The sequence below is a fragment of the Anser brachyrhynchus genome (genome assembly GCF_964034855.1).
Source record: "Anser brachyrhynchus genome assembly, chromosome: 3".
In the NCBI taxonomy this organism is placed as follows: domain Eukaryota; kingdom Metazoa; phylum Chordata; class Aves; order Anseriformes; family Anatidae; genus Anser; species Anser brachyrhynchus.
This window is the reverse complement of record NC_137696.1, coordinates 103,514,580-103,571,470: the sequence shown is the minus strand read 5'-3', so window position 1 is coordinate 103,571,470 and position 56,891 is coordinate 103,514,580. Positions and strand designations below refer to the sequence as shown.

General features: G+C 35.5%; 1 long non-coding RNA gene across 1 annotated transcript; it reads right to left on the bottom strand.

The window, feature by feature from the left end:
* Positions 1-39,538: 39,538 nt before the first annotated feature.
* LOC308193435 lies at positions 39,539-49,759 on the bottom strand. Its single transcript, XR_013949630.1, has 3 exons — positions 48,493-49,759; positions 43,704-43,801; positions 39,539-42,307 (listed from the first exon to the last, which is right to left on the bottom strand). It is a non-coding gene; the product is annotated as an uncharacterized lncRNA (long non-coding RNA).
* Between the last annotated feature and the right edge of the window lie 7,132 nt (positions 49,760-56,891).

Sequence of the window (56,891 nt, the reverse complement as noted above, 5' to 3'; positions counted from 1 at the left end):
TCAAAGAAACAACACCCTGTTTCACTAGAAACACCTTTCAAGTTATCTTATTTCAAATACAAATTCCATTTAAGATTTAGCATGCTAGAAAGAGGTAAATCCTTAGAAATCTTCAACAAGACTGAACATTACTTGCAGTACAATGAAATATGATTGTATTGTATACACTCTAAATGCATTCAGATGTTCTCATGGTGAATCTATCCAAGCATCTAAGAAGGACAGCTGAAAAATTAGTCTTTTTTTTTTTTTTTTTTAACATCCTCACTTGGACATCCAAAAACGACCAAGCATCCAAAATTACTACTAAATTGTGAACTTGTACTTCAGATTCTTTATATATAAATGAGAACATTTCAGAAGATGGATGACCTACAACCAACAGAAAGCATACAGATCCACTATCAGACCGATGTGGATGGGACAGAGCAAATAAATCTTCTGGGTTTGTAAATAACATCCCAGAAACAGCCCAGGAAACATTAGGTATGTCAGAAGTGAAAAATTTCCATCAAGAATACTTCAATAAGAGTTTATTATGGTATCTCTGGAGGGGAAAAAAAAAAAAGGAAAAAAAAAAGTTGGACAGAGAGCAGCAGCAATCACTCTAATGCTTTTATCACCCCAGAAATGCTGATTACTGTCACTACTGGTCTCAGTCAAAAGCTAGTAATGAGCTACATGCATTTATCCCTTTAGATGACAAGATCAATTATTTCAGCAACATAGAGATTTATATAAAATATATTTCAGATACTTCACATTGAACTGTGAAAGCAAAGTCACAAAGATAAGGGACTGTTGTTATTTTTAAAGAAAATGTGGTATGAATGAACATATCTAATACCAAAGATGATCTCTGATCTGATAATTTACCTCCACAAATGTAAGACTGCTGAACTGAAACATCTAACAGTATCTCCTGAATAAATTAGAAATGTGTAAGTTTAAAGAAGTAAGGAAGTGAAGAGGAGCAGAAGACAGATAAAATCACTTAAAACTTCCTGGAGAACACAGGAAAGGAGATTAATTGTAGAAGATATGCTTCACAGACAAATGGTTTTCTGTCACAAATGCAACAAGATGAATGCAATCTAGGACAAAATTATGTGAGTTTTTACATATAAGGCACAAAATTTGGTTAAGTGGACAGGGGAAAAAAGTATTTCAATATTAGTTAAATTTTTCATTCATTTTAGACTTTATTACCAACACCTTCAATTATACTGCATATTTTGCATTTTTAAATAAATATTTTTGTATGTTTTTCTTTAAAAAGAACTTTAACAGAGAATAAGTCACTGACAGAAAGATCCTCACTCAACAGCATAAGAAGATAAGAAACTGACACACTGGGAAAACTTTTCTGACTGCTCCTCTCTGGGTTAGGAAGAAGCTTCTTCCATGAAGTAGACAGTGGCTCCTTCTTGAAGGTCTGAGACAGTTAGAGGATAGATACAGTCAAAGGATAGAAGCTTTCAACAGGCATGACAGACAAGAGATCTCCTAGAGAAGAAACATGAATTATTAGAACTATAGCAGATATAATTGGGTATGAGAGGTAGTAAAACAAAGGAGAAAGAAAAAAAAATAGGAAAAAAAAAAATTTTCATACACATTCAGTTATAGCCGTGTAGAGCCCAATGCAACCCAAAAAGCTGCAGAAAGCTGCTAGACTGAGAATGAGAAACTTCAAGTTAATAAATCTATTTTGGTGGGTTTGGGGTTTTCTCTTCACTTTAGAAATGTTTTACAGCCAGATCAAGTTCAAAATTTTAAGTCAGGACCCCATCCCAACTCTGTGTAGACCCAGTTAGAGCACTATTATACTTCCCAGAATAGAACTGGTCAAATAGAATGTGTTTGTGAATCACAGTTGCAATCCAAACCACTGATTTATTTTTTTGCCCTAAAATGTGCTTGCTTGTTTTCTTCCATTTGCCAAATTCCTAATTGCTCTTACTATTTATCTCTGTATTTCTCTTCTTCAGTATGAGTGCAGGATCTCTGTACCTTGTGCTTTGTTGTGCTGGGGTGAATCCATTGATTACTGGATCACAGAATCACAGAATCATCTAGGTTGGAAGAGACCTCCAAGAGTCCAACCTTTGACCTAACACTAACAAGACCTCCACTGAACCATATCACTAAGGGCTACATCTAAATGTCTTTTAAAGACCTCCAGGGATGGCGACTCAACCACTTCCCTGGGCAGTCCATTCCAATGCCTAACAACCCTTTCGGTAAAGAAGTTCTTCCTAATATCCAACCTAAGCCTCCCCTGGTACAACTTTAGCCCATTCCCCTTCGTCCTGTCACCAGGCATGTGGGAGAATAGACCAACCCCCACCTCTCTACAGCCTCCTCTAAGGTATCTGTGGAGTGTGATAAGGTCGCCCTTGAGCCTTCTCTTCTCCAGGCTGAACAAACCCAGCTCCCTCAGCCGCTCCTCGTAAGACTTGTTCTCCAGACCCCTCACCAGCTTCGTTGCCCTTCTCTTGCACCTTGATGTCCTTCTTGTAGAGAGGGGCCCAAAACTGATATCTAAGTGTGATAACTGTTTGTGTTTGTAATAAAAATATCACAAACACAGCTGCTACTAAAATTGTCCTGCAGCTGGTATGACTCAAAAAGGTATGATGAAATTTTCACAAGTCACCTGAGTAATGGACTAGAGTACAACAGATGACACCAAATTGGAAGTGGCTGCAGGGATACTGGTAAATTCTATCAGAATTTAAAGTAATCCTAAGAAATTAAAGAAATGAACTTAAAATCAGAAAATGATCTGATACGGGCAACTGCAAGGTTCCTCACTTTAAGCAGGAGTAATTTTCTGCATGGATAAAAGGGTCAACTGCACTATTAAGTCTGAGTAAAAGTTATAGCTATTCAAGTTAAACATAAGACAACAGTAACATACTATTGAGACTAACAGTAATCATACCAAAATAAATAAACAAGAGCATAGTTTGCAAGTACTTATGCCTTTTCCTGACATCATCAAGCCACTTTATGGAGGTTTGTGATCAGTAGCAGGTATTGCATTTAATGGAGAGTATGAACCAGGTAAAAGTTAATCAGTCTCTCAATCTCTGATATTCATCAAAAGTCTAAAAAATAAGGCTTTGGAGAAAAGAAAGGCATAAAAAATAGATTGGTTAGCCTGAAGGAAAAAGAACTGAGAGGAGATAATATTTCATGAGCAGTGTTGAAAAAAAAGGGGGGGGGTGGGGTAGAATAAACTGCAGCAAGGAGGCATACAATCAGGAAATGTTTCCAATGTTGGGGATTATAAAACATGGAAATAGATTGCCTAGGGAGGTCTATCATTGGACATCTTTAAGAAAAGGTTAAAAAAAATGTCTTTCAGGAGGAGTGCTAAAGTATTTCTAATAACTGCATTGATGCAGACTGAAGGACAAGATGATCTCCTAAGATCCATGCCTTCCTCTATCAGCTATGATATTTCTCAGATTTTAATCAAAATGACTTCTGCTTAAACGATTTATTAATAGAATGATTTCCAGCCCAAATAAACTGAGACTGAAAAATACACAGAAGGAAGAGAACGGGAATCAATGACATTTCTGGAGGGAAGGGATGCCATCCTGAGAGACCTGGACAGGCTGGAGAGGTGGGCCTGTGCAGATTTCATGAAGTTCAACAAGGCCAAGTTCAAGGTCTTGCATCTGGGTCAGGGCAATCCCAAGCACAAAAACGGACTGGGCAGAGAATGGATTGAAAGCAGCCCTGATAAGAAGGACCTGGAGGTGCTGAATGACAAGCAGCTCAATATGAGCCAGCAGTGTGCTCTTGCAGCCCAGAAAGCCGACCGTATCCTGGGCTGCATCAAAATAAGCATGGTCAGCAAGTCAAGGGAGGTGATTCTCCCTCTCTACTCTGCTCTCATGAGACCCCACCTGGAGCACTGCGTTCAGCTCTGGGGCCCCCAGCACAAGAAGGACATGAAAGTATTCAAATGAGTCCAGAGGAGGGCCACAAAGATGTTCAAGAGTCTGGACCACCTCTCCTACAAAGATGGGCTGAGGGAGTTGGGGTTCTTCAACCTGGAGAAGAGAAGGCTCCAGGAAGACCTTATAACAAATTTCCAATATCTAAAGGGGGCCTACAGGAAACATTGGTTTCCGCAAACTCTAACGGGTTTAATTTGGGGACTACAGTAATTCTATATGATGATCCCCTTATATAACTAAAAACTATACCAACCGATTTCTAATATCTTCTTTTTTACATTTAGAGCTGAATATCAAGATTTATGAGAAGACCAATAATAGCTCTACATGCTCTGCAAACCTGAGATGACTGAGTCATTCTGAATTTTCTCTGACAGCAAGATTTATACAAGAAAGAACGTTTTATTTATTTATTTATTTTATTTCAAAATTTTACTGCATGCTTTGTCTTCTCTAAGTTGAGACTGCCGTTCCTACTTACATACATACATTAACCCAAACAGAATTATAAAAAGTTTTTTTTCTTTTTTTTTCTTTTTTTCTCTATCGTAGATGCGTGTGAATATTTCCTGCAGTCTTTTTTTTCTCCATTCTTTACAACTGAAACTGAAACCAAATAGGAAAAAAAAAAAAAAAAACACATATTTTGTACATGTCTACATGGCTCTAATATTTGTGTGAAGATTTCATGAAATAATGCATTTTTTGCAACAAAATTTGCAATACAATACTACTCAATACTACTTTACAATGGATTTTAGTGCCTTAGTAAAACATCAATAATTGGGAAAAAAAAAAAAGAATCAGAAGGAACTGAAAATTCAATGCAAAATACATATATTATCTTGATTGTGGATCAAAGCTTTTGTGCTTTTCATTTTCAACATAAATCAACATAAAAATATTGTATTTTTTCATATTCCCATGATGGATGTTAAAGCTTTTTACCTGAAAATTATAGCAGCCTAGTCATTCACATTTGTTCTAAAACTTCAGAGACTGAATGGTGACTGCTAGTCAAGAGAATTATTTACTATCATTTACTATTTATTTATTATTATTTTGCATGTGCAACCGTACACACTTTTCAATTTTATCACAGTTATGAATCAGTCTGCTGAAGCCTGAGTCCCTCTGGATTTTCATGTAAAGAAAAAATTAATCTGTTTCTGTAAAGAAGAAATTAATAAGTTGTGAGCTGGTTCCTGTCCTCTTCAGTGCTGGTGCTTCACTCCAGCTGCAGATGTTAATAGCAGTATACAGCTCACAGAACTTGATAGTTGCAATGCTGCAAACATTCATGTGATGCTGTCAGGAAAATTGGGTGAAAGGCATACAATTTTAAACTTGCTTTGGCTATTCTGAAGTATTTTTCTTCCCGTTCATATTCCAAGTTCTAGACCAGCAAACCACATGTTGTGTGTTAAGTGTTATGCATTAGTAATAGCCCGTTTGGGATGTTTTCAGTGATAATGTCATTATGATGAACTGGTAACATCTAAAAATGGAATTTATGTTGACATATTAGCTTAATTCATTTATTTTTTCTCTTTCATAATCCAAGATTTTTATCATACCAAATATTGTTATTGGGAAATTTTAGTTATCTAACTGAGGCAAGACTAAGAAAAAAAGTACTGTGTTCTCATCTCAAATACAAAACATTGAAATATTGTGTCAGATCACATAAAGAGCATGCTCAATGGAAAAATAAACTCAGTAGCACCCTTGACTATGGAGCACAAAGATCTCTGAGGTATCATTGGCCAAAATCAGAGAGGCCTGACAACACAGCATCACCTAAAGTCTTTCTGTCAATCAGTTTCTAGAGAGTTAGCTTTGGTGTCTTTCCATTCAAACCAAGATTAAGTTACTACCTAGACTAACCACAACAAATTTCCCTATCCATCACAGCACTAATTCAAGGGAAGGGGAAGGGGAAGGGGAAGGGGAAGGGGAAGGGGAAGGGGAAGGGGAAGGGGAAGGGGAAGGGGAAGGGGAAGGGGAAGGGGAAGGGGAAGGGGAAGGGGAAGGGGAAGGGGAAGGGGAAGGGGAAGGGGAAGGGGAAGGGGAAGGGCAGGGCAAGGAAGGGCAGGGCAGGGCAAGGAAGGGCAGGGCAGGGCAGGGCAGGGCAGGGCAGGGCAGGGCAGGGCAGGGCAGGGCAGGGCAGGGCAGGGCAGGGCAGGGCAGGGCAGGGCAGGGCAGGGCAGGGCAGGGCAGGGCAGGGAAGGGCAGGGAAGGGAAGGGAAGGGAAGGGAAGGGAAGGGAAGGGAAGGGAAGGGAAGGGAAGGGAAGGGAAGGGAAGGGAAGGGAAGGGAAGGGAAGGGAAGGGAAGGGAAGGGAAGGGAAGGGAAGGGAAGGGAAGGGAAGGGAAGGGAAGGGAAGGGAAGGGAAGGGAAGGGAAGGGAAGGGAAGGGAAGGGAAGGGAAGGGAAGGGAAGGGAAGGGAAGGGAAGGGAAGGGAAGGGAAGGGAAGGGAAGGGAAGGGAAGGGAAGGGAAGGGAAGGGAAGGGAAGGGAAAAACAACATACTGGTCTTCATATCACTGCCCTCCAGATAAGAAGGGAGAAGGACTTACAGAGCTGTAACAGTGTGCTCCAAAACCTTTCCTCTCCTCCCAGTTTTATCCTGTGACTTTGCTTAAGTGATAACTATCAGTGACAGTTGTGATGGATGCCATCTGGTCATGATGGCTGCATCAACCTCACAGTGGATTTGGGAGAGATAGATGGAACCAAGCCAAATCTGGAAAAAAAGTAATCTGTATTCAGTGTGCAAATATGACTATAAGTCAATCATCTTACTGCATAAATGAGCAGCCCAGGAGCCCTGAAGTCTCTTGTATGGCAGTGGGTTGCATGACAGGATCTTCCCTTCAGCAGGGATACCTCTTGAGATTACAAGAAAGAAGGTACTTGAAGGTATAGAAAGACTGAAAATCAGACCTTTTCAAATTTTATCACCTGTCTAGCTTTGCCTTACAGCTACAGGTAGCAATGGATTCCAAGAGAGAAATTTTGAGAACATTTAATTGAGAAATACAAAGAAAAGTTATGTTTGTTTGTTTGTTCTAAGAGATAATTGCTTCAAAATCTTTGTTATTGGAATGCATAACAGCAAAAGGGGGGGAAATAAAAATGTTGTTTACCTTCATTATCATTTGAAATCAAATTAAGCTTCCCAGAGAAAATTCCTAACATCATTTTAGGCCAACTTAAGTATGGATTTTCACTGAAGGGAATTTCCTGCATTTCTGCCTCTCACCCCTGCCATTCCTTCTTGTGTGCTGGAACTAGAATTTATATAGGGAATATACAACTTCTGTACAAGTTCCTTGGTATTAGACAATGAGCCCAGCAAGAAAGGTTAGTCGTATTTTATAAGTAGTAGTGCAGTTGGAGACAAAAATCACAAATAGACAAAACAATTGCATAGCTGTGAAGAGGAGAACTGGAACTGAAAGGGTGAGGAGAAATAAATAAATAAATAAATGAAAAAGACCTATGTGAAAGCTTAGGAATAACAACATGGGCAGATGGTAATAAGGCTTAAGGGAAAAGGAAAGCAGGACAAAAAATCTGAATGCAGTTGGAACATGTCCATGAAAACTAAACAGAGCCAAGGCAGACTTGAGCACCACTCCACTTTTATTCATCCTGTTTAATTGTTAGCTTGCTTCCTGATACAACATTTCTCGGTATGCTTCTAGGCAGGTTTGGGGGAATAGCTCAAACTTTTGATTGCTTTCAAAAAGCAGGATGGACTAAATCACCCTCTCTGCCTCAGAAAGTGTTTAGCTGTACAGGCACAGTATATGCCATGCCATTTGTCCTGAAAACCAGAAGATAGATTTATGTTTAGGCATAGTCACAGGGACTGACTATGACAATAAGACAACTAGGACAAGGTACAGAAGAAAACAGGAAGAAAATTGTGGTGAAAAATATTTGAGATAAAACCATGTTTGAAAACAGGTGGATGGATGGGCTATAACTAAAAAAGGCACTTTAGCACACATTTGTCTGTAGGACTTAGTTTCTTATAGCAATTTGAATGTGGATTTGAATGAGGCAGAAATCTTCAGAAAAAGAAAAGGGGACTTAACATTGACTGTGGTGGAAGGTTGCCTGGGTGATTAAAGCCAATGTCTGTATTTTCCCAGGAGTTCATATCTATTGTTAATAAAGGGGGATAATTAATTAATTTATTTTTATTTAGTCGCTAACTTTGTCTTTTCCATTATCAGGCTGTCTGACTTTATACTTCAGAGTCTGATTAGTGTAAGTACTGAGCACTCAGATGCATCTCAAATAAATGAAAGATGTGCTTTGAATGTATAAAGTGTTTATATAATATTAGATCCTCTAAGAATCAGATCCCTTCATTTCCCAATTTTGGCACAAAAAAAAAACCTGTGGAGACTTTAGACAAGAATCTTACTTTGCTTACATTGCCTGTCTCTAAATTGTTCTTTTTTTTTTTTTTTTTCTTTTTTGGGGGGGGGGGGGAAGCATTCAGATATTATGCAAATAACAAGAAAAAATAAAAACATGAAGTAGTTAATAATCCGGTATTCAGAGTAGGTCTTGTGCTGTGCTCTAAATATAGAACAGAAAAAAAGGAAAAAACAGCACACTACTGCTATTCAGTAAGTGAGCACTATTTATCCCTCACATTGAACAGAACAGAGGTCCTATGGAAAAATATAATACTGCTGTGTAAGGAAAATCTGTATCTCAAACATGTGGACAGTGGTGTTAAATTGAAGTTGCAAAAGCATCCATCTTCCTGGCATTTCCAGAAGCCTGAGCTTTTGATTTACAAAGTTTGAAACAATATTCGCAGTGTTCAGTCATATGCATGTATATACATACATATACTCTTACACACACACACACACACATTTACATACATGTATAACAACAGAAAAAATACCATCATCAGAATCAGACATGAAACAAAATAATTGTTTTTTTTTAATTGAAAAAAAAAAAGGATGAGATTATTATATCACACACAATAATCACTATTATCACAATATATTATATTTGTTAGTTTCTCTCTCTTCGGAAAATCTAGCTCAGAAGACTAGGTTCTGCTAGAGTGGATTAAATGTCCTATACTGCAGTATTTTCCCACAGCCAGAATAGAAGTCAAAAAGAAAAATTTTCATGCCCAGGAGGTCACTAAACAGTGAGGTTTTCAATAAAATATGTAGCCATAATGCTCCAACCTTAAGGCCATTTAGGTATCCAAAGAGCAGAGAATTTTTGAATTTAGATGGGAAGAGAATATTTGGTATCCCTGAGGTGCTACAAACATTGTTGGAAGTCAAAGAACTGCTTTGATACAAATAAATAAATAAATTGTTCTTTAATAACAGACATAGATACACATTTCTGGAAACCTAGTTAGAGATGTAAAATCTTGTCAAGCACCAGATATCTTCTGAATGTATCTGGTTACTGTCCCTCTCAAGAACATCATAAAGCTGAACATTAAACTCATTCACTAAAGTCATCTTTATGAAATTCTTTAGTTAGTGAAATACGTTGTCAGTTTTTCCAACCCAACAGAGACCGAGTAAAGCAATAATGCAAAACAAAATTATCTACAACAGCGAAGCATGCTTTTAGTGCTATGAAGTGCTTGAGTTAACAGTTGACTTATAACAAAGTGGTCACATTATTACCACAGTTAGTCACCATACAGTGAGTTTTAGTCGTATTAGGCAGTGCATTGTACTACTTCATGATGCAAACCCAAGAGGTAAACAGTGTTCTGGAGAAATCCATTTAACTTTGCCAAATATAACCATCACCAAAATGAGTAAAAAATATTACTTATAGTTTTGTGAGAATAGCAAGTAAGTGTACACTGAACAGCAGACAAAGGATGCTTTGTCCTTGAATTATATTGCTAAAATATAGCATGCATCTTCAAAATACTATAGCAATAATATGAATATAAGAGCAGTCTTTCAAAGTAAATGGACAATTAACTCAAAAACATTGTAAAATGAAAATGGACAGAGAAAATATATTAACTTATTGAGTGCACAACTTGGAAAGGTTGTGTTTTGAGGTGTTTTTTTTTCTAAGAAAGATCCAACAAGTTATGAATTTGGGATAGTTGTCTGAGTTCATGTTTTTCATTTTTAGTCTAAATCTCCATGCAATTTTTCAGTTTTTCTCTCCTGAATCATGTCCCTGTAGCTACCATTCAAAGAGAACAAAGTACTCCTAGAGCTCATGTAATTTCTGATGATCAATCATTTGTGAATTTGTGTGCTGTGGGATATCAATGTGGTATGAACTTTCCTCCGCTTAACTAACCACAAAACTACATTTATATTTACATCTATTATGTTCATGAAATTACTTTTCTGTATTGTTGGTCTCCTCCAATCCTCTTCTGAAATGATTAAACCCCATGTTTTTGATGTTTGATTGTTTCCAAATATTGTAATCTACTTCGAGAAATTTTAAAGATCTTCCACATCTGCAGTAAATAAAAGAAACCTAAAAAGTTGTTCATTTAATTGGGAATTAAATTAGTAATAAATACTAGCAAAATTAAACTAACTCTAACCTTCATAGTAGATAAACTAGTGAGTCAGTATTTACTTTTATGCTACGAATATGTTAAGAGTAAAATCATTGCTTATAAAATCTATTTTAACCATTAAAATTATCTTATTAATCCAATATTCAAAATTATATTACTATTAGATCTTTACATAGTAATAAACACAAAAGAGAAGTAGATCATTCATCTGTCAAAAATATATTACAGGCTTTTCAGCATGTTATTATAGCTTTATTATCCTTTTATCATAATAAAACTAACCAAAAGAAAAAAAAAAGCAGATTTTTTTCAGGTTTTGTAGTTGTTGGTTTTGCTTGATTTTTAATGTTTCTAATGTTTCAATCTTTGATTGTAAAGTAAATTTACTACTAAGAAGCTACTCTCCTCTTTGGAAGTTAGAATAAAATCCTTAAATGTGTAGAATGTTTATGATTTGATAAGTATTTCTCTAAAAGGAAATAAAATGCATTTTTACCAAGTCAAGAGTAAGTGTTCTTGAAAGAAATACTGACATTTTCCTAGGTTGTTTCTGTTCAATAAAAGCAGAGTTTATTTATATACCCTTTGTCTATGATGTGTGATTTTAGTCTAGTATGTGAACCCTGGTACCCCTGTATAAAACTTTTTAACCTGGGTAAATAGCATCTATTATCTGAAAAGTATACATATGAATTATCAAAAGTAAATGTTCCACTTAGTGCAATCTGGTAGCACTAAGATAAAACAAAGCACATGTGGAAATGGTCATCAATTTCAGTTTAAAAATTTGGATCAATCATTCACACCCCAATACTTGTGTTCTTGCTCCTCTCCAGCTGGTGACTGCATCGAAGACTAGAATCTGTCCTTAGCGTAAAATGCGTTTTCATGAGTGTTCAAAGCAGTGGGCAAATCCGTTCTTCATGGGTCAAGCTGGAGCCAACCCTGAGAGTACTGCTGCTAGCAAGCACTGAAAGCGGATGGCTATTTTGGACTTGAGGATGCCCTCCCGCATCTAACTTCTTCTTCAGAGTAGAAATACCAACACTAGTGTCACTTCAAAGAAATAAGAAACTGATGACAACCTACTGAACTTAGTTCTCAAGAACCCACTTGCTGCATAACTTACATTGGTTGAAACAGGATTACTCAAAAGACATAAAAAAACCCACAGTCTCTCAGGAGATCAGAATCACAGTAACAGATATTTACACTCAATCTTTACAAGCAAGATACAAAAATGACAGCGCCTGAGGTCTCCAGAACTTCAAGGTGGAATTTTCTCATTTTCTACTTCTCTCCTGGAAAAAGCATGCCAAAGAAATACAAAGGTTTCTAACCTCTAATTCTCCAGAGATTCTAAAACATAAGAATAATAAACTCTAAGAAGTTACATTGGTTTAGAGAAAAATTAGATTTGCTGGATAACACGGGTACAATAAAGAAGTTTGAAAACACACCTGCTGTTTTCAGCCCAGTAGTGCAGTACACCTATTGCTATTAACAGGCTACAAGCTTTGTACCAAGTTAGTAAAGCATTAGGCCTGTGGATTTTCTGACTTTTTCTGTCTGAATATGCTTTGACATGCATGCATGCAGCTTTACTTGACTAGGTAATTATGTGTAGTTTCTTTTACTTTTGCCTATCTTTGTTTGATGTGAGTGTAGTTTTAAATAAAAAGTAACACCAAGTAGTTATTCCATATAGAACAAAATATTGCAATTGATTTTATTATTGTTTTCTTTTATTGCTTTATATTTAAATAATTGATTATTTAACAGAAAGAAAGATGATTTATGTTGGTAAATGTCTGGTTTTTATTTTATTGTAGCCATAATTAATAGATATGGATCAAAGATAAATCTAATCTTCACAAAATCTTCCCTACCAAAATGATGCCAATAGGAAACAACCAACATCTTTCAGGCTGTGAAACTTGGCAGAAATTCTACCATCTTCTGTAATTTTCCATTTAAGTCATTCTTGACTCACTACAAACCTTTGAAGAACAAGTTTGTTTTACTATCTTGTTTAAAAAAAAAAAAAAAAAAAACACTTGCAGAAAAGAATAATATAAATTAAAGACAATCTCTTTCTCTAAAGACAGTCTACCATCTATACAAGTTTTCATATGTAAGTTTACTCTGGGAGGTAAAGAAAGAAAGTCAGAAATCCCTAGTCTATAGAAAGAGCTTAGCTGTAGGTTGGTTTGGATGGGCTGTCCATCAAATCCTGCCCTTGCAAATCTGAACTTCCCTGAATACCAAGTCTCAGTAATTTTTTAATACAGTAAGAGACTCAGAGAGAGATGTTAACATTTTTTTGTTTACAGCAACCAACAAACAACTTAGGAAGTGCTTCAGCTGACAGCACACGGAAATCCATCACCTTACAATTTTAGCATAGAGGGTACTTTACCTTAAAGTATCAGGAAAAAAAAAAATAGGGGGGGAAAATTTGCAAAGAACTTTTTTCTTGATTTCTAAAAAATTTACTTTCAGCCTAATGGCATTCTGTTGGTTACTTGTATCCAACCAAATCAAAATTGTATAGTTCTGTTTATATATACATTAATATAATCAATAATTTGGTAGTACTCTGCTTAATCACCTGAGTAATAATATTCTAGAAAAGATTCTACAAAGCACTTACAGTTGAAGTCCAAGATGGACTGTGGCTGACACAAATAAAGAATGTAGGTACCTCTGCTACAGGTGAGATATTTCTTCTGGGGGTCCTGGAAAAGAGCCATTGGGCAAATGGGACAAGCTGAGAGTCATGGGAACATTAGCCTTTTATGCACCTTTAATCAAAACAAAAGTCAGTCTGTGAGAAAAAAAGCATGTTCCACAAAAAGCATGTTAAAAAAAGCATATTCCACCATTTCATTCCACATCACATAAGTAATGCTTTTACTTACCCGTGGATACCCAAGACAAGAAATATAATTAAAGTTCATAACTCAGCTAATTTTTCCTGATATTTTATCTTCTATACAATGTTTCTTACTCCATGCATTCTGTTTGTGGTTCCCTTACAAAACAAATATGACTATAAAAACAAATCACATAGATTTTTGGTTTCTATCAAAAAAGAAAAATTACTAACAAAACACTTGTACAATCCAAGAAAAATAATTGTTACACGTGAGAAAATGGATGGGAATGACAGCAGAAGATTTTCCTTTTTTTTTTTTTTTTTAAATCAGGGTCCCAAGCTAAATAAATTCTGAGTCTGGGCAGAATATTTTTGTTTTGTATCAAAGTAGAGCACCTCAGTGAGATTGTCTGTGCCCGCAGACCCAGGAAAAGAGAGTTATCTTAGATCTTCAGATTTACCTCATTTGGTATTTAAAAATGGCATACAATGGTCTGACACTTTCTATCTTCCTTCCCTTTGCCGTATTTTTTAACTGACAATGGCTGAAATTATGATACTACATATTAATATCTATCCTTTCCTTCTAATTCAGCTCTTTATTAGAAACATGGGTCATTACATATTTTCTACATTGGTATGTCAGTACTGAATAAGGTAATCTGATTCTCTCATCATTGCCTTGAATTAAAATGCTAGCATGATTACAGTGCTTAAGTTTAGCTCCTATGATAGGTGGTCTGAGTGAACATAAATGTAAGAAACCCTTAATATTAATCAGAAGTGCAACACTCTTTTGTTTGTTGTTTTACTTAGGCCATTTAAATGTTATAACTTTTCTTCTATCTAAAGGAAGAACTGTGCAGTCTAATTATAAGCATTATAAAACAATACTAACATATTTTAGATATTATTAATTTATTGTAGCTTCTAACTGTTCCTGTAGTTTATAATCTGTGCAAGCAAAAGGAATAGTGTCTGTATTAAAATAATGTTCTGTGGTAATTAGTCTTTTTTGCATGGTCACTGTGCAACTGAATCTATGACCATCAACAATTCTTGTTTACTGACAATGACACTGTTTTTCATTATTTTTGAGCCCCAACTGAAGTTGTGAAAAAGATTTTCTATGTATAGTTTAAAATTAATATTGTTTCTTTGCAGCAAACCTTTTTAAACGTAAATTTGCAATGTGCAACTACTTCTAGCTTCTTTCATCTTTTCAGTTTTTCAGTAACATATTTGAAAATTGTATGAGCTTTTTCCATTCATTAACATAACACTGACAAGTGAAACCTATCAAAACCACAGTCAGAAAATATGAGTGAATGTGTATTGACTGTGGAATAGCAAAAATGATGCTGTTAAAATTCTGCAAGTCCTTGCAGAAAAATAATGGCATAGTCTGACTCAACTCACCTCTACCCCAGTCTTCTGTAGAAATCATTATTAAATGCAAACAGCTATGAATGTTTGGGGGTTTTTTTGTTTGTTTGTTGTTTTTTGTTTTTTTTTTAACTAGCTCTACACTCTGGATATATTTAGTTATATTGCTACATATTTCTGTACATGCAGTTTAAAACATGAAACAATACCTAGGTCACCTGTCCTAGTATTTTGAAAATAAATGCTGTAATTGCTGTTAAATTCACTATTCATTTTATAATAGTGTCCAAAAGAGAAATTAATCCAATTGCACACAGCTTTTCTACAGACACCCTCCACTTTCAAATCTGCATGTAACTTTACAACAGATAATGGAATAAGATTTAGCATCACAGAATCATAGAATCATATAAAGTACACAGAATAAGATATGTGCTTGTGAGATTCAAAGCACGCTCTGTCAAAAGCCCTTCCTATGCCTGGGCTAAGCCACAGATCCAAAGGCTGTTCAAGTCAATGGAATAACAGCTTTATATATCACTGGACTTTGGGTCAGTCTCTACAGAAGCTAGCTAGATGAACAATAATGGACTTTCCATTAAAGCTAGAATAAAAACATTGAAAATTAATCCCACATGCCTGGTGACAGGATGAAGGAGACTGGGCTAAAGTTGTGCCAGGGGAGGTTTAGGTTGGATATTAGGAAGAACTTCTTTATCAAAAGGGCTGTTAGGCATTGGAATGGACTGCCCAGGGAAGTGGTTAAGTCACCATCCCTGGAGGTCTTTAAAAGACGTTTAGATATAGAACTTAGTGATATGGTTTAGCGGAGGACTTGTTAGTGTTAGGTCAGAGGTTGGACTGGGTGATCTTGGAGGTCTCTTCCAACCTAGATGATTCTGTGATTCTGTGATTCTATGTTCTAAATATCTTCACAAATTATTGGACTGAATTTTCAGAAGTAGTGAGTTGTTGCAACATTTTGATAAACTGTATCATATTTTCCATATACATTTTCAGAGAGTGAAATAGTTTGCACAATTGTTTGAATGATTGTTGGACAAATACATTATTAGGCTATTTGACCAGCAGTATAAAATGAATGAATCACAGACATGTATATTTGTCAAATGTTTCATCAGAAAAATACATAATAAATTATTCAGAACATATGGCTGAACTTGATTCAAGCCCAAATTGCTACTCTCCAGAAAGCATGAGCATGCAAACAGTAATAAATGTGATTTACAACATGTTGGAAATGTTAATTCCACAAAGTATACAGTATACATTTTCTATATTCTAGGTATTTGAAACTCCTACTCAAGTGCTAAAGAAATATATGTAATTGAAAATATATCAAGACAGGCAGAATAGATATGCCTTTTTTCTGTTTGTGATGAGTCAGCCATGACACAGATCTAGTTCAGAAGTCAATCAGCTACTCTGTCATGTTTAAACTACTTTTTCAGAGTCCTTTTACAAACAATGCAGAGGAAATAGGGACATCTAGTACATGATCTATATGTTTTATTTAGCCACCTCATGATGAGGAGAATTATGCCTGGGAAGTGTCCATTTCTCTTCACTGACTAAAAATTATGATGGTTTTCCTCAGTTACAAGATCTCTGCATTGTAGACATTTGGTCAGATATATTTTACTCATGATATGAAATACAATCAAAATTAACGTGACTGTTATTTTCTGTATTCAGCCTCCCCAAAATCTTGAGCATTCTTGGTCTCTAATGTAATTTTTCACCTGAATTTTTGTCCTTGTTCTCAGTTTCGTATTTTTCTGATGTTTCCTCAGTAAGCCTGCCCCCAATCTTTTCTTTTTCTTCTATATTTTTTATTTTTATTTCTTTTTTTTTTTCAAATTTGGTGAAGCCTTTCAAATTAGTTATCCATCTCTTTTTTCCCAAATTAGGGAAAGGAGCCATTCCCACTGATTTGTTATTCTAGCTGTCTCTTGAAGGGAAGAATAGAAAAGGGACTGGAGTTACTCTGAGCATCTGATCTCTTATTTTTTATTTATTTATTTATTTTTCTGCTCAGTCCGATGATGTTTTCCCACATACAGAAGTGGAAGAGCTTTATATTCACAATTTCTGCTTAGATGTTCCTCCTTGAGAGGTGGAGCAGTAGGAGTATAATAAAAGTGTTTTTTCACAGACCTCAAAAGAAATGCATACCTTTCAACAATGTTTTATTCTTAAAAGTTTATTCCTTGAGTCTTCATTGCATTCTGAGTATTTATTCTCAATGAGGGGAACCATGAACATTGAAATGTAGAATTTTGATAACACATGGTATGATAGGTTAGAGATCTGCTCTTTTTATCTGGGTTCTTTGGTGTCTGAGCATGAACCTAGATATTTAAGTTAGAATGTGTACTGAGAGCACATCATGGCAGTAATTGCAAAGCTCTGTTAGCATTCTTCCTTTGCTCTCAAGGGACAAAATATTTTCATTTAAATTCTCATTTATGAAATGTCATAAGTCGTGTCAAATGTCAAATGTCATAAATCATAAGTCAGCTGGTTTTACAAAGCTAATGTGAAAAGGCAACTTATTAGAATTATTTTTTAAAATTGCTATTTAATGTTCTGTATTGGCAAGGGCTAGTCATATGGGGCAGTTGGGTACTGTTTGTCACTTGCTTCATTTCCACTGCAACATAGTGACAGCAAATCCATACATCTCACAGTTCATAAGAAATAAGATGTCTCTTTTTTTATCTTCTCAGTGATTAGGTATGTTTATGAAGTTTTCTTTTCACCCCATCATAATAAGCTTCCTAAATACATAAACAAGATAGAGTTACCTTAACAACCTTGTCATTTTGATTTTTCACACATTTCCATTGTGTATGTCCTATATCTCAGTGAAGTTTAAACTCATTAGCTGACTGCCATAAGCTATTAGTCTGTAACATTGCCCAGTCTTAAAAAATATATATATAAAGCAGAATAAAAAATAAAAATAAAAACACAAAAGAGAAATCGCTTACAGCTACTTTTCAGACTCTTTGTCTACAAGTTCTGTTGGTTCATTAACCCAAAGTACATTGAATAGGAACAATCCTTTCATAAATAAAATAAAAAATAAAATAAACAATAAAATAAAAATACAAATAACTTATTTCAGAGTGAAAATAAAAATGGTATCACTAAAAGATGCTATTCATCTCCTCATTACTCTTCACCAAGCCAAGCAAAATAACTTTTATGCATGCAGCATATACTTCCCAGGCATTTTGGTATGATTAAACTATGTCTAAGCTAGTCATATCTGAAAGACTGTGTGTACTAATTGGTTTGGCTTTAGTTAACAATATTAAATACACAAATTGGTAAGGAGTGTGCACAGTGTTAATTTCTAAATCACTGTCTGCTGTAAAAATTGATTTAGGGAAGGTTGTGTGTTTCCAAAAATGTTTAGTGTCAGACATCATTATACTTCATTGCCATTTATAATCTTTTATCTTTTTGCTGTTTGATTGTTTGTTTGGTTTTACTTCATTTTTAAACAGATTGGCACACTTTGTCCCGATTTTTATCTGAAAATATATTGATAATAAATATTATTCTAAAACCACTATAAAAGTGATATATACTTAATATTGTATTGCATAGTATCATTGCATTAGATTAATATTGCTTTTTGTTTTCTAACACTTCTATTTTCATTTATTTCAAAGTAATTTTGCTGTAGAGCACTGTAAATAAGATTGGTCCATTGCATTTAAGATTTTTTTAATAATTATAAATATTATACAGTTAATAATAACAAAGTCTCAAAGGATGAAACAGTTTCATTTGCTACCTTGTCAGCAATTACCCTCATTGCATATATGCTACTTTGCACCCAGGTTTCATTTTGGAGTGATGCCACATGTGTCAGCCAAGAAACCTGTACACAAAATGAAGGATAACATTCTCCAAGGTTCTGCACCCTACAGACAGTAAAACCATGAACTGTGACAGATTTCACTTCCTCTGCCCAAAGCAGTTCTGACATGAAGACACAACAAAAGTTCCTCAGTGTAAGGGCTTGCTACCAAAATATGAGCTAAGCAGAAGGATGCTGTTTTCTGGAAAACATTCATTTACATCTCCAGGACCAGGAATTACCTGTCAGTTAATGTCATGTGTATATAGTTTTCTTCTCTATGGTAGGATAGTGTACTGAAAGAGTCACACATCTAGGTAACAAATTACTATCCTTGCAGAGAAGTGCAAGCTGATATCTCACTGCTAGAGTGTGTCTGTCATCAGTCCAAGCAGGCACACTGTACATTTTTTTTTTTTTTTTAGATTAGCCTATCTTTCATGTTCAGATTAGAAATGACTGATCTTGTAATCCATGTCCGGGTTGGTTTATATTTGATTTGGGGGCTGCGAAAGCATTTAATCTTTATGAATAATTGATATTAACTTTGTAATTTGGGGCTGCATGGATCTGTGTTTCTTTGTGTTTCGTTTCCTTCCCTAAGCTAAACAAACGCCAGTGCATTCCCCTGACAGAGAGAGAAAAGATGTCCAGGCTACAGCAGGAATACAGGTCAGAAGGAAGAATGTATGAATACTCAGAGAACATTTGACCAAAGGACATGTATCTGAAGGTGGCCTTTCTGAGATAACTAGAGAAGAATAAAAGAATTAAGTTTGCTTTCCCCAAAACACTCTCCCAGCCTAAACAATTTGCAATCCAAATTTTTTGGATTTTCTAAGTTATATTTTGTGGCTTTGCATTTAGTAACACTCCAGTGATTTTTCTTCTGTGAAATTATCCTGTTTCTTTTTAAAAGCAATCATGCCCTTTTTATCTTATCCTTGTAACTCAGAATCCAAATATCTGTCCTCAGATAACTTTTTTTTTTCCAGATTGAAATGTCCTTTGCTATTTAATTATTCCTTGTTCAGAATCTGTTCAAAAACTTTTGATCATCCTTGTTGCCATTCTCTGAATTTTACTCCCTCCTACACTCAGCTAACTAGATATGTTATTTCTTTCTGCCTCTTTTGGTGGAAATGCAAGTTCTGTAAGTATTACTTCTCATCCAGTATTTCTTCTTGTTTTCAGAAGCCACTGTTAAGAAAAAGAGTTGGAGTCTCCTTGAGAGAAAGAAAAATCTGTGGTTAGTAGAGGTTAAAATAATTTTTAACTATGAAAAATCACAATCACAGGTAGTTCTGGGTAATTAAATTCATTCAATATCGAAGTGCATATAAGATATGGAAAATAATTAGCCTCCTCAAGGTCATCTGTTTCTCTCCACTGAAACTAGAACCAATTCAACAGATTATCAACCAACTCTGATAGTTAGTAAAATCTGTCTTTCAGAAGGCAAAAATAAGATGCGATGGCTTCTAATATACTTGCCAAGTAAGGTGCCCAGGTTAGTTAAACTTGTATTCCAGACAGCATTTGTTTTATTATTATGCAGCCTGAGACTATGTGTTACATTTTCACAGTCTGCAAGGAATATTTCAAAGCTCTGTAGCTCTTAGCTCTCTAAACACTCTGTATTTAGAGATCCTGCTGATATGGTCCCCTTACTTTTGAAAAGATAATGTAAATACTTACCTTGAAGTCAACCTTCCTGTGCTGCAGTAGAGCAGAGGATTGATGAAGAAAGAGGTTTTATATTAATCAGATTATTGATGAAAAAATAAGAAAGTGATTTTATGTTGCCTCCTTCTCTGCCTTCACTGAGACGTGAAGCAAAAAAGGATGATGTGTGTATACAATTATTTAATATTTATAATGGAAAAGTACCTAGAGAATCATTTGGATCACCCATTGGGTCAAATCTTTGTGAGTTAGGCAATCAACAAACACATCTGGGGAGATGGTATATGTCCTTCATAGAATCATAGAATATCCTGAGCTGGGAAGGATCCAACTCCTGGCTTTGCACAAGACTACCTAAGTTAAAATCATACGTTTGAGAGCGTTGTTCAAATGTTTCCTGAACTCCAGCAGACTTGGTGCCATGGCCGCTTCCCTGGGGAGTTTGTTCCAGTGCCTGACCAATGTCTTGGAACGTTTTTCCTAATACCCAGTCTGAATCTCACCTGTCACAGCTTCATGCTGTTCCCTCGGGTCCTGTTGCTGTCACCAGAGAGAAGAAATCAGCACCTGCCCCTCTGCTTCCCCTTGTGAGGAACCTGTAGGTCAATATGCAGTCACCCCCTCAACCTTCTCTTCTCTAAACTTTGAGTGACCTCAGTTTCTCTACATACCTGTTGCCCTCTAGACCTTTCACAATACTTTGTTGCCCTCCTTTGGACACATTCATCGATGAATGTTTTTTAAAAAGGGCTAAAAAAAAAAAAAAAAAAAAAAACAGAAAGAGAAAGATCTATGCTATATATGGGTATAGCTATATAATGGATGCCTTTCCTTATAATCTTGCCACTGGATATATATTTTTTTTTCATTGAAGTATAAGTTTCTTTTGTTCTAGGTTGATGAACCATAACATGTTTTCAAGACCTATAAAACAGGGCCATAATAACAGGAATATTATAATAGATATATATTATTCACAATGTTCCTGTTCTTAATGTTTTATCTACTGAAATACACAACACAGATCACTGATAGAACTCTAGATTGTTAAGAATAACCACTACTTCTTGTACTGGACATAACTGGCATGGCATTGGTAGCAGGGGTCTGCAGAAGTGTCATGTGTTGGAAGTTGCCATGGACTGCCCTTTGCCAATGACATCAGCATCCAGTTTTTTCTGAAACTGATGAAAATAGCCCCACTGCATGCCAAAAACTCATCCAGAAAGGGAACACAAAGTACCCTTGCAAAAATCTGTTTAAGAAAAGGTGGAAGGTACAAGGGGCAGGAGATACTGAAGAAGCTGGTCTTGGTGCCTTACTCTGCATTATTGTTGACTTTGAATGATCCCTTAGAGCCATGGAAGTTATTATTAGATCAACGTTATGTTTCAAATTCAATTAACTGTTTAATATTGAATAATCCATTATGCAAATAGTTCATGGTTCTCATTTTGCTTTCTTAAACAATTGAAAAGTCCAACCCTTTACTTCTTAGAATTACTGACCCATTCTGCAGCTGAGTTGTTGTTTTTTTGTTTGTTTGTTTGTTTTTGTAATGCTGCACCTGCACTTTGTCAAACATTTTATTTTACTGATTGATTTAATTCCTGCAATGTGTCATACATAGTGAAAATTCCTGTTTTAATATTTGTTTTGTACAGGAATAGTTATTCAGCTTATGCTCCTATAGGTAGGTTGCTATTATAGACCACCCATTGTAGAATAAAATGTGCTTAGCAGAGAGTTCTGTTTACATACTTATTTCTAAGAAATTTATATATTCTAACAAATTTAGATATGATTTCCACTGAGTTTAATGAAAGCGGTATCTGTAAAATCCCATGGCAACATATAAGCAGTGCTTTTCAAACTTTTATTGTTTTTTCTTTTTGAACAACAAATCATTTAGAAGTACAGAATATGGAACATAATAAATTAAATTAAAAACATAATAAATTAAATTGTTTTTCTTATTTAAATTAATAGACCACTTATAAGCAGTTTGGTGTCCAAAGAGAGACATAGGTTGATTATCACCAACTTAAAATATATACCTATTTGCTTAACTCTCCCTTGAAAGAGAAAACGTTGATACCATGGCAAGATGCTACAAAGTTAAAATTAAAATCGTGAGCTTTTCTTGTATGATACATTACTTATGACATGTACGTATGATATATTATCATATACGATATGTATTTGTATGTATGATATATTACTTACAAGTCCTTGCTGATAAAAAAAATATTTTCTTGACAAAAAGATGTCATAAAAGTGAATAAAAGCTCTCATACCAGAATAATAAATTAAATATAACCTTACTCAGAAAGCTATATGAATTAAGACATGTAAAAGAATAGATGTTCGAATATGGTGTCTACTACTAATAAAGTGCATATTATCAGGCCTGGCAATCCTCAAACCTGTCAGATAAAGTTTTCTGTCTTGACAAGGTTTCTCTATATCTAAAAGCACTGAAATGTAGAAATCTGTCACTTCAGAATTAAAGGAAAGTACAACATGAATAAGTGCAACCATGTGATAAGCCCAGACTCCTTGCATTTGTTTCAAGATAATTAATGGATGAAGATTAATGAATATTAATTAGTTAATTTAACAATTCAAGGTTAGAACAAACATATATTTTAACATGATACCCTCTCACAGAAATTGATTGCTTTTGCTAGTGAATAGGAAAAGTGAATACTGAAAGCTCTGCAGGAAGAATACTGCTGTGTTTTCTATTTTTTTTCTAATCTAAAACAGGCTGTTAGAAAAAAGACATGGATAAAAATAGTCATATTCATCGTTTCCACAGTTTAGGCACATGTCTTAAAAAGCTAGGAACACTTCCAAAAGTTTTTTAGATTAACGTAACTGAATCCATTTGACTTCTAACTTAGAGATAGGTTATAAAATGAATAAGAGTTTGACAACAGCTATGTAATCCTGTAAACCATATTACAAAATATCTTCTTTTAAAAAATTATTTTGTACAATAAAGTAAAAATTCAGTTCTGTGTTTGACTATAATGAAACTCCAGCTTTGTTGAGAGCATATGGAAAGTGCAGTCCAAGACAGTGAAATGGTGGAACTGCAGAGCTATTTCAGTTTTGACTCATGACAGTACTGCAGCACAAGCAAAGTTCTGTTGTCTTGAGCACAGAAGGAGAAGGCAGACTCCAGGAGTTTTTTTTTGTTTTCACAACCTGACTTCCAGTCTTTCTCAGGACTACACATATCAATCTTTCTTGTCTTCAGCCTTTCGGACCGCTGTCATTCATATTTCTTATTTTTGTTTCATTTTCTGTATCTTTTTGCCCCTTTCCATTATCTTTCAGGTTCTGTTATTCACAGACATATAATCCCACAAATCGGTAACTCCACTCTCTGCACCACTTCAGACAAATCCTGCTTATTTTCCTTGGCATGTTTCTGTTCCATTTTTCCCCTTTGATCTAGAACCTCAGAAAGTAGACTGGTATTTCACTAGTTTTAAACAAAGAAATTTTAATTGCTTTCTCATTTAAAAAGGAGTGAAAGTTGGCTAGCAAAACCCACAGATTCAGTGACCTTGGTGACTGCCTACAAATTGATATCATGCCTGTTGGCAGCTGCAGAGAACTTTCACACAATAAAAAGAGGATTGTTCCTGTGCTCAATACAATATATGTTGCCTTGTCACTTTTACTGACATTGTGTTTTTACCTCTCTTTTTCTTGCAGCATTTGTTTTTCCCTCTGGAGTTCTTAATTGTTAAAGGGAAATACTTTATAAAGGAAAAATGAAATGATTGTACTCTCCTTTGTTTAATATTTGGCTGCAGAAATTCACACATAAAAGTAGGACAGTACTTTCATTTTCATAGAATAGAATCATAGAATCATAAGGGTTGGAAAAGACCTTCAAGATCATCTGGTCCAACCATCGTTGGGAGTCAGGCCATAAAAAGAATAAATAAATAAATAAATAAATAAATAAAGTAATTACTGGATCATAGCATTATTTAATTTGAAGGTACCCCTGGAGTCTGTCTGTTCAACCTTCTACTGCAGTCAAAAAAAAAAAAAAAAAAAAAAAAAAAAAAAAAAAAAACACCTTTGGCCCAAATCTAAAATTTACTTTTACTTATGAAGACACTGAAGAATATTTGGATTTCAGAGCCTTTCTCTACAGCTCATAATAACAGCAATGCTACAAAGACCTTAAAATCATGTATCTGTCTTTATCCTCCTTGGGCATCACTGTTCCCCAGAGGCCATCTCCTAATTTCAGGCCTTTGAGAGGTATGCTAAAGTGTAACACCCCTCACAGTGACTTTAATTGTTCTAGTTATCTGAGGTTGTTGCTGACAGCACACCAAGAAACAAGCAGCTGTTTCTCTTCCTTACAAGCTTGTCTTTCAGCTAGCCAAATGTGTGACCTGCAGCCCATAAGGAGCTATACACCTCATTCTCACATATTCATGAGCTCTTCCCCCAGTGTTTATTGGCTTACCTGCTGTTATATACTTAGTACTTCTTTTAGTTGTGAGTTCCAACATAGATTTCTTATTAACAACCACTTAAGTACTCTGTACCTTACAGCCCTTATTTAAAGCTCCCATATTACTCCCTGGAAAATTCTGCGTCTAAAAAGAGCGACATGGTTGAACTTGAAATCACTGGCCATTTCTGAGCAACATTATTTTGGAATGTAGAAAATAGCTGCTTCATAACAGTGTGGTGGTTTTACTCAGGTGGGTGGCTGAGCTTCACCACAACTGCTCTCTCACTCCCCCTCCTCAAAGAGAAATGGTGAGAAAATATGATGAAAAGGGCTCAAGGGTTGAGATAAGGACAGGGAGATCACACAGTAATTGTTGTGACGGGCAAAACAGACTCAGCATAGGGAGACAGTAAGATTTATTACCTATTACTAACAAGCTAGAGAAGTGAGAAACAAAGGAAAGAAACCAAAAGCACCTTCCCCCCCATCCACCCTCTTCCACCTCCTCCCCCCGAGCGGCACAGGGGAACGGGGGAATGGGGGTTGTGGTCAGTCTATAGCGCTTCTTCTCCACCGCTCCTTCTCGGTCACTCTCATCCCCTGTGCTGTGGGGTCCCTCCCACGGGATGCAGTCCTTGCTGAACTGATCCGGCGTGGGCTGCCCACAGGCAGCAGCTCTTCAAGAACTGCTCCAGATATGGGTCCGTACCACGGGGTCCATCCCTCAGGAGCAAACTGCTCCAGCCTGGAGCCCCCACAGGCAGCAGCTCCTGCCAGGTCACCTGCTCCTGCGTGGTCTCCTCTCCACGGGCTACAGGTCCAGCCTGGCATCTGCTCCAGCAGAGGTCTTCCACAGGCCACAGCCTCCGTCAGTGCAGGTCCACTTGCTCCACCATGGTCTCCTCCAAGGGCTGCAGTGTGGAACCCTGCTCCACCGTGGTACTCCATGGGCTGCAGGGGGACAGCCTGCTTCACCATGGTCCTCACCACAGGCCTGGAGCACCTCTCCCCCTCCTTCTTCACTGACCTTGGCGCCTGCAAGGCTGTTCCTCACTCCTCTCACTCTCCCAGCTGCTACGTGGCGCAGCGTTTCTTTTTTTTTTTTTTTTTCCTTGTCTTAAATATGCTCTCACAGAGGTGCAAAACAACATCACTTATTGGCTCGGATCTGGTCAGCAGTGGGGCCCTTACCTAACATGGGGCAGCTTCTAGATCCTTCTCACAGAAGCCACCCCTATGGCCCCCTGCTACCAAGACCTTGCCATGTAAACCCACTACAAACACTTATGTTGTCTTTGTTACCCATTGCTGGAATGTATTCTAGAAATGCAAGGATGTTGGATTTACCAGAAATTGAGGGATTCATCCTGAGATCAGCAGAGTTTATAAAAAAGATTGTGCTTGTTTTTATCCATCTGTTGTCATTGTAAGCTACTGGACTGTAGCATGCAGAACTGGGTAGCTTGCTTTCATTCATTTTCAAATGTTTCCTGGCAATAGGATGATGAAACAGCTTTGCACATAGAAGTAAATTGAAATATCAAGACTGCAGTATTTAGCCTACATTACTGACTGGGTAAAACATGCATTAAAGTCTTCTGTAATAATGTTGTAAATGTGTCAATTTTACATTTAGGTACATTTAGTATCACTTCCTATCTTTAAATATTCTATAGTATATTCATTTTATGCATAGATTGTTAACTTTCCTAATCACTCTCATTCTTTCTAGAGTTTGCAAATAAATATTTGTTTGGCTTTTGGTTGAATATAAATTCATTTTATTAGTACATGAGTGAAAATATTTCTTTAAGAACAGTATTTATTTAGGAAATTGTGACTCGAAAGTTGGCAAGAGTTAGGTACACAGATGAAAAAACTACCCATTTGACTAATTGTTCTCTAATGTCTATATATGTTTTATATATTCTTCTCCTATTCAGCAACATTTATAAAAGTGAAAACTGCTAATATAGTTACCTATCTACAATACTAGGAAATGGCACAGAAACTAAGCAGGGAAATTTACACAAGTTACATATTGCTAAGAGTATCCTCATGAGCTATGACACTTCAATTTAATGCAAATGATCTTATATTTTTAACATACTATGAATTCGTACTTTTCATATTATCCCAGGTTTACAGTTATAAAAATAAGTTAAATGTATGATTAATATATTTATTTTAATCTTTAACAAAAATAGTTTGCTATGCAGCTATTTATGATACCTATTACCATCACTATATGAATGAATTTCTGTATCTTAAACATTTTGAAGTTTCCAATTCTCTATTATATACATGAAAGTGTTTTGTGTAAAACTTAATATTATAAGATTTTAGTTACGTGCCTGATTTTCCTTCTACAGAAGGTTTCTATGAAACAATAAAACTATACCTTTCATTATTAATATATATATATTTTTAGGCTAAAATAGAAAATACTTTTTTTTCCTTTCTGTTCTGAAAAAATGCCATAGTTGCTCTACAGCTTTCTCTTCCTCAGATGATGCAGTGAGAGCTCTCATGCTGGATGGGTCCTGGTAACAAGCTGTTAACAGGACTAACATACTGTTAGATCTCTCTGAGTTCTGTCCTACTCACTCCCAGAAACCAAAGGGATTGCCTTCCTGCAGCTTCTGCCCACCTCAGCCTCAAAGCCAAAACCTCTTTGGCCAAAGGCAAACCTATTGCAGAGACTCTACTGTTGATTTAGTTGTGTAAATGCTCACATGCCTGCTTTGAAGTGTTCACCCCAGTGATGTTTATTTTACTAATCTGGACAAAGCCTCAGTATTTAATTCTGGAGTGTGGTACACTCATCACGTTTAATTAGAGCCCATGAACATGTGTTTCTGTTATATTTTTCCCTCTTAGTTTTTCTGCTTTTTAGCACCGATTTTTTGATTCAATTTTCATTTTACCTACTCCTCTCTGAGTTTATTTGCTTACCACCCCCACCCCCCCCTTTTTTTTTTCCCTTTCTTTCTTCAGTGAGCTTGAACACAACAATTTTCACATTTTGTCCATTTTCAAACTCTCTACATCTCAGTAAGTAGAAAATAGTCACCCGAGTTTTGTGCTACATGACTATCCCTGCAGGGTTGTGCATCTCAAAATGTGAGAAAGGAATCACATGGAGGTGGCCTGTAAGGAGCAATTGATTTACATAATGCTTTCTTTACTCTCATCTTTGTGCTCCTACATTATGTAGGAGCTTATTTTATTTGCCTTTTTTTAGTGTGAATATTGTCTGGTGGCCACAGGAGTGCTATGCAATCACAATTCTCAGCTTGTCCAAGCAGTTATGAGAGGGAAGGTGTTTTTTTCTAGCCAGATACCACAATAGAGAACATTTTAATATGGCAACTGAAGACATAAAGAGAAAAAAAAAATAGCTACATTTAATTTCAGGATAGAACAAAGTTCATGTTTTAACACTACAATTAATATTTGAAGGAAGAAGAAGCAAATAATGCTTCTGTGATACCTATGGATAGGATTCAGACCGCATCTTTTTTTGTTGTTGTTGTTGTTATACTCTGAGAACATCCAGTGTGGATATAGTATTAGAATCCCTAAGGAAGGTTGTAAAAGAAATGAGAGAGAAATTCAATTTATTTCACATCTATTTTTCAGCAATAAACTATAAACTGTCATGACTGGTAACCAGAAATAAAAGAGCCAAACCTAGCAAGCAAAAAGAGTTTTATGAGGAAAAGTAGGAAATTTCCAAAGCATGAGAACATACTAGTCTGAAAAGTATGAGATTTGTTTATCCTTATGTCTGTTATAATCTCACCATTTTCACTCACCCTCATTCCCTTGGTATTTTTTAAATGTATTACTGAATTTCTTTGTTGAAGGGGGAAAAGATTTTTTTAAACAAAGCTGTAAGTACTCTGTGGGTCTATATCCCTGCGGGTCTATAATGTTAATACATATCTAGTTCAGAATGTACAGAATATGCTTAGATATAAGTTTACATAAATCATGCATCAGAGTTGATTTCTCTAACTCAGATACTCTGTATTTTCTGCAACTTTGCTATGGATCTTATAAATGTGAAAAGGAAATATATAATATGGAGACAAAAATCTTAATGAAAATCTGGAAAAGATTCTTACAGATAACAAGGATAAATGCAGTATTTCACATTCATTATTAACAGCAGAGCACATAATCCCATAAAGAGTAAATATGACAGCAGGAAAGTTTTCACATATAAGTGTACCTAACAATTGGAATTATGTCTTGACTCAGAGGATCAAAACAAGTTCTTAAAAAGTACAGCATATTTTTTCTGAAGGGAGGGGAAAATATGCTCACTTCTGTTCCCTCTGCATTTTATTCTTCTTGGTAGTATAGATGTCTCTTTTACTTCTTCCAGTTTCAAGGTTTTTTTATGAGATCCTTCCTATTTTTACCTGTGCTTACTCTTACCTGTCACAAGATAATGAATCTTACAATATTGGTCAATGTAAAATGGATTTTATTGAACATAAGAACAAATATAAAAATGATGTGGTTCTAAAACAGTTTTCCTCTTCCATTTTACTGCTAATAGAGCAGAGCTCAGGAGTGAGAGCAGGGTAATATAAATAAACAGAAATGTCCTTAGCTGTGAATATTTGGGACTAAGTGGTGGTCCTATAAAGGATCTAATTAAATACATTGCTAAACTTCCCTCACAAAGCAAACACCAGCTAGCTGTCGAGTGGATCGACTAATGCTGCTTACATAGTAACCTTTAAAGTTAGGTTTTAGGCTGGGAAAAGAACTGTTTAAACAAGGTATTTGCTATAAATCCTTGCCCACAGATCCATGCAGACATAGTCCAATGTCCAGAAGTTTCTTGTCTCTCATTTGGGACAATATGCAAACACTCTGAATTTTACTCTCTTTCAAATTGAACATGGAAAGAAAGAAGGAAGCTGAGTAGAGCCCAAGACTGAGTGTTGTACTGCCTGACTTTACTCTCTGCTTTGTCACACAGATCTTGTGAGACTGTGAGCCTCTGATGGGTCAAACAGTACTTCAGCACTTAAACTGGCAAAAGTTTATTAAATTCCTGGAAAGCAATCTTTCACTCTTAACAGTGATGAGTGTACTTCACATCGCAGCCCTATCAAAACAAACAAACAAACAAAAAAACACTTATTTTTCTGAAGTTTATGTCAGAGCCTAGTAAGTACTTTCAAGAGGACCCCTAGTCTTCTCTTTTATAGCAGCATTGACCGTCTCCCTTCCTCCTCCCCCCTCCTTCTGCTTAAACTCTCTCTCTTTCTCTCTTCATATGAATACTTTAACAATCCACAAGCTACTTTAAAATCTCGCTTCTTGGTAAAGCCCTTTCTTTTTGCTCTCATGACCAAAAGATGCAGCATACTACAGACTGAAAACAGGTTTATTTAATTTTGTAAGCTACCTGTTACATAACTCAGTGAAAGGAAACACCTTTAGTTCCACTGCTGGATTTTATTCCATCCCATTCCATGCAGAGTGTATATTCACTCACTGCCTTGAAAAAGTGCTACCAATTGAGTGCCTAACAATGAAGTTATAAAGCCACTCTCACTCTTCAGTATAAAGTAGGTTTGCCCTTACAGAGGTGAGAATGCTTGGATAATATAGTAGGGACTATCACAAGAGCTGTTTGCTTAAATGTCTTCCTTATGAGGAAGAGAAATTTGTACTCAGATCTGCTATATTTATGGTGAGTTCTCCAATCTGAAAGAATGAAAAAGATAAAAAATGCAATTGTCTCTGCCATCCAGTTTTAGAATGTGTTCTCTGCTCATATCTGACAGAAAGGCTTTAGATCGTGACCTTCTGGATCATGTAAATTTGAGAGACTTCTCCAATATAAGAGTGTAAGGCAGATATGTCTCAATGAGTATAGAATTTCAGATTCCTAACTATTCTCAGAATTTCTTAATATTGGGTACATAACTCTTTTGCATTGGACATGGTCAATATTTTAAAGACATAAGCAAGATGACTAGGTAATTCTAAGCATGTCAGCATCACAATGTTCTGAGACCAAAAATCAGAATATCTGATATAAGACTGTAATAAAGAGAAAAATGGAACATGGTGTAATTAATAGTAGTTAATATAGGTTTGTGTAAAACAGACACTGTCAAATTAACTTAGTATTTTGGTCCTTGCTCACAGAAATATTTTTTCTTTAACTTATGACTGTGAAATATAAGATGTGCAGGGTGGCCATCATCAGAAGCTGGGATTGGAGATCCTTCTTTCTACTGGATTTCCGTAATTCCTAAGCTATAAAATGATGTTTCTTCTTGCCTACTCTGCTTCTTGCATTTTTAGTTGTATTATGCCCCGTATCATGAAACAAATCGTATTCATAGTGATCACTTTTCAGTAGAGCTTAGGACCAGACAACATCCCTTAAAAGTGAGAAATGTATTTTTAAATGTCCTTGGACCAAGGAGAATATTGAATACATTTCCTGGGTAAGTGCTCTAGCTAATAAGATATTAAGTGGCCACTAAACTATACCCAAACTAGTTATCTTGAGCTTCTTTTATAGGAAAAAATTCATTTCTGTGATGAGTTCATAATATGGAAAGTGTCCACTTAGGATGAGATAAATTATATATTAGAAATATCTATTCTGTTCATTGTTTCTGAAAGCAACTATATCAAATGTAAGAATCTCACTTTTGATATCAAGCTTCTTTCTAGTCCTTAGAGTCTCCTACGTTCCAGAAAAGAGTAAGAATTCATACTTATTTTTTCATTTCCTGCTGTTAGGCGCTATTGAAGCTTTTGTTTTATTATGAGGGTATATATGCTGGAATTACTTATCTTATGTATTACTGCAATTGTGAAAATCCCAGGTGCTAACAAAAACATTTTGGAGTGAATTTGGAAATGTCTGGGTAACAGTGTGAAGTCTCACATTACCATCTAAATATGAACTCTGACTTTCACATTGTGATAGAGAGATGGAAGAGAAACAAAAACAGGAACTTTAAAGAAAGACAGAGAGTTACGTTACTTGTTTTGAAGATTTACGGTTCAAAAAAGAATTGGAAAAAAATGCAACAATCTTAAAAAATATCCATAAGAATAGTTAAGTAATTTGAAAACACATATCAAAAGACCTAAGAAACTCATTCTATTTATTAATTTGGAAAGACTGTTGAAAACTTATTTAATCATAACCTGCTGCTGTGCATTTGAGAACAGCAATCTTGTTTCCATCAAACAGAGGAAGTTATAAAGGTTCTGATGTCTTGAATTGAAGTTGGATTTATGGGTTATATTTATACCAGTGATTTAAATATCTTCAAGGAATGTTCACAGGGGCTAGAACTCTATATCTAATTTATTCAGCAGTTTGAATGTCTCTGGAATGGTTTTAGCCTGGCCCAGCTAATGTTTTCCTAAACAAGACTGAATTTGGAGGAGGACCATTCACATCAAGTAATATGAATAAAATCACGCACTTCTAAAAGGTTTACCGAGGTTTTACAGCATTGATACTGCTATGTTACTAGGTTCAGCAAGAAAATGGATCCTTGTCCTGATTTGTTTATTAAAATAGACATAGCTTCATGCACTAAGATAAAGGTGTGCATTTTTAACAGTGAGAATTATTGATCATTAAGAATACAAAAATAATGATAAATGATGAATAATTAACAGTTTTAAAATGAAGATTGTATTTTTTCTGGAGATGCTCTCATCCAAAGATACAGTTCTATCTTTTTTTTTCTTCAGTGTATCATTCACTTACTTCAAACCTTTCTAAGAAGCAATTTTTATTTTTTTTCTTTTCTTTTCTTTTCTTTTCTTTTCTTTTCTTTTCTTTTCTTTTCTTTTCTTTTCTTTTCTTTTCTTTTCTTTTCTTTTCTTTTCTTTTCTTTTCTTTTCTCTTCTCTTCTCTTCTCTTCTCTTCTCTTCTCTTCTCTTCTCTTCTCTTCTCTTCTCTTCTCTTCTCTTCTCTTCTCTTCTCTTCTCTTCTCTTCTCTTCTCTTCTTTTCTTTTCTTTTCTTTTCTTTTCTTTTCTTTTCTTTTCTTTTCTTTTCTTTTCTTTTCTTTTCTTTTCTTTTCTTTTCTTTTCTTTTCTTTTCTTTTCTTTTCTTTTCTTTTTCTTTTCTTTTTCTTTTCTTTTCTTTTCATTTTCCCTTTTCATTTCTCTTTTCATTTTATGCTGCCATTGTTATATACTGGTACCTCTAACATAGCTAGCTAATCTAACCTACAGAGTTTGACAGCAGTATTTCCAGATACTAAAATTAAGAGAAAATTTGGAATTAGAAAACATTCAGCTTTTCTGTGCAGAGAGCAAAAAATGACTGTCATTCCAGACAGCTGCAAAACAGAAGGGAATTATGTGACTACATGATCTGGCTTTTCTTTTTTCCAGATTGCTTTGAGCAATCTAGTTTAGTGGAAGGTGTCCCTACCCATGGCAGGGTGTTTGGAACTAGATGATCCTTAAGGTCCCTTCCAACACAAACCATTCTATGATTCTATGATTGATGATTCTATGATTCTATGATTCTGTGAGTCTGACTATGATCTTTCTTCCTAATAATTTCTAACTTTACAGTTTTATGCATCCTTTCTTTTATGAAAATAAATACAAATAAATAAATAAATATATTAATACCTCATAAAAAGTCCAGAATTTATGTTTAAGGGGGAGAAAAAAAAGGACAAAAAACACATAAAACAGATATAGACTTTTCTTTTTCCTGATAATACTGGAAAAGTTTTTTGAATACTTGAAAACTTGACAATTAAATTTATCCTGTAATTGAAGCTGAAGTTTGCAAGGTGACAAATTTTCAAAGGTTAAACTTAGTCTTTGATCCAAGAACTCTTCACTGTCTTTGATCTTGAAATTATGGCACTAAAATTAAATATAGTTTGCTTTTCTACCCTAATTGTGCTAACCACAGTGAAGAATTAAAATCCATGTCAGGAATTCTGATGAACTTCTTGATTTTGTAGTTAGAAGTTATTTTAAATTTTGCAGTTTCTGTGTCAAAATTTTTAGCTATTGTAAAGAATTTTTAATGATTTTGTTCAGAAGTTATTCTTAGGCTTTATGCATTCTAACTTTCATCCAACAGAAAGCAGTGCTGAGGATTTCATTGAAAATAGTGAGAAGTTACATTGATAATATAGCAAACATAAAATATAACTTGCAATAAAATTTGCAAATATAAATTGCAATAAATGACTTGATATAGTAAAGACATGGACATCCACAATTTAATCAAATATGATTAAGTTAAAAGAAATAATTGAATGAACACTGGCAGAGGCTCCTTAATCTCCTAGATCACTGGGTTTCAACATTCAACCTCCACTGATTCAAAGACACCTAAAAAAATCCTGCAAAGCTGCAGATCTCTATAATGAATTAACAATGTTTGCATTTATCCATAGTTAACTTCTATAGATCCCTCAGAAATAGTATATGGAGCTCCAGACATTCATAGACCAGAGGCCAAAACCTACTCTTTCAGAATATATGCGTCATAAAATATGCCTCTTTTCATACCTGCCAAGAGTCTGGGACAATTTGGTGTGCTTTGATGTTTCCAGTGACCCCATTCAACAGGGACCATTAGAATAACAATGACATGCTGCATCACTGATATCAGTACTGCAAAACACTCCTTATCTATTAAAGACAGAGTTGAGCATTTTGTGTTGTAGTGTCAATATCAACTTCAGAACTGGCTATTTGTTCCCTTCTTGCAGGTAAGAACACTGCAATATTAAAGAAAAATTTGTTTTTAATGCATCCTTTTTAAAAATCTTGTGGTCTCATGTAACAAATGTTTTCCCATCAACATCCATCTAAATATCTATTTTATCAACATCCATCTGTCAGCATGTATCTAAATATGAATTTTCATTTTCTTATTAGTTTATTGAAAATTAATTTGAAAAATATAAACATTCTTAAGAAAAATGATTGATCCTTGACTTCTGTGTTATATTCTTTGAAATGACACAGTAACTTTCAGAAAAATAGATCATGCAAAATTCAACTGAAATTTTGCATAGATTGTCATAATTAATAGAGCGAATTTTTTAATAGGCACTGATTTTTTTCAGTTTCATTAATACCTGAAAGTCCAAATCTTAAAACTCTTCCCACTTGTATAAACCAATTGATGCAAAAAATAAGGCATTGACTATAAGAATTAATATATAATCTAGAATATTCTAAGTAGTCAAATTAAACATAATTCTACCTGCATTAGGAAAGCAGGAAAAAAGAGCCACTGCTACATCCACCTCAGGATTCTACCCAACTCTAACTAATTGGAGTAACTTTCTATTTGTGTACTTGTTTTCACAATGTATTGCTTCTGTTCCTGTAATGATAGCAAGTTTACAAACATAAGAGAATTTTTTCTTGAAGGAGATCTGAGGTATATACCTTATATATCTTAATCCTTAATGGCTGCAACTGTTAAAATGACTTTAACCTTCCATTTTACAGCTTTTTGCTGCTTATCTTCACAGAACTGCACGAACAGTCCCTAAACTGAGTAAAGGATTGCACTTTATGTTTCTGATCCTCACTGTCAGTTCCCACATTTTAAATTGATGACATGATTTAAATTCTTGGCTTCACAGTGGGGCAGCATCAGGAGACAGGATTTTCTACAGAAGTTTTCCCTGTTGATGAAAAGTGACTTAGGTTCAAAATTAATTACATGGCCAAAGTTTTGTGTCAGAATTCTGGCTTTAGGAACTTAATTCCCCAAATCCAGGTAAAAGAGACTACATATTCCACAGCCAAAAGCCATAAAGGGAACTTTATGCTCTAGAATGACAGACCTGAGAGATCAGACACTAATTGTTGAGTAAGTAGTTTAATCAATCTGTAAAATTAAAGTTCCTAAACTTGGTGCTAGTAGAGAATACCACCAAAGTTTTCCCTAGAATTTAGTCTGACTGACTACCAGAAATTCTCATTCATGATAAACCGGTATAAGCCCTCTCCCTTGCCTCCAATAAGAAGAAATCTAGGAAAGGATTAATAGTTTGCAGCACAGATACTTGCTTGACCAACAGGTGTTGAACCATCCTGTCCCACCATATTTAACTTTAAAATTTCATCTCTGTGTGAATAGGGAATACATCTTAAAATCTCATATTGAATGTACATAATTTTAGAAGACAGGAGGCTTCTAGTTTGGCTTGTAAGAATAGTTTCCAAATATGAAACTGGACTTATACATCCATGTCTGTCATGGGGCAGCCCTTCTCATAGAGGCCACTTCTGCAGCCCTCTGCTGCCAAAACCTTGCCATGTAAGCACATTAAAAATATGTTCAAAGATATTACAATATCTGTGTTCAAAGACTGCCAGCACTTCCAAATGACATTTTACAAGGCATGCCTTTGGGTCTTTGACCGAAATATATACTACTTTTCGATCTATATATTAGAATAGTGAGTTTTTATCCATTTTTTTTTCTAATTCATAAACACAAGTTCTGTCCTTTGCTTTCTATTGCTGTGTAGGCTGTTCCAATTCTATTCTCTCAGCCATGTTATTCATTTCTGCAGACACCATTTAAGTCTTATCTTTTGCAGAGGTCACTGGCAGTGGCAGATTATCATTTCTGGCATGAATTCATCTGCACATGTCTAATAGAGTGTCTGTCTTCTGCAAATTTCAGTAGAGGGTCTTCTGCACACTGAGATCTCAGAAATTACTGTTCTGGTTGTGATGTGTTAGTTTGGTTTGAAAGCACTAGTTTTCTTCAGTTTTGATTGGTATTTCAGCATGGTTCAGTCTGAATACACTATCAATGAACCAGCAAATTGTATTTTTGCAGCACAAAGAGGTAGACTAAGCACTGTGCAGGACAGATAGAAAGATAGTCTTCATGACGGACAGGTCTGATTTTTTTTTTTTTTTTTCTGCAGGATAAACTAATAGTAAGGTGTATTCAAGTGAGAAAAAATAAATTCTAACAACAAAACCATAAAGTCCCCCTAATTCATATCTCTACATCTTAGTGTTTGGTATGTTGGGGAAGTTGTTTATGTGTGCCTTCAGTGCTACTTCACATGTGCATATGAAAACACACGCGTGCACACACATACACAGAGTCATAGAATCATAGAATATCCTGAGTTGGAAGGGACCCACAGGGATCATCGAGTCCAACTCCTGGCTCTGCACAGGTCTGCCCAAAAATTCAGACCACATGACTAAGAACATAGCCTAAACACTTCTTGAACTCTGACAGGCTTGGTGCCGTGACTACGTTCCTGGGGAGCCTGTTCCAGTGTGCGACCACCCCTCTCAGTGAAAAACTTTTTCCTGATATGCAGCCTGAACCTCCCCTGTCACAGCTTGACACCATTCCCACTGGTCCTATCACTGATCACTAGAGAGAAGAGATCGGCGCCTGCCCTCACGAGGAATCTGTAGACTGCAATGAGGTCTGCCTTCAGCCTCCTCTTTTCCAGAGGAAATTTGTATTTCATAAATATTACATGCGTTGATTTAAAAGGAAAAGCTGTCTGTCATTCTTGCTATAAAGGGAACTAGAAACTGTTGTCCAACACGGAGACAATATGTCCATCAGCTGCTTGATGATGTATCTCTGGAAGGCAACAGTTTCTGCATTTGCTGAATTCTAATTTAATGATAGCATTTTACTTCTACAGAAAACAACGCCTCAGGAGCAAGCTCTCTCCATGATCCCCTAGGAAAAGGGAGACACTGCTTTGAGGAATGACATATTGCTTATTCAGCTGATCATTAATATCATGCCTCTTTATGATCTTACAGCTTCCTAATTCCTAATTCCTGGCTTCAAAATCCAGGGGAACCTTGGATCTATTGCTTACCTAAAAGCAAAGTGACAAGTTTGGTCCTTCATTCAATATTTGTTTCTTTTGCTCAGTGAAAACTGTGATCAAAGTTTTCCCATACAGGTAAGATAAGTTTAATCAGTCATTCTTCCTTGGCTAGCTGTTTCTGCAGAGGTAGCAGTTCCCAGCTCTTGTAAAATTCCTGCAGGCACTATTGAATAAATTTGCATACAGAAGGTCTTTACTACAGAACCGCTGTATCAATGAGATGATCATTCACATTAGTGAAATTCTAGTACAATCCCCAGTTTATTTTACTGGGTAAGATGGTTTTGCTATATTGTTACTGACTGACTTTCCATAGTTGTTTGTTTGTTTGTTTGTTTGTTTCCAGATTTTCTTGATATTATACATATTTATCATCTATTTGCTGAAGCTCATTAACATAATATTTCTGTAATTCTCAGTGCCATCTACTTCTAAGAACATTAGTCCACTGCTGTTGCCTATAGGATGACAGGATCTGTAGTATATATGTCAGGATCTGTAGTATCACATCACCTACTACAAGAGCAGTACAATTAGTTACTCTCTTTCCTACCTCTGACTTGGCAAGAAGCACTGCTGCTGAACAAGAAGAAAAATCAGCTGGAAACTGGAAATTATTTGTGTTGGGTGTAAATGGCAAGGTTTTGGTAGTGAGGGACTGTAGAGATGGACTCTGAGCAGAGGCTATGGTCTGTCCCGTGCTAGACACAACTGATTCTAGCCAGCTCCAATGGGCCTCCTGCTGGCCAAAGCTGAATCTGTGAGCCAAGCTGGTGGTGACTATGTGATAATATATTAAAGAAATTGTAAAAAAATGCTGTGAGATAGTTGTGAGAGAGAAGGGTTAGGGAAAAAAAAACAAACAAACGAACAAAAAAACAACAGTGAGAAATACAGGCTAATGTAAAACTGCCAGGGGTTAATGAAGAAGGAGGGAGAGGAGGTGCCATTGCAGAGATTCCCATGCAACCTGTGTGGAGAAGACAACAGTAAAGGTTTTCCTCCTGTAGCCCACGGAGGACCATATCAGAACAGATATCCACCCTGGTAGCCTATGGAGGACCCCAGGAAGGTGACTACACCCTGTGTTCTTATATCTTTCTCTCATTAAATCCTTTTCCTAACTATTTCTCCATGTATTTCTGTTCTTTCTCCCACATGTACATGAGCTGCAAGGATAAAGTGCCAGCTACTGGAGAGACCTGGATGTGGGTGAGTGTAACTCAATGCCAGCTACCGGAGTCAGGTTGGTGAAAGGTAGCCCGTCCCATAGAGCCAGCAACTGGAATGACTGTGGGGGTCTCAGCACCAATTGCTGGTGGGACCTGTGTGTTTGCAAGTGGAATTGGTGCCAGCTACTAGAGTCAGGCTGGGGGTATAGGCACCTGTGGACTGTGGTGCCAGCTTCTGCAGCAAGTGAGGGTCCTATTATTAATAGTTGGAGATGCCACAGTTCTCTGGATCTGAAAGGGTCCTACAGATGTTTAGCCCAGAGTGCCAGCTACTGAGGGGGCTGCTGTGAGTGAACTGGGTGCCAGCTACTGGAGTCAGACTGGGTGTATGGGCACCCCTGGCCTGTGGTGACAGCTACTGGTGCAGTAGTTGAAGGGCACTCCCTAGACCTAGGGAGGGCCCCATGAGCTGTAAGCCCCAGACACAAGCTACTGGGGGATTGTTGTGAATGAACTATGTGCCAGCTACTGGAGTCAGGCCAGGGGTGCAGAAGACCTCAGCCTTTGGTGCCAGCTACTGAAGTGAGTGGGGGGGGGTCTCCTTCTCCCAGCCATGGGACAGGAGCAGTTTGTGTTCTCAAACCAGCTACTGGGTGTGGGGGGCCAGCATGAGTGAGGTGAGTGCAGGCCTCCACGCTGGTGTCTGGAGATGGGCTATGGGTCACAGCCTGTGTGCCTTTAATTGGCAGTAAATTAGATGAATCTTTCTGAAGTCAGGTCTGTTTTTGCCCATGATGGTAATTGGTGAGTGATCTCCCTTTCTTGACCCTCAAACCTTTTCATTTTCTTCCACTGTCCTGTTTAGGAGGAAGAGTGAGAGAGGAGGAGTGAGAGAATGGTTTGGTGGGCCCCCTGGCAGTCAGCCAAGGCTAACCCACCATAATAATCTAATCCCTGGGTTCATAAATTAAACTAGAAAATCAATGACAATTAATTGATAAGAATTTGTACAACAGAAATATTCTTGAACAGTGAGAGAGAGAAGCCAATATACAGAATAAGGCATCCCAAAGAAGACTCAATAATGTTAGGTAGCCCTGCAGTATAGTACATAAAAATGAGTCCATTCATCAGTATCATCCCTTGCATTTATGTCATATTTTGGATTTCTGCAGTACTATATTTCATCTCACTAAATGTTCATTCTGGCCAAGGGAAGGAGGAATGAACATGAAACTAACCCTTGGGACAAAATTACAGAAGATCAGAAATGTGACTTTATAAATTAGACTATTTTTTTTCTAAGCTATCTAGTAGAACATCCAGTTTATTTTAATATGGACCAATCTGAAAATCTAGGTTTAAATCCTAGGAAAAAGAGAACCATTTTGTTTAAGCATATATATTTCCTAGTTTTGACTCTATGCATAAAGGATAGACTAACAAAAGAATGCACAGTTCCAGCTGTTCCTCAATATATTTGGTTGCATGTATATAAAATATTAATAGCTAGAATGTGAAGAATATTTATTGTAAAGATATCTTTCCTGATTAGATATTGAGAATACATATTTTATGAAGGCATTATTTCTGCTTAAGCGAATGTCATTGATTTAATATAATATTGTTATATGTTAATATTTCTGTCCTATGACAAGATGTCAAAAGAACAGTGGGCCAAAATCTCCCATCCTACAGAATACTCTTATCACAAGGAAAATAAAACTGAAATCCGTATGAAGTTCTCCTAATGATGTCCTCTTATTATTCTCATCATTTATTTGTGACAACACATGGAAAAAACATCAAAGATTATGTCCCCATATATTATATCCAGACTATTCTGATGCCATAATGTGATATATGCTGACTCCACAGAACTCAAATATAATACCTAATGCAAAGAACATACAGCTGAAGTAAAAGACAAGACAAAGAAGAGAGACAGGGAGATGAGATGATTCATGCAGCAATGAGACAGTGCAGATTAGCTTGATAGCCAAATGTGTCCACAGAAGGTGTTTGTCTGCCACATGCAGATAGCTCAAGACAGCTGCTACTAGCTTAAAGTTCTTTAAGAAAGAAAATTAACCTCTGGAAATATCAGTAGATAACATAACCTTAACACATCACTAGGTTTGCATTTTATAGAAGAGAAATCTGCCTACCTGGATCCAGTTCACATTATCTCTGACTTCCATTTCTTCACTAGGATTTGCATGTACTTAGCTCTTAATGGTGAGGACCCTTGAGTCATATAAATATTAACTCTCCATTATGTAGTAGGAAACTCCTACCTATATACAAATGACTTTTATTTGTAGCTGAAATGCTTCTAAAGGAAAATAAAAAGCACTCCAAGAGTCTGAAAAATTTTAAATGTTAGGGTATTGTGTTTACCAAGCCTCTGCTTTCCACTGGGTATAAAAAAACAGGACTTTGGTCATCTCCTTTTCCCACTCCTTTTATTAAGTTTATAACTATTTCAGCACAATTCTTGTTCATATATGTACAAGGTACATGCACACAAAATATGAAAAAGACTTTCATTTTGCTGGTGGCAGTCTTAACCTTTATCTTCAGGGTGATAGCTTTCACTATATAAAGCCTCTGACACATCCACTATGTATTCAGAAGTTTTGCTTAATATATAAATAAAATGTTAGTAAAAATATACATTTATTTTGTCATTGCACTCCTATCATCAAAAGCCATCATTGCTTTCTTTCTTAGAGTGAGATGCTTTAATTTACATATAATAACCAGTTTGAAATAGAATTAATAATCTTAAATAACATTCAGGCATAAAGTCAATGATCAACTTTCACAAACAAATGGGTTACTTTGACTGAAGAACTTTCCAAATAGCTGCAGGAAGGTAGAGTGCTTCTAGGTCTCCTTATCTTTTCTCTTCTCCCTTCCAAGGGTCTTCATGGTGATTCCTTAAAGCGTCAGGCAAAGTGGTAATCTAGAATGATTTCCTCACTGACAATAAAGGTGAGATTTTCAGAAGCACTCAATCTTGTTTAATCTCTGTTCTCATGGATGTTGACGGTAAAATGGAGTGGAGTAATTATGTCACAGAAGGGTCATTCTGAAAATCAATGTCCTTACTAGATGAGAATTATGTTCTGTTGTTGTTTTAACTTCAGGTGCTCTAAAATTCCTAGAGATTAAAATATGTCCATCTCTGAACGATACAGCCCCAGAAAAGCCATTATCTGTAAAATGTGCAAGATCAACCACATAGAGATTCTTTTTTTTTTCTTTTTTCCTCCTTTTTTTTTCTTTTTTCTTACTCAAGTCTCTCAGAAAAGAGATGATACAAGGCTGTGTAATTCATAGTGTTGTTCACAAAGCAACACTGAAAGACAAAGGAGAAGCCAAAGAATTGTAACTTTGAAACTACATTTCATATTTCAAGCAAGAAATATTATTTTTTCTTTTTTTCCTTTTTTTCTTTTTTCCTTTTTTCCTTTTCTTTTTTTTTTTTTTTTTTTTTTGTGGGCAAACATTAACAGATTCAAAGAAAAAAAAGTCTTCACCCAAATACACATATTTGGCAAAAGAAAAATTAAATATGCATCATGGCAGGAAGGAAGGGTAAAGGTCAAAGAGCAACTGACTTGAACAGTATCTCTGCTTACCGAGTTTCTCTTTCCAGACCAACAGATGATAAATCATACACCATGATCAAACAAATCAAAATGATAAATCAAAATGAACAACCTCATAAAATGAATGATTTAAGAGTAAAGTAGCCTGAATGGCATGAGCTACAGGACTGACCCACTTGAAATGCTGAACCTTCTCAATATCTGGCATCCTTTCTGCTGTCATAAAGTCCAATCATTTTCATTAACATATAATAAACCAGTAATGCATATCATCATTGTAACTACAGGAATATTAAAGGACTAAAAAAATGAATAGCAATATGGTGGTGTTTTTTTGTTGTTGTTGTTGTTTTGTTCTCATTTCTTGTTCATTGATTTTAATATTTTATACTAGAAGGTATAATGGGAGAAAACTCCTTCCACAGATTTGTTCAAGGCAGGTAGGGTCTTATGTGAGTCACTGCATTAGGACTCAAGACTTATTTTCCCATGGAGCTCTCTTTTTATGAATTCATGCAAGTTATTTGGGCTTATTTGTTCTTTTTTTTTTTTTTTTTTTTCCATCTACAAAATTAGGGCAATAATGGCCACACATACAAAAGGATGCATTACAGCACCGAGACTGAATTGCTTATAGTGGATACCTACCGTGGAAAGGTGTAGTTTCATGAGACTTGGATAAATAGCAGAAAGCTACATTTAGTATAGCCTTCTAATTTGAAGAGATGATTATTTAGTTCTAAAGCTCTTGATTTATTAATTCTCTAATTATTGGCTTAGAAAAAAATAAAAATCAGTGAATGATTTATCAACTTTCTTTTTCCAGAGGGGGTGTACTTCTCTTTTGAAGAACAGGACCGTGCTAGTGAGAGAAGATCTTAAACTGTCAGACTGATAAGAATTTTTTGTTGTATTTTTTTAAATACATAAGGATGCAGTTACATATTGGAACACTCCTACTTTGTGCAAGGATTCCAGTCTTCGTACTTATTTTGGAACCCGTGTTTCTTTCTGAATGAACTCTATAATTTACCTTGGCAGATTTATCTAGGCACTGACAGAATAAATATGTGCCAGTGTCCATTCTGCCATGAACAAAAAGTAAGCCACTCTGGATTTGGTTCTGTTGGGCAGTCCTCTTACCAAAATAGTCTCCGAGACTGTGCATGCTCCTTCATGTCTTTGCTTCAAATCTCATCAATCGCACACGCAACTTCCGACACCCATTGACAAAAATGCACCTATGGCAAGCACCAAGCAATATTATTGTTTACATTTTTTTCAAATGGGAAAAAGGGATGCAACTCAAATCTAAGAGTGGATGTAATGTGACTGGACACTCCATATGTCACATGCATACACACTCATGTCTGGTTCTGTTTTTCACGACGAGGATGCAATCCTCCCCTCCTGAAAGACCTAACAGAGGAATATTAGTCCCTCCTACAGAAAAGACAGGGCAGCTCTCTCTCTTGCCATCTTCTGCTGAACCTTTATTCTCTTGCAGTCCGGGTTGCCAGGTGCAGACAAAGAACATTCAGTGCAAGTCACACTATGTTTTCCCAGGTTCATGAGTGCTTACCAACAGTTGATAGGTTCATATCTGTTTATATCTCTCCAGCAGTAAATGCTTATGGAACACAATCTACACAGAAAAGAGTCAGATCTATGAACCTATATTATACAGCTGTATAATATAAACTTAGAATGCAGGTGTGCTGAGACTTTCAGTCCATACCTCCACGTGTTATTTCAGACTCCAGAAATGACTGCTAAATTAAAACCTTACCTTTATGGAAACCTTGAAATGGAGAGCTCTGTTTTTAAGCTGTGTTGTGAATTAAGCCTGGCCCACAGCTAAGTACCACACAGCAACTCTCTCTCTTCCCAGGTGGGATGGGGGAGAGAATCAGAAAGATAATAGTACACCAAATCATGCACTGAGAAAAAGACAGTTTACTAAGTAAAGCAAAAGCCATACATGACAGCAAAGGAAAAAATGAAATTCATTCACTACTTCCTATCAGCAGACAGGTGTTCAGCCACTTTGAGGAAAGCAGAGCTCCTCATGCCTAATGGTTTATTGGGAAGATAAACACCATCACAAATGTCCTTCCTCTTCCTCCATTTTTGTTGTTGAGCAAAGTGCCATGTGGTATGGGACATCCCTTTGGTCAGCCTGGGTCACATCTCCTGGCTGTGTCCCTTCCCATCTCCTGGTGCACCCCCAGCCTCCCTGTGGGCAGCGCAGCACGAGGAGTAAAAAAGTCATTGGCTCTGTGCGAGCACTGCTCTGCAACAACTAAAACATCAGTATCTTATCAACACCATTTTCATCAAAAAATACAAAACATGGCATCATACAAGCCTCTAAAAAGAAAATTAACTCCATCCCACTCAAACCCATGGCAAGTTGTTCCAGACTAAGTCCCAGAGCAGTGCAAGCTCCAGGAGGAGAATCAGTGATGATATAAACTGTCTGAGAGACACCTGGGAAGATCTTCTGATTAAGATTCAGCCTGACTGAAAATACATAACAGAAGAATAGTATTTTCTGGTCCAGATAAAGGGGCTTCTATAAACGAAGCCTCTAATGCTCCAAAATGTGTTCCTGCAATCTCTCTGAGAAAACATTCAATGTGAATTTATTTACTCACCTTTATTTTTTATTTCCTCAAATGAGACTTTTCTTTTTATAAAATCTTTTTCTAAGGTGGTTCAAGGACAGTTCAAGGACATACAGTATTTATTTATTTTTTCTTATTTTGGAATAAATCTTGTTTTTCTCAGAGCAAAAATGTACGATCAGAAACAATAATATTAAGAAAACAAGCATGGACAAAGTAAGACTATATTAACCAGATGATTTTTTTTTTTTAATTAAGGCTATCATTCTATGTAAAGGAAGAGCTAACATTTTTTAATCTCTTTAAAGATCAGTGGGAACTCATTTCTTAAATGAAATTGGGACTGACTTGACTATCTGTTCTTACATCAAAAAAAAAAATTTACTGGATTTCTCAATAATTCCTTTGCACCAAATTCTCATTATGTTAATGGAAGTTAGCTATTTAGATACTTTGGAATACCACACAGGGCAATAACATTTACATTTAATTACTTGAATATAGTTGAAAAGATGATCCAAACACTTTTGAAAATATAATATAGAAAATTTCACACTGCTGTACTTAACTCAAGAAAGGTAACTTGTGTTTCTGAAACTTCATTTTAGGGTACAAAGCTAACAAGAATCTGGCAAAATATCTAATATATACGAAATTTCATAATTTTGTACAAGAAGCCATTCAATGCTTCTCTAATAAATAACTTGTCTAAGGTATCCAGTGATGGCTAGCAGTTCCCTGAAAACTTATCCCTGAGAGGATAGTTTCAAATTCTGTAATTAGTTAGACTGTTGTCTTCATATGCATTTCCTTTTACATGTAATATTATTATTGATTTTTGTATTAAAAAAATGCTTAGGCAGGCAATTTGCATTTAAGATGCAACCTATACCTTCTGGGGAAAAACACCATTCTCTATTTCATGATCTGTATACATTTATTCACTTGGGCACCACAGCTTAGATGAACCAGTAAATGAATATTTTGTGAACTACAAACAAGTTCAGGTGTGGGTAGGTACTTGCCTAACTTGATTTCACAACATTTAATTTTTTTTTTCTGCATATGCCAAAAGAGGGAAACTGGGCAACTCAGTACTGACTGGTTGAAACTTAATTGTTTTGAGCCTTGCATATCTGTAGGATAACTTATACACTTCTGAATGCCATAGATAGGTGAACACAGGATTCAGAAATGTAAGTTCACCTATGAATCTACTTTCAGGACAGTATCAAGAAAGTAAACAATCAGAGAATATTATTTGAAAGAAAGAGACTCTGCTGAAAAAAAAATAAATCTTAGCAAATTCATTTGAAGGCTGTATTTTTCATGACTCAATTTAGTGGTCACAGATGTCAACTGAAAGACTCCTACTGATTCCTCTGAGAACTGTGTGAGTCTATTGGTTACACTTTCTATCGTCAATGTAGAACTTATATGGCTTAGCCTAATATGTAATTGTGCTCTCATGAGGTGCACCCTCCAAAGCATCCAGAAGAATTATCATTTACACAAAATACTATATAAAATTAATTTTCTTGTGAGATGAAAGAGATCCCCCACAAGATCTATATCTTCACTTTAAAGTGTCTGTATTCTATTTGTGCCACTGTTACTGCAGTGGCAATCACCTATGAAGTTCATTTCCTGCTCACAACAGACTTTGGAAATTAAAAAACAACAACAACAACAAACAGGCTATCATTTTGATAATGAGTTTAGCACCTCACTATTAAGTCATGAGACTATTCAAAGTAAGATCTGTCCTCAGTTCCCAAAGTATTAGAAGCCATCCAGGCAGTATACAGTTTAAATATAGCTGCAGTTCCATATATAGCTATTCCATAGCTATCTATGGAAGCTATCTAAGCTATCATAGCTATCTAAGAGGTATGCATCCTCAGAAGGAAAAAAAACTCACTGTTCTCTCACAGGTTACTATTTTGTTATTTTCAGCATCTCCAGGACCTACTCATCCTATGTTTGTTGCTACACAACAGCCCATCTAATGGTACTCTTACCTAAGCATCAGCTCTTAAACAATGTCAGACTTACAGTCACATAGTCATAATGCAATATTGTCTACTCCAAAGTACATTCTGAACACCAGACCAACAATCAAACCTTTAAGATGCAAAATAGGTATATAGATCAAAAACATCCCATGCCTAGAACTTCTTAACTCACAATTGTGTGCATTTTGAATCATCACTCGGCCTTTGAATTTATGCAATATAAACAAAGTGGATGCACTTGGCTCTGGGATTGGAAGTTTGAGCTGGAGACATACAATATAAATATTTAAATGCTAAATTTTGAAGCCATTGTGTGCCAGGTTATGGGATAAGAAAGGAATAGGAAACTTGATTTAGTGAGGGAAGGGAGACCACAGAAATAAGTGATGAAAAATGTCTGTGGAAAAAAAAAAAAAGAAAAAAAAAAAAGGTCCCAGCACTGTTGAATATACTATTGAAAATCCTACAGCTTTGTATTTTCTCAGAGTCACCACGCATACTCATTGTATGGCCTTCTCATTGGAATTATGGCTATAAATTACAAGTGCTGTCCTACAGTAGAATGTGGATGATAGAGTTCTTTCTCACAAATAAACTAGAAAGATCTAAAAGTGCATGGTGAGAGGAAGTGACTAGTATAGTTCAGTAGATAATTTGTACATAAGAATTTCTTGATAACGCTCAGAAATTCATTTTACCTCATTTCTATTTAATTTCAAGATTAGTTCAATCAGACAGTCACAAAACACAGTGGAAAAGTCATATAAAGTCATATATTTCATGCACAAGAACTTGAAAGTATATACGAATTTAAGGAGCAGAAGGAAAAGGGATATTGCTAAGGAAAATCAATTTGATAATGCAGAAGCATGGGCTTTCTTTCTCCACTTAAATTGCAAACACCTTTTTATAGATAGTTATGCATGTCAGACTGCTCTACCACACAAACGGTGAATGTCTTAACATATTTCTACACCCTCAATAGAATATAAAGGGGAAGAAAATAATTAATACTTTCTTTTGTTATTACAAATAAATCTATTTCTCTGCGTACAAGTGCTGTTATTGTGACCACATTTCTTTCATTAGAGAACAAGCCAAACAGCAGACTGTGACAGTTGCAAATCACCAGCAAAACAAGCAATGAAATCAAGGTAATTTTGCTAACTGTGAGAGTAAGCAAAAAGCATTTTAAATTCACTTTAAATACAAAAAGGTATTTAAATACAGAGAAGCCTTAGCAAAGGATGCCCGTTGAGAAATGTCACCAATGTTGACATCATGGTATACCTTAAACTCACAGAAATACTGAAAAAGTTCCTTTACAGCCTGTATGTATACAACCTGCTCACATTCTCTGGAAAAAAATAAAATAAAATAAAATCAGTGTAAGGTTCACAAAGGAGGAAAGTCTGTTTAGTTCTTCTCCATGAACCTACACTTAGATCTGTTAGATTGATTATAGATTGATTTACTGCATGTGTGGCGGTTTCACAATGATGACTAACTAACCACTACATTGTTCTCTCACTCCCCCACCTCAAAGGAATAAGGGGACTAAACACGATGACAAAGGGCTCAAGGGTTGAGATAAAGACCAGGAGATCACTCACCAATTACCAGCATGGGCAAAACAGACAGTGTAGGAAGGTTAATATAATTTATTGCATTACTAACATTACTATTACTAACAGACTAGAACAGTGAGAAACTAAAAGCAAACTAAAATCACTTCCCCCCACTCCCCCCAACCACCCTCTTCTACCTCCCCCCAAGCAGTGCAGGGGAACAGGGAATGGAGGCTGCGGTCAGTCCCTAACACTTCGTCTCCACTGCTCCTTCCTGAACTGATCCTGCATGGGCTTCCCACAGGAAACAGCTTTTCATGAACTGCTCCAATATGGGTCCATACCATGGGTGCATCCTTCAGGAATGGTCCAACATGAGTCCCCCACCAGTGGCAGATCCCACCAGACAGCTGGCCAGGGTCCCTTTTGGAGCCAGATGGAGCTGGCTCTGATCTGACATGAAGCAGCTGCTGGGCTCTGCTAACAGAAGCCACCCCTGCAGTTCCCCCACTACCATTACCTTGCCACATAAGCCCAATATAGCATGTTACCAACAGAAGCAATGAACATGTTTTGAAGGATCTTGTACTGGATTCAAAATGGATTTCAAAAGTCTTAAAAAGTAAATTTCGTGTTATCAGGCTTTGTGAATAAGATACAGTCTTTCCTTCACAGTAAATGTTATACTGCATTGCAATAAGTGGGAAGAAAAAGAATGAAGAGAGAACTTTGACCATTTCTCTGGTCTTCCTGTAGACATTTCCTTCTGCTCTAGCCCGCATCTATTATCATAAAGAACAGAATATTTGGTAGGATTCAAGGCAAAAACAAATTTTGCTTGGGGAATAACAAGCCATCTTTTCTTCCTGCATGACAAGTAGAGGTGTCTTCCAAGGTTGTAGATTAATGCAATTTTCTTCAGCTTAAATTTATCAGCAGAGTAGATCTGACATACCTCACATTGTAAGCAGATTTCTCCTCATTTTCTCATTTTCAAATTCTGCTGCAATGAGCCTAAACATATGGATGGAATATAATTATATCTTCACTTCAACTTGAAGTAGCAATCTAATATGCATAATGTCAATTACAAGAGTCAATATATAATTCTGTGAGTCATACTTTTGTGAATACCTCCTAGTTTAAAGACAATGAAAGACCATAAGAAAGAAAAAATAATTCTATTGATTAGCTTGTATATGAGATCAAATTTCATCTGAGTTTGGTTATATAATCATTGTCTCTCATAGATCTCATAATGATCAGAACTTTTTTACAGTTTAGGAAGGATATTCCAGATAATGCTGCCTGTGAAATATTTGAATCTGGTGGCAAGTATGCTTAATGTGCACTATACATACCAGATTTTAATACATTTTAATACAGAAAAGAGCAATAGAATGCCTGTGAGAGATTTTTAAATTAATTCAAGCAGGTAAAGTGGAATAGGGATTCCCAAAAAGAAAAAAGAAAAAAAAAAAAGGAGAAAAAAGGAGAAAGAAAAGGAGAAAGAAAGGGAGAAAGAAAGGGAGAAAGAGAAAGAAAAGGAGAAAGAGAAAGAAAAGGAGAAAGAGAAAGAAAATGAAAGGAGAAAGAAAAAGAAAAGGAAAAGGAAACCTGTTTGAGACTTATTCTACTTATTTTCTTATTTGATCATAACTGAAGAGGTCATCAAAAAGGTTTTTTAGCACCTCCTTTTTCATTCCTCAGTGTTGTCATTTTAATCACTGTTTTCTGTTTTTAAATAGTGCCATTTTAAAAGGTGGGTGTGGATATTTTATTTGTTTGTTTGTTTGTTTGTTTTGGGGGGTGGCTAATTTGTTTGAATTGTTCATAATTAGCAATCAAAACAAAAAGATAATCAAGAGTATAGAGGAAACTTTAAATAAAGATATAGGAATAAGCTCCTTCTTTCTTTTTTTGCCAGATAAATTCACATATTTTTTTCTGTAAAATTATTTAAAAAATCACTGAATAACCAATTTACTGAAGCTAAATGAGACTGTTCTTTCAAATGTTATGGCTCACAAAGCAAAGTGAGATTTTCTAGATATTTGTGATGTAAATATTCACACTCTTTTCAAATTTGAGAAAAGATTTTAATGCTCTGTAGTTGAAAGGGATTGTTCCATACTTTATAGAGAGATTTTTTTAATTAAGACTGCTGTAAAAAAAGTAAAGTTTTGTATTGATATGTTCAAATGCATATATATCTTCAAAAACTATTGGGCGTAATTCAGATTTCTGTGACTTGGTGCCCCCAGTAAGGGTCTAGTTTAAGATAGTTATATCTGTTTCCTTTACAGTCAATGGAGAGAGAAAAAAATGTTAAATGGCTTTTAATACAGGAGTGCCCTTGGCAAGTTGCATGAATGAACTGTGGAAATGCTTATATCTCCTCATTGACTACAAATGAAAATAGATGACCCATTTAAACCTGTCTTTTGATTATTAAAATTAGGTGAAATATCTTCTTTTACAAATTTGAATTTTACTTCTAGACTCCTATTTCTGCATCTTTTTTTCAAGTTAAAGTAGTTTGCTTAACAGCAAGTATTAAATAAGCAAGTAAATATGCACTCTCAGAGTTGCATTCACTCTGCTAAATAGGATACACTGAGATGTACATGCACAACAATAGAAAGCTGAGATCTAATTCTTAGATAGATGCTATTAATATAACTATTGTCTTTTTTTGCAGGTGCTGTCCTGTCACAGTGACAGAGCTCATCTTTTTATTATTCTTTTCAGCTTTTTATTATTAAAATTAGAATATAAAAAGAAGGCTAATTTAAAAAAAAATTCAAATCTTGAAAATAAATAAATTCATTAAATACTGTAGACAAATTAAAATTGATGCAGACAAAACTAATCTAAGTCCTCCAGGTAGGGAAATCAGAATATATGAGACAGAGGTTGCATAAGAATCTAAATGGATAATAAATATGAAAGGAAGAAGATGGCGTTGCCAAAACTAGTTAGTAGTTAGCGGTCTATCTGTGTACATTTATGTATGAGGGGCAGACAGGCACCGAGGGAATGTGATTAGCTTATTTGAAAAATTCCATCTACTGGAGTATGACAACACAAGAAGGAATTGTATATTAGGAACATCCTTCCCTCTGTAGTCCCAATGTATTGCAGCAATATACAGAACTGAAGAAGACTAGAAGGATAGGAACAAAATTGTAGATAGGCTTTATGTCTCTTTAAATATACCTTCCATATGGAAGGCATATGCTGGACTGGGAACACAGCACAACAAATATAGCCGTTCTAAGTAACCCTGGCCTTTGCAACATTCTATAAGCATGATAAAAGCAGATTCCAGTACTTCAAATCTTATTTTTATGAAAGGAAATGACCCCAACCACTATGAACTCCTATCGCCAAATTGTAGCTAAAAAATTACCATTTCCTGCCATTCCAAAGACTTCTTCCTTTGTGTATAGTTTGTATCTCTGAGGGTCATAGTCAATAAATGTAGTGAGTCTACAATATTGCTCATAAGGCTTTTATGATCAATTAAGATGTTGCTACTGCAATTGTAAAATGGCCAGCTGTGTAAGCTGCTGTTGCAAGCTAGTGTATAAGATGACTTTTCATTTAGATCTAGTGAAACATCTTTTTTTTTTATTTATTTTCCTGAAGTTTTTCATTCTATATGGTTTAATCAAAGACACAAGAACATATTAAAAATAAAAAAAAAAAAAAAGAAAAAAGAAAAAAAGAAACTTGCTGCACAGATTTTTCTCTCTTTGCAGACTATGCAAGATTAGAACAAACGCTTGGTTTGATCTGGAAAATCATGATCTGTTTATATGTTACAAGTTTAAAGTCAAAGTGGAAGTGGAAGTAAGTACTAATACATGAGCTCAAATTAGTATGTAATAGTGGTAACAAAGAAAAGTCAAACCTGTATCTAAATTGTGGAGAAAATGAGGTAAAGTTAGGGTATAAAAGTAAATTGTTCTGGTACTAGAAATCTATGGAAGATTGATCTGTTGATTAAGCTGAGGAAACCATTCAAGCAGTAATTCTTCCATTATAGAGAATAGGAAGAAATAATATACGCCTCATTGAGCAGTCTAGACTCTGGTTATACTACAAAGTCATTTGACGCTTCTCAAAACCAGACAAGTGTTCACTTTGCCAAGAACATTACTTAGATGAAAAGTGCTCAAGGACTTCTGAATCATCCTTTTCTTAACATCTCTCAAAAGTTAAGATACTTTTTTGGACTTTGAGAGCTTGTGTTCTTCAGATGGATTATAAATAGTGGAACAAGTTCAACTCCAGAATAAATTTGTAGCAGCATCAGGGGAAAAGTTTATTCGTATGTCAATTATTCATTTAATTGATGTAATCAATTTAATAAATTAATAATCAGTAATAATGTGCATTATAGATATTGATTAAAAAGAAATTAATAATATATTCTGTTGTATTTGATATAATATGCCGTGATCCTTAAAGTGGCTCTTTAAATGTAAAATAATTATTTAATTTCATTTTCTCTGGAACAGTGTAAATCTAGACAAGTTTATTTGCATCTCTGGATATCCACTAATTTAACAAAGAATATATATTTTTTAATGACAACACTTAGGAACTTAGCATTTGTAAATGTCCAGTCACAGTAGTGTGTAGAAAATAACAAAATGTCTGGCAGGAAAGGATTTAGAAAAGTAAATTAAAAAGAACAAACTTTTTTCTAACCCAATATCAAATTTTATTGTATCTTCTGATAACACCTATGTGACATAATTACTATTTGCGTCAGTTTTCAGTTGTGCATCAGCATTTATATGCCACTTTAATTTAATTTTCTTTATTTCACTTTGAGTCTTTTTGTCAGAATACCTAAGGTTTCCCTTTTTATAAAACTAAACAATTCTAACCCATACTAGAGCATGTGGGGTAGATAATTAAAGTGAAAATAAAGATAATAAAGCAGGATAACACTTTAAAAGGTATATTTCATTATACTATTACAAAAGCAGAGAGCTACTATGAACATGAATAAAACACAGGAAGTATAGTAGGAACATGTTGAGGCAATACTATGCAGGTCTATCCATGCCTCTAGCAGCAGCCCAAATGAAAAAACTAGATTATGATTTCTCCAGTCTTCCCAGCTGTAAAGAGATCATCTAAAGAGATGCTAACAAGGTGCTGTACTTTCTAAAAACAGAGTGGAATTATCAGATAATCCAATGATTTGAACAGTGAAAGAGAGGTAGAAGGATGAAGAGAAAGGAAGGTAAAGAGGGCAAGGGAGGAATAGGAAAAGGAAAGATTGAAACAGTGTCTACAGAAACTTTATTACAGCTGTGATTTTTAATGAGACTTAAGGTCCGTGTGCTATTGCAGATGCAACAAACAATTCTTTAATTAAATGAAATACAAAATTTAATCAGCCCAAGTTCTGAGTGCGCTAGGAAAGAAAAGGGAACCCAGGTGATTTTGACAAATATATTTCTTTGGGGATTGATACCAGTTACTGACAAGAAAACACAAAAGAAAATCAGTTCAGATAAGGATTACAAAGGAAAATACTTTTAGGATCATCTGAAACATTTGGTTCCCAAAGTTAGGTATGAAAATTCTTAACAAGAAGGTTCACTGTTATGCTATTTTTATTTTTATTTTTGTGCTGGATAGACATATGAATAAATATATATATATTAATTATATACCATTTACTTTTTCCTGGAAAGTCTGTACAAACCATTGTATCTGATTTAAATTTCAATAAGCCTTTATTTTCGCTGAAACTGTCTGTTCATCCATAGAAGAATGAATCTTCAAGTTTTTAGAAATTACTGAATGACCTTCTATTAAAATCACATTTTCTTCAGTAGCCTCTATTATACTTTCACACTGTGATTTGGTGTCACTGACTTGTAAGCTGTTTGGGCATTGTCATGGTCAACAGGTTCTAGGGAGGTGGGTGTGTTGGATCAGATGACCTCCAAGTCCCTTCCAACTTCAACTATTCTGTGGTTCCGTGAAATATAAGCACCATGTATATGGAACTGTGATAACAATTCATACAAAATTGGACATCGGGAATTTTAGGAAACTCTGTCAGATGTATATTCAGATACTAACCTGTGTGTTTTAGGAAAGTAAGAGTAAAAATTTCCAGGTGAAAGACTTGGTCCAGGATCTTAGACCATAAATAGAACAGAAAATGACTTGAGTTAATCTAGTTTCTAGTAGAGGTAAAACGTACCACACGAATTAGAAGACTAGTTTCTATCAATATTTATGCTGCAATGCTCCTTAACTTGTTCAAGGAGAAATAGACTTGACAGAAGGTAGCTTTCCAAGTCTTGCCTAAGTACTTCTTATTTTGGTATCAATAGGAGAGAAAAATTTGCATTTTTATATGATATATTTCAAAATGAATTTTGTATCTGCTTTATAACAGAATTCATATGGGCATAATAGTTTAACATAAGCAAAAAAAAAAAAAATAATTTCAATGATAAGGAGAGTAACACTAAGTCATTTTATAGTGGAAGATGACTGCCCAGGAATCAGCTGAGTTTGACTGTGAATGCTAATAATGCAAATTACTAAATGAGGATAGATTCTGTCTAGGGCAAAGCTTATGTATAATAATAAAATAATAATAATAATAATAATAATAACAACAACAACAACAACATCAACGAGGATGAAAGGCTGCTGATGCTTTTTGTATTTGTGTGAGCAAAGTGTCTTCTGTCTCTGTTCATCTGTGTGGCTGACCATATGTAGATGTATGTATACATTGAGTTAATACTCAGCCTGGTGACTGCCTGGCCCTGGAAAATGGTGCTGTGGCAGCCTCATGTCTATTGAGGTTCAGCAAGTCCCAATATAGTCTTTTCTTTCCAATCAATAAACTAGACTTCTTTCCAGAGGCCTTTTAATCAATGTCTATAGCATAACCTCAGCTTCATGTTTGCCAAATTGCATAAATTATTGCTTGTTCTATGTTATTATATTTAGCTTTTAATATTTAGATTTAATTTTTGGAATAAGAGATTTTTTTTGTTGTTGTTAGTGTCTTTTACCAGTAGGTCAGCCTATAAGAAACCAAACCAATACAGATGATGAATCTTATCCTGTGTCTATTACTCATTAGCTAATAAGTACCTATACTCCTATCCTTATATAACCTTAATATATTAGAACAGTACTTCTATGTGGCAGGATTATATGGGATGCTTTCATTCATTAAACTAATAAATATAAGCCCTGGGAAATTGTTTCAGATTTGTCTTAGTGGTTACGAGAGTCTCTGTGTAACTTTGCTTTGCAAAAGCAGTCATTAGCTGACAAACTTTATCTGTTGTCCAGCTGTACAGTGAAATTATTTAAACCTCATCTCAGTTTACTTATGAGTGTTATAATGGGCAGGAAAGGAATGGAATTTTCATTTCAATGCATTTGAATTTTCTGCAGGTCTGAGCCTTGCCTTTAGAACAGAGAGTAAGACATGTTTAATCTATGCATATTCTGGTCTTTTTAAAACACTACAATTCATCAGTATGGCAATAAGCATTACATAATGCAGACAGTGTTTTAAAAATATTATGTTAGTTACACAGAGCATTCAAATATAACTGATAATACCATACAATACTGTGGGTAAACAGTCACTGATATTTAGTGCTTTAATAAACACATAAAAGGTTATGCACAGATCACCAAGCTCAAAAGCTCAAAAAAGAGATTTAAATAAGTTTCTTTAAGTATAGATCATTAAGATTTTAATGACAGTGATCATTTATTTGACTACTTAAGCCTAAGGAGAACATACTTAATTAAACCAAAGGACAGCTGAGGATGTGGTAGTTAAGTAAAAAGCATCTAGTAGTAGTAAAGTAAAACTCACCAGAACTTTTGTCACACAAGCCAACCAAATATCTCAGAAATTATCTTCTACCTTTCAAATGACAAAACCAACATAACTTCATCTTCCAAGATTGTAATAACATTTTCCAGATTCATTCTATTCACCCGTGGTATTCTTTAAATATCACCATCACTAACACCCTTTGTCCTTTAAGCATTTCTTTATTTTCTTTATAAAACTGCATGGAAAAAATACTCAGCCATCCAGCC